Source organism: Scyliorhinus canicula, chromosome 27 (assembly GCF_902713615.1).
Source record: "Scyliorhinus canicula chromosome 27, sScyCan1.1, whole genome shotgun sequence".
Classification (NCBI taxonomy): domain Eukaryota; kingdom Metazoa; phylum Chordata; class Chondrichthyes; order Carcharhiniformes; family Scyliorhinidae; genus Scyliorhinus; species Scyliorhinus canicula.
In genome coordinates, this window is record NC_052172.1 from 4808986 (window position 1) to 4880839 (window position 71854).

At 54.7% G+C, this 71854-nt stretch overlaps 1 protein-coding gene and 1 long non-coding RNA gene across 2 annotated transcripts in view; one reads left to right on the top strand and one right to left on the bottom strand.

Annotated features, from left to right (window-relative positions):
• Nucleotides 1-15993: 15993 nt before the first annotated feature.
• Nucleotides 15994-41632, bottom strand: LOC119958010. Its single transcript, XR_005458955.1, has 2 exons — nucleotides 41553-41632; nucleotides 15994-17181 (listed from the first exon to the last, which is right to left on the bottom strand). It is a non-coding gene; the product is annotated as an uncharacterized LOC119958010 (long non-coding RNA).
• Nucleotides 41633-61757: 20125 nt separating this feature from the next.
• The window catches only part of LOC119957864 (synaptosomal-associated protein 25), a 127473-nt gene continuing 117376 nt past the window's right edge, over nucleotides 61758-71854 (top strand). The window contains exons 1-2 of the mRNA XM_038786025.1: nucleotides 61758-61909; nucleotides 64449-64593. Coding sequence (XP_038641953.1) covers nucleotides 64510-64593 — 84 coding nt within the window. The 5' untranslated portion in view covers nucleotides 61758-61909; nucleotides 64449-64509. The remainder of the gene's footprint in view (nucleotides 61910-64448; nucleotides 64594-71854) is intronic.

Consider the following 71854-nt stretch of genomic DNA (forward strand, 5'->3'; position numbering starts at 1 on the left):
GCGGGTTAGGTGGATTGGCCATGCTAAATTGCCCGTAGTGTCCTAATAAAAGTAAGGTTAGGGGGGGGTTGTTTGGTTACAGGTATAGGGTGGATACGTGGGTTTGAGTAGGGTGATCATGGCTCGGCACAACATTGAGGGCCGAAGGGCCTGTTCTGTGCTGTACTGTTCTATGTTCTATGTTCTACCCGGCGGGGCGGGGGGGGTCCCGGCGTAGGGGAGTGGCGCCAACCACTCCGGGGTGGGGCCTCCCCAAAGGTGGGGAATTCTCTGCACCTTTAGGGGTTAGCCCCGCGCCGGAGCGGTTGGCACCAGAAGACTGGCGCAAAAAACCAGCGGCAGCGGGGCTGGCCGAAAGGCTTTCGCCGGTCGGCGCATGCGCGATGTGGGTTTCTCTTCCGCTTCCGCCATGGCGGCAGCCGCGGAGGAGAAAGAGTGCACCCAGGGCACTGGCCCGGAGTCTGAGCGGGGGTCCCCGATCGTGGGCCTGGCCACCGTGGGGGCACCCCCCGGAGTCCGATCGCCCCGCGCCCCCCCCCCAGGACCCCGGGGGCCCGGTCGCGCCGCCGATCCCGCCGAGGCGGGATCAAACCTCGGCGGCGGGAGAGGCCTCCCAGCGGCGGGACTTCGGCCCATCGCGGGCCGGAGAATCGCCGCAGGGGCCTCGCCGATCGGAGTGGCGTGATTCCCGCCCCCGCCACTTCCCGGGTGGCGGAGAATCTCTGCCACGGCGGGGGCGGGATTTCCGGCGGCCCCAGGCGATTCTCCGACCCTGCTGGGGGTCGGAGAATTTCGCCCCTGAATTCACATTGCCTGGATTATCAGTCCAGTAATATAATGCGTACGTTACTGTGTATGTGTTCCATTTTTTTGATCAAAGATAAAAGTTAGTTGCCTGAAATACTGACAGCGAAGCTGTCAAAAGTAATATTTCTTCAACTTGGGCGAGACAAGAAGGAGCTTTGCTCAAAGAACGCGAAGGAGATAAAGACGCAAGAGGCAAGGAAAGACATTTGTGTGTACTGAAGTCTGATTGAAGCAGAATTGTCATTGGGAAATGATGTGGAGAAGCCGGCGTTGGACTGGGGTGAGCACAGTAAGAAGTCTTCCAACACCAGGTTAAAGTCCAACAGGTTTGTTTGAAACACTAGCTTTCAGAGCGCAGCTCCTTCCTCAGGGTGAGGCCCCGATCGCGGTGAGGTCACGGAGAAAGACAGGCTGAAAGCTGACGGCAGGAGGTCATTTGCAAAGAGCAGCAAGAGCGAGTTAGAGAACATAGCACTGGTGGAAGTGCCAGACATTGTTAGAAGGACGTGCGAATGGCCACAGTCGAAGTACTAAATTCCAACGGTGCATGAAGAGTGGCCACTTTGCTCGGAGGGTGGAAGCCTGTCGTTATGGAGCACGAGAGGAGGGAAGAAAATCCATGTGATTCCTGAGTGAGTAATACGGGCTCACCACTAGGTGGCAGATTTCTTACTCCTGGCTGCTGGTCACCATCAGTGTTGATGGGCAGGATTTACCGCGCGAGGCGACGGGATCTTCTGGTCCTGCTGTTGTCACCGGAGTTTCTTGTTGAGTCCCCCCCTCGCTGCCTGGAAACGTGTGGAGGGGGTGCGCCGTTGTCAGGGCTGGGAGATCCCGCCAGCCTGAAGGGCAGAGAATTCCGGCCAGCGTCTTTGTTCCGGCCCCTGGTGTCCGACATGGACATCCATTGTTTGCACATAAATATCTGTTTTAGAACATAGAACAGTACAGCACAGATCAGGCCCTTCGGCCCTCGATGTTGTGCCGAGCCATGATCACCCTACTCAAACCCACGTATCCACCCTATACCTGTAACCCAACAACCCCCCCATTAACCTTACTTTTTAGGACACTACGGGCAATTTAGCATGGCCAATCCACCTAACCCGCACATCTTTGGACTGTGGGAGGAAACCGGAGCACCCGGAGGAAACCCACGCACACACGGGGAGGACGTGCAGACTCTGCACAGACAGTGACCCAGCCGGGAATCGAACCTGGGACCCTGGAGCTGTGAAGCATTTATGCTAACCACCATGCTACCGTGCTGCTCATATGTTTCCAAATTTCTCAATTGCTCTTTTAACGGCAGCAGAATCGAAAGACTGTTTTACCATAAGACATAGGAGTGGAAGTAAGGCCATTCGGCCCAACAAGTCCACTCCGCCATTCAATCATGGCTGATGGGTATTTCAACTCCACCTACCAGCATTCTCCCAAAGGACAATACAGCACAGGAACAGGCCCTTCAGCCCTCCAAGCTTGTACCTGTCACGATCAGCCTCTGTTCAATGCATGGGGTTACGGGGATAGGACGGGGGAATGGGTTTAGGTAGAGTGCTCCTTCGGAAGGTCAGTGCTGACGCGATGGGCTGAACGGCCTCCTTCTGCACTGTAGGGATTCAATGGATTTTAGTACCGACCCAGTCTCCTGAATCTCTCCTCATGCAACCATCCCTGGGATTAATCTAGTTGTTGTACTTCTTCTGTGGCAAGTAGATCCCTCCTTAGAAACAGGAACCAAAACTGTGCACAATACTCCAGGTGAGGCCTCACTAAGGCTCTTTATAACTGCAGCAAAACAACATTACTCTTGGGCTGAAATCCTCCAGCGATCCCGCCGACGACACCCACCCTGCCCCGAGTTTTCCGGTGGTGTGGAACGGATTCAATGGGAAATCATTTGGGGGCCTCACGGTAGCATGGTGGTTAGCATCAATGCTTCACAGCTCCAGGGTCCCAGGTTCGATTCCCGGCTGGGTCACTGTCTGTGTGGAGTCTGCACGTCCTCCCCGTGTGTGCGTGGGTTTCCTCCGGGTGCTCCGGTTTCCTCCCACAGTCCAAAGATGTGCGGGTTAGGTGGATTGGCCATGCTAAATTGCCCGTAGTGTAAGGTTAATGGGGGGATTGTTGGGTTGCGGGTATACGGGTTACGTGGGTTTAAGTAGGGTGATCATTGCTCGGCACAACATCGAGGGCCTCTCTCCTCATGCAACCATCCCTGGGATTAATCTAGTTGTTGTACTTCTTCTGTGTGGGCCAGAGAATCTCGCCCTTGTACTTAAATCCCCTCGTGAGGGCTGAATGTGGGCCAGGACACCCTTCTTAAAATGTCCTGCAATGTATTATCCAGCCTGGATTTTGATTTAACATAATAAATAGAGAAAATGCTGGTTAAACTCAGCAGGCCTGGCAGCATCTGTGCAGAGAGAGGGAGAGAGAGAGACAAAGTCAATATTTACAGTCCATGGGCGGGATTCTCTCACCCTGGGGCCGGGCTGGGGAATCGGCGGGACGGGCGCGAATCGCGCCATGCCGCCCCGATGCCGGTCCGCCGATTCTCCAGAGAGCGTGGCGCCAGTCGGGGGACGCTCTACGGCCCCCCCCCCCCCCCGGCGATTCTCCGCCCGGGATATGCCGAGCGGCCACGCAAAAAAAGCCAAGTCTCGCCGGTGCCGTTCATACCTGCTCTTACCCGGCGGGACCCCGCCGTCCAATTATCCGGGGGCAGCCTGGTTAGGGGGGTGGAGGGGGGTCCGAGCTCGGGGGGGGGGGGCCTCCGCTGTGGCCTGGCCCAGGGGGCCTCCGCTGTGGCCTGGCCCGCGATCAAGGCCTACCGATCGGCGGGCCGTACTCTCGGGCTGGGGGCCTCGTTTGTTCCGTGCCGGCCCCTGTAGCCCTACGCCATGTTGCGCCGGGGCCGGCGCGGAGGAGGGGCCCACTGCACATGTCAGCTTGGGTCACTCCAGTGCAGTGCTGGCCCCTGTAGGGGTCAGAATCGCTGCGCCTGAGGCCATGTTGACGCCATTGAGAAACGGGACGCCGTTTACGACGGCGCCAATACTTAGCCTCAGAATCCCGCCCCGTGTGCCTCTTCTTCAGAGTGGTTTGACCTCTCAACTAATAGATAGCGCCGTCAACAGCGTAGCACTCCTTCAATACTTGGGTGGCACGGTAGCACAGTGGTTAGCACAGTTGTTTCACAGCTCCAGGGAACCAGATTCGATTCCCGGCTTGGGTCACTGTCTGTGCGGAGTTTGCGTGTTCTCCCCGTGTCTGCGTGCGTTTCCTCCGGGCGCTCAGGTTAGGTGGATTGGCCACGCTAAAATTGCCCTTAGGTTAGGTGGGGTTACTGGGTTGCAGGGACAGGGTGGAGGTGTGGGGTGCTCTTTGCAAAAGCGGTGCAGATTCGATGGGCCGACCGGCCTCCTTCTGCACTGTAAATTCTATGATACTGCACTGGTCTCTCTGGCGTGGAACTTAAATGCACAATTTTCTGACTTAAGCGAGAGTGATGCCAACTGAGCCATGGTTAATCTACACTGACGTCCAGTCGTGGCAGTCACCCGCTGGCGTCTCACTCCAGTGATTTGTCCTTTGCCGAGGGAATGCGTGTCGGCAGGCTGTCCATCCAGGAAGGAACTTCTCAGCGTAGCCCGTCGCTGCCCTCACCCAGTGAAGGTGGGAGTCCCGATGCCATTGGCCGCACTCCTGCCCTTTTCCGGAGTTGATGGATTGGGGGGAATGAGAGCTGGCAAAAGGGAAAAGGGATCTGCCCGCGAATCCAACCAACATTTATAACCGTCCCCCTGGGGGGGGGGCCCTATTTTTAACTTGCGGAACAGAATGGCGAGCAGTGCTGTATTGAAGGATGAATATTAGTCAGGGCAGTAGGGAGATAGGACCTTAACATAGAACAGTACAGCACAGAACAGGCCCTTCGGCCCTCGATGTTGTGCCGAGCTTTGTCCGAAACCAAGATCAAGCTATCCCATTCCCTGTCATTCTGGTGTGCTCCATGTGCCTGTCCAATAACCGCTTAAAAGTTCCTAAAGTGTCCGATCTGCTATCACAGCAGGCAGTCCATTCCACACCCGAACCACTCTCTGAGTAAAGAACCTACCTTAGTTTAATGTCATGTCCAAAAGACACCACCTTCTACACTGCAGCACTTCAGCCCAAAGCCCAGGCAGAGGGTCCAGTGGGGTCATGAGGTGCTGTCGTTCTGAGGTGGCATTATACTGAGGCCCTATCTGCCCACTCAGGGGGATCTCCCCGTGACCTCTCTGCTTTTACCCTGCGGCTGCCTGGAAGGCCCCAATGGCTTGAAAGATGAGCACCGTGGTGATTTGTCTAGCACTGGAGTGTATGGCAGATGCTTGACTACTCTTACAGGGGTATCATGTGGCTCAATAGGTGACGCACTCATCACAGAGTCCGATACCACTGGCCCGCTCCTCACTCCAGAAGCTTGAGCAGAAGCTCTGGGCCTGAGCTCCGCTACAGCGCTGGGAAAATGCTGGTCCGACAGCAAGGCTCTCCTTCACGATGCCGAACTGAGGACGCCGGCATCTCCACATCATCAACTGAGGACTGTCAGCTTTCTGAGGTGGGTGTCAAAGTAAGAGGCACTACCGTGAAAAAGAACACGCGTTCTCCCTGACATTCTAGTCAATATTCATTCTGAGACCAGCTTTGCCCGGGGCAGGGCTGAAAACGAAACTAAAAACTAGACCCAGCTCCTCCCATGGGTGACATCACAGCCTGCCTAGCTGTTAACCCCTTAATCACAGCTTCAGCAGACATATAGGGCGGGAGGATCCGTCACCGGGGGGGGGAGGGTCCTCCAGGACGGCTAGGATCACAATCGGGGCCACCGATCGGCGGGCGCGCACGATCTGGGGAGGGACCTATATTATGGGGGTCGGCCCGCTGTGTGGGTCCGCCATGTTGCGCAGGGCCGCCACCACAGGCAGCCCCGCGCGCACGGACCCGCGGCCAGAATGCAGGGCTCCGTATCGGCAACCGGAGCTACGAGGACTATTCCGAGTCCCTGCTAGCCCCCTTAAAGCCAGAGAATCACTCTGGGCTTTCTCCCCGTGTGTGCATGGGTTTCCTCCGGGTGCTCCGGTTTCCTCCCACAATCCAAAGATGTGCAGGTTAGGTGGAGTTACGGGGATGGGGCAGGGGCATGGGCCTAGGTAGGGTAGTCTTTTGTAGGGTCAAAGAACAAAGAAAAGTACAGCACAGGAACAGGCCCTTCGGCCCTCCAAGCCTGCGCCGACCATGCTGCCCCTTCTAACCTAAAACCTTCTACACTTCCGGGGTCCGTATCCCTCTATTCCCATCCTATTCATGTATTTGTCAAGATGCCCCTTAAACGTCACTATCGTCCCTGCTTCCACCGCCTCCTCCGGCAGCGAGTTCCAGGCACTCACTACCCTCTGTGTAAAAATCTTTCCTCGCACATCTCCTCTAAACTTTGCCCCTCGCACCTTAAACCCATGTTCCCTAATAATTGACTCTTCTACATAGAACATAGAACAGTACAGCACAGATCAGGCCCATCGGCCCTCAATGTTGTGCCGAGCAATGATCACCCTACTCAAACCCACGTATCCACCCTATACCCGTAACCCAACAACCCTCCCCACCTTACTTTTCAGGACACTACGGGCAATTTAGCATGGCCAATCCACCTAACCCGCACATCTTTGGACTGTGGGAGGAAACCGGAGCACCCGGAGGAAACCCACGCACACACGGGGAGGACGTGCAGACTCCGCACAGACAGTGACCCAGCCGGGAACTGAACCTGGGACCCTGAAGCTGTGAAGCATTTATGCTAACCACCATGCTACTGTGCTGCCCACTACCCGGGGAAAAAGCTTCTGACTATCCACTCTGTCCATGCCCCTCATAATTTTGTAGACCTCTATCAGGTCGCCCCTCAACCTCCGTCGTTCGAATCGAAAAATCTGAGTTTATCCAATCTCTCCTCATAGCTAATGCCCTCCAGTCCAGGCAGCATCCTGGTAAACCTCCTCTGTACCCTCTCCAAAGCCTCCACATCCTTCTGGTAGTGTGGTGGCCAGAATTGTGCGCAATATTCCCAAGTGTGGCCTAACTAAGGTTCTATACAGCTGCAGAATGACTTTCCAATTTTAATACTCGGAGGCTCAGCGATGAAGGCAAGCTTGCCGTCTGCCTTCTTGACTACCTTATCCACCTGCATTTTCACTTTCAGTGGCCTGTGGACCTGTACATCCAGATCCCTATGTCTGTCAATACTCCAAAGGGTTCTACCATTCTCTGTATATTCCCTACCTGTATTGGACCTTCCAAAATACATCACCTAACATTTGTCCGAATTAAACTCCATCTGCCATCTCTCCGCCCAAGTCTCCAAACGATCTAAACCCTGCTGTATCCTCTGACAGTCCTCATCGCTATCCGCAATTCAACCAACCTTTGTGGCGTCCGCAGACTTACTGATCAGACCTGTTGCACTTTGCTCCAAATCAGTTATATATACTACAAACAACAAAGGGTCAGTGGGCCAAATGGCCTCCTTCTGCACTGTAGGGATGCCATGGATTGAAGACATCAGAGCTGTGTGTGTGTGTGTGCTCTGCTCAAAGGAGAAGTGAAACTAAGACTGGGTCCTTATGGAGACCCTTCCTAAAGATGTCAAGTTGATATCCCTTAAAGGCAAATCACAACATGTTGCTTTCCACAATATGCGGACAGGTCAGGCGATGAACAATCGGAGCATGGGGACAGGACATTATGGCGTCTGTTCGGAGACGCCCTCAAGGAATGCAACCAACCAGAGTTGGCAGCCATATTAATACCATGTTAAGATTTTAGATCCTAACAGTGCAATTCTAACAGACTGTTGCTTCGGCCCTGGCTTGATCATTGATTTTCTGCATTGCAGCTGGATCAGATGTTGATCAATGTTAAACATATCAGCTCCACCTGTGAATGCAGTTAGATTTCCGCAAAGACGTTTTTGCATAGCGACACGGACCCTTATAACCTGCAGGATCATTCCGAAGGTGCGTTTTTCAATTCCGGCTGCCTGCACAGAGCTCTGCTGCAGAGCTTTGCCACAAATCTGACAGAATGTTCGCTTCAAGCCAATTAGCTTGAAGCGTGGGCTGTGCATCGCCTCGCTCTAGTCTCGGGATTGCTGCCACCTTTGGCGTCTGGGTGACGTCAACCTCCCACACTGACGTCTGTAGGCCCGTCTGACGAGCCAGCCAGCGGGAGCACAGCGCTGTCAATCCAAAACCTCTAATCCCCTCGATCTTCTGACTTTGCTAAGCCCTTTAGCAGCTTCGGGCAATCGGCATGCGCAGACTGCAGAGTGGAATCATTGCTGCGTGGACTGAGCAAAGGGGATTTCTTCGACCCTAATCTTACTAAATATAGGCGTTTCGGAGGGATTGCAACAACAATACGGACATCAAAACCTCTTGTTTCACCTCCTCTTCTTGAAGCGACGTTGAATTAAATATCTTCCTATTTTAAAATGACATGGATGTACGTGGAAAGTACAGGACAGAAAACAGGCAGTCAACCCAGCTGGTGAAAACCAGTCTTTCTGCTTCACACAAGCTCGCTCCCACTGCTTTTTGTCTCACCTTATCAGTAATAATATTCTTTAATCTATTTCGCATTCCCTCATGTGTTTGTGTATCTTCCTCGTAAATACAAAATTTATGACTGTGCGTGCAAAATCCAACTGTGCTGCTGATCCAACACTTCTCGCTAACATTGCATGAGAAAAATGGCCCAGCAAAGGTTTCCCCGTCTCGCCTGCCCTTATAAGTCACATCCGTCGATGAAACATGGATGGATCTGCTGCACGTTTCTCATCCTTGCTTGTGAAACCGGTAGCTTAGAACTGAATTATCTTCCACGCTGGCATTGCTGTTGTACATCAACCATAAAGCTGCGCTCAGTGCTGATGTGACCTCAGCTGTGTGTACCATCTACAAGATGCATGGCAGGAACTCACCAAGGCCCGGGACCCGGGTTTGATTCCCGGCTTAGGTCACCGTCTGTGCAGAGTCTGCACGTTGTCCCCGTGTCTGCGTGGGTTTCGTCCGGGTGCTCCAGTTTCCTCCCATAAGTCCTGAAAGACGTGCTTGTTAGGTGAATTGGACATTCTGAATTCTCCCTTTGTATACCCAAACAGGCGCCGGAGTGTGGCGACTAGGGGCTTTTCACAGTAACTTCATTGCAGTGTTAATGTAAGCCTACATGTGACACTAATAAAGATTATTATCACATGGCTCCTCCGGCAGCACCTTCCAAATCCTTAACCGTGACCATTGTCATGTGATTGTCCCTTTAAGAAAGGTTTTGTCTGATGACATGGCTTGTAACACGGCTTCAGTGATGTCATTCGTGGGCGGAGCTGGGCTGTGGCTGTCAGCTGACAGAGGTTTTTAATGTTTTGGTTTCAGTTTCGGTTGTTGCTTTGGACTGCAGAAGAAAGACGCTGTGTTTTCCTGGGCGGGATTCTCCGACCCCCCCCCCCCCCCCCCGCTGGGTCAGAGAATTGCTGGGGGCAGCATGAACCCCCCCTCCACCGTCCGCCGAAATCTCCGGCACCGGAGATTCGGCGGGGGCGGGAATCGCGCCGCGCCAGTCGGTAGGCGCTCGCAGCTCCCCCCCGGCGATTCTCCGGCCTGCAATGGGCCGAAGTCCCGCTGGTTCTTTGCCAATCCCGCCGATGTAAATCAGACTAGGTCCCTTACCAGCGGGACCTGGCGGCGTGGGCGGGCTCCGGGATCCTGGGGGGGGCGGCGCAGGGCGATCTGGCCCCGGGGGGGGTGCCCCCACGGTGGCCTGGCCCGCGATCGGGGCCCACCGATCCGCGGGCGGGCCTGCGCCGTGGGGGAACACTTTTCCTACGTGTCGGCCATGTCAGCCTCCGCAATGGCCGACGCGTAGGTGAACCTCCCCCCGTGCATGAGCGGGGATGGTGTCAACAGCCGCTGACGCTCCCACGCACGCGCGGTCTCTCGCTGGCCGGAGGAGTCCCTTCGGCCCCGGCTGGCGTGGCGGAGGATTCCGCACCTTTTGGGCGGGCCGGCGCCGGAGTGGTTCATGCCACTCTGTCCCACCGGGACCCCCCCCACCCCGTCGGGTACGGGAGAATCCCGCCCCCTGTTTTTCTCTGTTTTCATTTTAAAGGCGTTCCAGTGAAATGAAAGCACATTGGGTGTGGCAAACTGTCTTGGTAACTTTAAAGATGGAGTTGCTTTCCGGAAGGAGTTTTGAATCTGCTGGTTGGAGGCTGCACCAGAATCTCAGGGAAAGGACCAGTCCCATTCAACTAAGATTACAGTCTGCTAGGACACACCCTTCAAAGGCGTTTTGGTTTGTTGGATTTTGTATTGAATTGGAACAGTTACTAAGGGGCATTCATTAAGAGTTATGTAGTTATGTACATAGATTACTGAAGCTGTTGTGTGTTTTTTCATGTTTGTAATTGATAGTAAATTCTTGATAAGCGTTTTATATATGTTAACTACACTCTTATAATAAACCTTGTTTTGATAGTCTGATGAATCACACCTGAAGTGAAGGTTCTTGTGCTCATTCTAGCCAAATTCAACATAAACGTTATAGGTCAGGCGAGCTTCATATTACACTTTGGAGTTTCGAAGCCATGGCCCATAACATTATCTAGAAAGGACCAGGGCGGCAGGCACATGGGAACACCACAACCTGGAGGTTCCCCTCCAAGCCACTCATAGACTCACAGAATCAGAATCACAGAATGATACAGCACAAAAGAGGCCCTTCGGCCCATCGAGCCTGCACCGATGCATGAAAAACACCTGACCTGCCCACCTAATCCCATTTGCCAGCACTTGGCCCATAGCCTTGAATGTCGAGACGTGCCCAGTGCTCATCTAGATACTTTTTAAAGGATGTGAGGCAACCCGCCTCTACCACCCTCCCAGGCACAGCGTTCCAGACCGTCACCACCCTCTGGGTAAAATCCCCCCAAAACCTCCTGCCCCTCACCTTGAGCTTGTGTCCCTCTCGTAACTGACCCTTCACCACCCTGACTTGGAAACATACCGGCCGTTCCTTCACTGCCACCGGAGCAAATTCCTGGAACACCCGCCCTAACAGCACTGCAGGTGTACCTACACCACACGGGCTGCAGCGGCTCAAGGAGGCGCCTCACCACCACCTGCTCAAGGGGCAATTATGGATAGCCAGCTTCAATCTAGAAATTAATTTTTTAAAAGATGTATTGACCTGGAATTATTGCCGCAGTGGGTTGGGAAGATAAATCGGCAAAATAAGACTCAACCCAACACGCCTACCGCCATCATCACTTCTGCGGGGGTGGCTAGTGTCTCACCTGGGGCAAGAGGAACACTTTGTGAATGTATTTAGATCCTGCTGTCGAAATGCACCAGGAGGTGTAATCTACTGCGGTTTCGAACCGCGGAACCCCCAGAGCATCGGGGAACCCCAAACTGTCTCAGAATATTGACACCCCCTTTTTTGCCACGGAATAGATGCAAATACTGAAATCAAATGTAAACACGTCTTTCCTCGCCCGATCGCTACATCTCTGAGGAATTAGGAAGAGAGGCACAGTCGCAAATATATTCACCAGCTACATGAACCCCCACAAATTAATCCCTGACCCAGCCACCCTTTCAATGGCCCCTTAACATAATAATAATAATCTTTATTAACCCTTGAAAGTAGTACCCACTTCAGGAGTGGGTCGCTCTGGTAATAATTAAAAAGTCTTCTTATGGAGTATATTTATATATTTTTTAACGGGAGCAATGATGCTGGGAAGCTGATACTCAGACACACACACCTCTCTCTCCGTCACATATATACACATAAACTCACCTCTCCCCCTCACACAGGAATTCCCCTCTCTCTCTCACATTCACACACATGCCACTCACTCACACTGTCATCCCCTCTCTTACTCACACAGTCACCCCTCTCTCACTCACACACTCATCCCTCTCTTACTCATACACTCACCCCTCTCTCACTCACACATTCACCCCTCTCTCACTCACACATTCACCCCTCTCTCTCATACACTCACCCCTCTCTCTCACACACTCACCCCTCCCTCTCTGAATCACACACTCACCCCTCTCTCACACACTCACCCCTCTCTCACTCACACACTCATCCCTCTCTCACTCACACACTCACCCCTCTCTCTCACACACTCACCCCTCCCTCTCTGAATCACACACTCACCCCTCTCTCACACACTCACCCCTCTCTCACTCACACACTCAACCCTCTCTCACACACTCACCCCTCTCTCAGTCACACACTCATCCCTCTCTCACTCACACACTCACCCCTCTCTCTCACACACTCACCCCTCCCTCTCTGAATCACACACTCACCCCTCTCTCACTCACACATTCACCCCTCTCTCTCACACACTGACCCCTCTCACTCACACACTCACCCCTCTCTCACTCACACACTCACCCCTCTCTCACTCACACATTCACCCCTCTCTCACTCACACATTCACCCCTCTCACACACTCACCCCTCTCTCTCATACACTCACCCCTCTCTCTCACACACTCACCCCTCCCTCTCTGAATCACACACTCACCCCTCTCTCACTCACACACTCACCCCTCTCTCTCACACACTCACCCCTCTCTCTCACACACTCACCCCTCCCTCTCTGAATCACACACTCACCCCTCCCTCACTCACACACTCACCCCTCTCTCTCACACACTCACCCCTCTCTCTCACTCACTCACCCCTCTCTCACTCACACACTCACCCCTCTCTCACTCACACATTCACCCCTCTCTCTCATACACTCACCCCTCCCTCTCACTCACACACTCACCCCTCTCTCACACACTCATCCCCTCTCTCACACACTCACCCTCTCTCTCACAAACACTCACCCCTCCCTCACTCACACACTCACGCTCCCTCTTTCACACATTCACCCCTCTCTTGCTAACTCACTCATCCCTTTTTTCACACACCCACCCCGCTTCACTCGCACACACTCACTCTCACACGCATACACACACAAACTCACACACAAACATGCACACGCTCACACACTTATACACAGGCGCACACACACACTCATACACACACACTCATACACGCACATACACAAACACATTTACACTCATATGCAAACACATACTCACACACACTGACACACCCACTCACATATACACATACTCATAAACCCTTGCCTCTTGCACAGACTCACATTAAGATTCACTGAATTCAGACACACTCACACGCACGCACAACCAGACGCACACAAACACACTCACATTCACACACATGCATACACAGCCATACACATTCACACACACTCACACAAATACACTCGCACACATACTCACACAGTGTTAGCTCACACACACTCACAAAAACACACACACAGACAAAAACACACACACACACACTCATATATGTGGCTATCAGAAATAAGGGGAATTAGAATCTAATAAGAAAACGTAAAAGAATATTCAATTAAGTGCCCTTTGATTGTCCTTGAGGCGTAGATTTTAAACACGGCGGCTGGTTTGGGTCAGCTGCTTTCTTGGGTGTGGTCAGCTGTGGAAGATGTTGCAATTATTATGAGACTTTGGTTCACTGGTTGGTTTCTGCTGGAGTTGGCCTCTCGAACTGCGTGGTATGCTTTTCCCAAAAGAGAGAGGTAGAGAGAGAGCAACCTTCAACGTGTTTCCCTGTTGAAGACTCTCGGATACCACCTGTGTCACTTGCAATCTCTCTCCAGTGACAGGCAGCCTTGCCTTCGAAATATTTCATCCATTGTGTATTCCCAGGAGGTCTTGGGTGGGTCTGTCTGTGGCAGCGATTGTTTCAATATCCAGTACTTTGCATTTTAAATGCCTCTGCCTTGGACAGTTCCAGGTTTCGACGAGCGTCTGGATTATAGAAAATGCCCCTCTCTTCACACTCCCCTGAGGGGGATGTGTTTGTTTCTCATCTTCACCCTGAAATGCGGCCTTGCATTTTTAAGCAGTGTCTCAGTTCAAATTGCAAACTGTCCAATCGGTTGAAAGATGACAAATCATATATCTTCAAAAATGAAGCTTAGCCTCTTAACAACAAATATTTGAACTGATCATGCCGGGACTATTTACAAATAGAGAAATAAACCTACAATACACGGTAGGCACCCAGGGAATATTCAGTAACAAAAGGACCCTGGATCCCCGAAGGTGGCAGCACAGGTAGACAGGGTGGTGAAGAAGGCATACGGAATGCTTGTCTTCATGAGCCGGGGCACAGAATATAGGGGCAGGGAGGTCTTGGCACAACTTTACAAAACGTTGGTTAGGCCACAGATGGGATGTTGTGAGCAGTTCTGGTCGCCACACCATCGGAAGGACCTAATTGCCCCGGATGGAGTGCAGAGGAAATTCCCCAGGATGTTGCCTGGGATGGAACGTTTCAGCGCCGAGGAGAGACTGGATGGGCCGGGTTTGTTCCTGGAGCAGAGGAGGCTGAGGGGGAAGGGGGGGGGATCAGATAGAAATGTACAAAATGATGAGAGGCATCGATAGGGTCGATCGTAAGAATCCTTGCCCCGTGGCAAGGGTGTCTTAGACCAGAGGGCACTGGTTTAAGATGAGGAGTAAGGGGTTTAGAGGGGGGCCCCGAGGAGACGTTTGTTCACCCAGAGGGAGGCGGGAGTGGAACGTGCTGCCTGAGAGGGTGGTGGAAGCGGGAACACTCACAACATTTAAGAAGCATCCGGACGAGCGCTTAAATCGTCACCGCGGAGTGAGCTATGGACCAAGTGCTGGGACATGGAATTAGCATAGATTGGTATTTGTTGGTCAGCACAGAGACGGTGGGCCGAAGGGCCAGTTTCTATGCTGTTGACTATGACTAAGAACAAGGAAGCTGTGCTAAGCAGTTATAAAACACCGTTAGACCACACCTGGGGTATTGGTTCAATTCTGGGCATCACGGTTTAGGCCTTGGGCAAGGCGCAGAGGAGATTTGCTCGAATGATACCAGGAACGAGGGATTTCAGGTAATGCGGAGAGACCGGGAAAGCTGAGGCTGCTCTATTTCGAGCAGATTTGATCGAATTATTCAAAACCATTTGAGGGAGTAAGAAGGAAAAAGCTGTTCCCAGAGGCAGAAGAGTTGGAAACCAGAGGGTTCACAGATTTATGTTGATTGGCACAAGAACCAGAGGCAACTTGAGGAAACATTTATTTTTTTACACAGCAGGTTGCTCTATCCAAAATACCCTGCCCGAAAGTGTGATATTCAAAAGAGAATGGGATAAAGACTTGAATTAGTAAAAAAAATGCAGAGCCATGTGCGGAAAGAGGAGCAGGGAGCTAATTGGATGGTTCTATCACAGACTCATGACAGAGTTCAACACCTGAAAGAAAGCGCAAGTTCCTCACACTCACTGTCACTTAATTCAGTAATCCCAAGTGAGCCTGGGAATTATACCTTTTAATCCCGGACGAGCCCCCAATTCCTGTTACAGTATCCGGACCAGACTCCACTTTATGTCAGGAAACCATATGAGACCCCAACAAATTTTCCTTACCTGAGAAAGGACTTGCTGGCACTGGAGGGTGTGCAGAGGAGATTCACGAGGTTAATCCCAGAGCTGAAGGGGTTGGATTACAAGGAGAGGTTGAGTAGACTGGGACTGTACTCGTTGGAATTTAGAAGGATGTGGGGGGATCTTATAGAAACATATAAAATTATGACGGGATAGATAGGATAGATGCGGGCAGGTTGTTTCCACTGGCGGGTGAAAGCAGAACTAAGGGGCATAGCCTCAAAATAAGGGGAAGTAGATTTAGGACTGAGTTTAGGAGGAACTTCTTCACCCAAAGGGTTGTGAATCTATGGAATTCCTTGCCCGGTGAAGCAGTTGAGGCTCCTTCATTAAATGTTTCCAAGATAAAGATAGTTTTTTGAAGAATAAAGGAATAAAGGGTTATGGATGTTCAGGCGGGTGAGTGGAGCTGAATTCACAGAAAGATCAGCCATGATCTCATTGAATGGTGGAGTGGGCTCAAAGGGTCTACTCCTGCTGCTAGTTCTTATGTTCTTCTGTTCTAAAGTTACTTCTCTCTAGAAGTGATTCCACTGATAACCAGGGATCTCTTATATTAAACTTTATTATGAACACAGAATTTACCCTATTGACATCCAGGAAGAAACAGTTTTCAATTAACAATTAAACAGCTCTGACAAAGAAATAAAGGTCTTTGAGCTTATTTTCCCATCTACTTCCAAACTTTAAATTAAGCAAAATCCACACACACAGGTCAAATACCACTTATTAATAAAGTTCACACTCAGTGGCTTACAGATTTATTCACAATGTCCTTGGGAGAGAAGCTTTCGGACGTCAGTCTGAGAAACACAACTCCTTTCCGCAGAACCAGAGCAGGACTTTCAAAATGAAACTAAAAACAACAGACAGGGGGCAGGGCTCAAAATGAAACTAAAAACGACAGACAGGGGGCAGGGCTGAAAACGAAACTAAAAACAGACCCAGCCCCTCCCGTGAGTGGCTGCACAGTTTACCCAACTGTTAACCCCTCAATCTCAGCTTTAGCAGAGATATCATCTGGACATCTTCACCTACGTTATTTTGATAATATGACTGCGACAGACATATAATTCAAATATATATAATATAAAAAACATTCCAACATTTATCACACTCAGCACAGGTGTAGAGGACCAAATAGCCTCAATTGATGCTGTGATATTCTAGGACAGATCTATGCTGCACTTTTATCGTTTGTTGCCCAGGTTCTGCTAGCCTTGCATAAAATGTTCCCATGAGCGGTGAAAATTCTCGGCAAGTCACAACAATAACAAACCTCATTTACGAGGTAGAAGGTTGCCATAGAAACCGGAATTCCTGTACAGTGCTGGAAAAAACGAGTCTGACTTGAAGACGGGAAAGAAAATGTTAAGACTGCAATTGGCAGGCATTCAGCTCCCTGCCGTTTTGTGCACAATCCCAAATTGTTGCCTCGTGTCTAGAATCTAAAATGGAGCCACAGGTTCGCAGTGTCACACAAATCATGTTGCTGACTAATTAATTGTTTGGCTCAACGTCAGATGGTTGTAAGTCGTTCAATATTTTGCAAATTGTGGATTCCCCGAAGGCCAACTGATAAATGCTTTTTGCAGCGTGGTTCCGAGCCGGGCAGACTTGGCAAGTGCCACGTCTTCTTGTGGCTCCTTTGCAAACGAGCTGAACTCGGCTGGGCTGCAGTCAGCAGTGTTAAAGGTTCAGAGCGCTCCCAGTCCTGGTCGCTTCCAGTGAGCCCTGTCAAAAAAATAATAATAAATCAGTGAGGTTTGCGGTGCCTGCAGAGTGCCTACTGTAAACGCACGCAGGACACTGCGGCTATCAGAGCTCTGCAGTAGTTACTGATCAATATGGTGCAACAGATCCACTGAGCTGGTCCCAGCGAGGGCATCCGTGGGTCTACGCTGGGCCCTTGAGTGAAGAGAAGCTAAAGTTATCATTTTTATGCTCCCGACGCTTACGGGGAAAATACTTTAATAGCATCTCAGTAGTGCTTTAACAGAAGAATATATTATCCTAAAACTTCCCAAGGTGCCTCACAGGAGTGTTATCGAGGCACGTTAGAGAGCGAGCCACCCCGGGGAAATGGCCAAAAGGCTTGGTCCCAGAAGTAGCTTTAACAGCGTCTCAGGGGAAGGAAACGAGGTCAAGAGTTGGAGACATTTAGGGAGGGGATCCGAGAGCTTAGGGCTGGAGGTGACTGTAGGCACGGTGGCCAATGGTAAATCAACTGACAACAGGGGGCGGGATTTTTCTGCCGGTGGGACCTTCTGGTCCTGCCGACGGCAAATCACCCCCCCCCCCCCCAACCCCCGCCCCGCTGCTCTGGTATCCCCAGTAGTGGAGGGTACAAACAATGGGAGACCCCTTTGGCAGCGACAGGACTGGACGATCACGCTGCTGGTCAATGGCGGACCCACCTCCACTACATGGGGGGGGGGGGGAGAGCTGAGGTTGGGAGGGGGAGCGGGGAGGAGGAGCGGGGAACGGGAGGGGTAGCGGGGAGGCAGCAAGCCTTGCCCAGGGATGCTCAAGGGGCCAGAATTAGAAGAGAGCGCACATCTCAGTGGGATGTAGGGCAAGAGGAGATGACAGAGGGAAGGACGGGCAGGGGTCCTGGAGGGATTTGAAAAGCAAGCTGAGAATCTTAAAATCCAGACATTGTCAGGGCCTACTGTAGGCCAACAAGGCAGCAGAGTTCAACTTTGGCTGACCTCATGTTTATGGCGGGTGCAAGGTGAAAAATGGGAGCACCCCCCCCCCCCCTCCCCATGGTAGGATTTGAATAAAGAACAATACAGCACAGGAACAGGCCCTTCGGCCCTCCAAGCCTGCACCAGTCATGATACCAACCTTTGCCAAAACCCTCAGCACTTCCTTGTGCCGTATCCCTCTATACCCATCCTATCCATGTGTTTGTCAAGATACCAAGAACAATAGTCAAGACTAGAAATACAAAAAGATACAAATGAAGGATTCCGTAATGTGGATAAGCGGAGAGTAGCGGCCTTCGGGAGGTAGAACTGGACGGCCTTAGTGGTGGCGCGCATATGTGATTAGAAGCTCACCTTGGGGTCACATATGGGACCGGGAGTGTAGAAGGTGTGGTTCAGCGTCAGACTGAGCCGGGGAGAAGGATGGAATTAGCCCCGACAGGGACCAAAGACAATGGGGAGAATATTGCAAGGGGTGGGGCTGGGGGGAGGGGCAGATGGCTCACACCCCCCCCCCCCCCCCCTCTCCCCCCGGAAGCAGTCATAATGCACTGCGGGTGGGCTACACAGGGGCCATGTGGATTTCCCACCCCTCACTGGGGAGGAATAATTAGTCCAATCCCATTCCGTAAATGCCAACAGAATGATGGTGCAGCGATGATGGGCTGGATTTCCATACCCGAGGTGGGGAACAGAAGTCGGGCAAACTCCTGGCTTGGCCAGTCTGCCTCGGAAGTTAGAGTTTTCACTGGGGTGGGGGGGGGGGGGGGGGGCACGGGTGTAGGCCGCTGTTGTGCCAGGCAACCCAGAAAGAGTTCGGAGGCAGCCTCGTGGACCGCCAGGTGTTAAGGCGGGCTGTTCAAAAGACCCTATTCACTGGCATGGTACTTGGTCCCAATTATAATGAAAAAATAAGGCCCTCTAGCCCCCCCCCCCTCGCCTCCCCTCACCCCGCCCCATGACCTATCTGTGCCACCTCATGCCCCACCACCCACTCCCTCTTGTTCCTCAGGCCCCCCAATGCCAAGATGTGTGCCCACATCCATCTCCTTTGGCCCCTCATGCCCCATACAAGTTGTGGCAATTCCATGCCAATTCAACCACTATACACTATATGGAACCAAAGAATCCTACAGTGACAATAGGATGCGCTAAAGAATGCTTTTCAAAAAACATTCTTTGATAATTTTTCACTTTCTTGAACTAAGTCTCCCTTTTACCTACAGCTCAATAAATGTGTTAATCATCCAGACCTTTTAAAGTATCAAAAGCAGAAATTACAAACACTTTGAAACCTTTTTTACCTTGTTTGAATAAACATTATGCAATTGACGGAACAGAGCTGTCAATCGTGCAATGTTTTCCCTGGGGCTCAGGTGTTTCAATACTCTAATGGATGTCTAGGCTCTCAGCAAAGAATGCAAAATTGTGGGTGGGGTGGCTTAAATGGTTGTCTCGTAAAGACTATGATTCGTGGCATTTCTGAGGCCACAGCTCTTTGAAAAGCTGGCCCAACCCCATGGAAATTGCAGAGGACCAGGACATGCCTCTGCCCACAATGGAGTCGGCCAGGCCAGGGGACGCAGAGCGGAGGCTCGCAATCCGAACCAACCTGCAGCCTTGCAAGGCATTCCTGAAAATTGGAAACCCTGGGAAAAGGGTCATGTATGCCGGAATGGGGTCCCGGCCGCCATTTTCGAACACAAAGCTTTATTTTGCAATTATGCCCGCTTCCAGTTCAGGGACTGGAGCCTCATGTCGGCCATACCGGGTAAGGGTGGCAGATTTCCTTCCCCAAAGGAGACTAGTCGACCAGGCAGGTTTTTAAAGACAATTTGACAGCTTCTCACTGAGTCCGGCTTTTAATTAAAGATCCCTTCCACAAAGTCTCTTTTCTTCTATACAAAATGCAGCCAAATGTCAATGAACGAGTAATCTGGAGGCCAAGACTAGTACCCTGAAGGTATCGGCTCAAATCCCACCACGTCAGCTAGTGGAGTTTAAATTTAATTAACAGATCTTTAATTAAACGCCAGACTCAGTGTGAAGCTACGGAATATATCTATAGAAAACTGGACATCTGATGGAGTTGATTGTCTGGCACGGTGGTTAGCACTGCTGCCTCACAGCCTGGGTTCAATTCTGGCCTCGGGTCACTGTCTGTGTGGAGTCTGCACGTTCTCCCCGTGTCTGCGTGGGTTTCCTCCGGGTGCTCCGGTTTCCTCCCACAAGTCCAAAGATGTGCAGATAAGGTGGGGTTAGAACATAGAGCATAGAACAGTACAGCACAGAACAGGCCCTTCGGCCCTCAATGTTGTGCCGAGCACTGATCACCCTACTCAAGCCTAACGTATCCACCCTATAACAGTAACCCCCCCCCATTAACCTTACTTTGACACTAAGGGCAATTTAGCATGGCCAATCCACCTAACCCGCACATCTTTGGACTGTGGGAGGAAACCGGAGCACCCGGAGGAAACCCACGCACACACGGGGAGGACGTGCAGACTCCGCACAGACAGTGACCCAGCCGGGAATTGAACCTGGGACCCTGGAGCTGTGAAGCATTTATGCTAACCACCATGCTACCGTGCTGCCCTGCTATGGAGATAGGGCGGGGGAGGAGTGGGCCTGGGTAGGGTGCTCTTTCAGAGGGTTGGTGCAGACCCGATGGGCCGAATGGGACTGTCGAGATTTGTGATTCTATTCTGTGGGCGCGATCTAACCGGAAACAATCTGTGTGCGGGTTTGGGCGTGTTTAGCAGGGTATTTCTCAGTGGCTGCAGCACCGAGACACACCCCGCTATTCAATGGCACTTCGCCACTTGCTTTGACCCTGGGGAGTTTCTCTCCGCCGAGGTCGCATTTCCCGCTGGGCTCGCCGGCAGGAAAGGCTCCTCGCTGATCGAGTGGGCAGCGTCTGGCTGCCCTGATCTTCCCTCCCCTCCAACCGTTCTCAATCCACCCTCCCCCCCCCCCCTTCCTCCCAACCTCAGGGATTCTTCGGGGAACACCCCCTCAATCGCCTTCACCTGGTAATGCCCCTCCCCAGGGCCGGATCCTTGGCAGTGCCACCCTGAAACCAGGGCCAAGGTGGCACTGCCAGGGTGCCCCAGTGGCAGTGCCAACATGCCCATGAGCCAGACGGAGTGCCAGGGTGCCACCCTGCCCTGTACCCAAACACACGGGGGTCTCTGATGGTCTAGGAGACCAACCCCCTCCGCCCGGTGCCATTATGACTGGTCCACGTTTGTGGAAACCGGTACCACCCCGTTTTCGGGATCCTTAAGGAGGAGGGGGAGCAGCCCCAAGTCGTGCTCCACATAGGTACCAACGGCATAGGTAGGAAAAGGGATAGGGATGTAAGGCAGGAATTCAGGGAGCTAGGGTGAAAACTTAGATCCAGGACAAACAGAGTTATTATCTCTGGGTTGTTACCCGTGCCACGTGCTAGCGAGGCGAGGAATAGGGAGGGAGAGCAGTTGAACACGTGGCTGCAGGGATGGTGCAGGAGGGAGGGTTTCAGATTCCTGGACAATTGAGGCTCATTCTGGGGTAGGTGGGACCTCTACAAACGGGATGGTCTACACCTGGACCAGAGGGGTACTAATATCCTGGGGGGAAGTTTGCTAATGCTCTTCGGGAGGGTTTAAACTTGTTCAGCAGGGGATTGGGAACCTTAATTGTAGCTCCAGTACACAAGAAGCTGAGAGTAGTGAGGTCATGAGTAAGGTTTCAAAGTTGCAGGAGTGTACCAGCAGGAAAGAAGGTGGCTTAATGTGCGTCTACTTCAACGCCAGGAGCATCCGGAATAAGGTGGGTGAGCTTGCGGCATGGGTTAGTACCTGGGACTTCGATGTTGTAGCCATTACGGAGACATGGATAGAGCAGGGCGAGGAATGGTTGTTGCAGGTGCCGGGGTTTAGATATTTCAGTAAGCACAGGGAAGGTGGTAAGAGGGGGGAAGGGGTGGCATTGTTAGTCAAGGACAGTATTACGTTGGCAGAAAGGACGTTTGATGAGGACTCGAATACTGAGGTAGTATGGGCTGAGTTAAGAAACAGGAAAGGAGAGGTCACCCTGTTAGGGGTTTTCTATAGGCCTCCGATAGTGACCACAATTCGATTACGTTTACTTTAGTGATGGAAAGGGATAGGTATATACGACAAGGCAAGAATTATAGCTGGGGGGAAGGCAATTATGATGCGACGAGGCAAGACTTAGGATGCATCGGATGGGGAGGGAAACTGCAGGGAATGGACACCCCCACCCACCCCCCCGCTGACGCTCACTCTCCCGCAAAGAAGTCGATGAATGGTTGCCACCTTCGGGCGAACTCCTGTACAGATCCCCTTAAGGCGAACGTAATTTTTTCCATACCCAGAAAACTCAACATGTCCGAAAGCCATAGCCCAGTCTTCGGGGGTTTTGAGTCCCTCCATGCCAGCAGTATTCGTCACCGGGCTATCAGGGAAGTAAAGGCCAGAACATCGGCCTCTTTCTCGCCCTGGACTCCCAGGTCCTCCGGAACCCCCAAAATAGCCACCCCTGGACCCATCGCCACCCTTGTTTTTAGCGCCCGGGACATGATCCCCGCAAATCCCTCGCAGTACCCCCTAAGCATCGGACATGCCCAAAACATGTGTACGTGGTTCGCTGGTCCTCCCGCGCACCTAGCGCATTTGTCCTCTACCCCAAAGAATTTGCTCATCCGAGCCACCATCATGTGGGCCCGGTGAATGACCTTAAACTGAATCAGGCCGAGCCTGGCACATGTTGCGGTCGAGTTTACCCTACTCAGGGCTTCTGCCCACAGCTCATCCTCCATTTCCCCGCCTAGCTCCTCCTCCCATTTGAGTTTCCGTTCTTGCGTCTGGGACTCTTCCCCCTTCATGAGCACCTTGTAAATATCCGAGACTCTACCCTCCCCTCCTTCCCCTCTAGAGACTATTCTGTCTTGGATCCCCATTGGCGGGAGGCGTGGGAAGGATGGGACCTGTCTACGGACAAAGTCCCGCAACTGTAGGCACCTGACCAGACCAAATTTCTCCTCCAAGCTCCTCAGACTCGCAAAGCTCCCTTCCAGGAACATATCGCCCACCCTCCCCACCCCCGCCCGCCGCCATGCTCGAAACCCCCCCTCCATACTCCCGGAGGCAAATCGATGGTTATCACATATTGGAGCCCAAACAGACACACCCACCTCCCCTAAATGCCTCCTCCACTGGCCCCATATCCGCAGGGCCATCCCCACTACAAGGCTGGTGGAGTACCTGGCCGGCGACAGCGGTGGGGTAGCCATGACCAGGGCTGCCAAACTGGTGCTCCTGCACGAAGCCGCCTCCACCCGCTCTCAGATAGACCCCGTACCCACCATCCACTTCCTTATCATAGCGATGTTGGCCACCCAGTAATAGTTGATCAGACTCGGCAATGCCAGCCCTCCCTCGCTGCGGCTCCTCTCAAGCATCGCCTTCTTCACCCGTGGGGATTTTCCCGTCCAGACAAAGCTCATGATGATTTTGCCAGTCCTTCTGAAAAAGGACTGTGGGATAAAGATCGGGAGAGACTGAAAAATGAACAGGAATCTAGGGAGGATTGTCATCTTTACAGTCTGCACCCTCCCCGCCAGTGACAGCGGGAGTGCATCCCATCTCCGAAACTCCCTCTTCATTTGTTCCACCACCCTGGTCAAATTTAACTTGTGCAGCCTGCCCCAGTCTCGTGCCACCTGAATCGCCAAGTACTGGAAACTTTCCCCAACCAGTCTAAATGGTAGCCCTCTCAAGTCTGTTCTCCTGGCCCCTTGCCTGCACCACAAACATCTCACTCTTGGCCATATTTAATTTGTACCCTGAAAACTGGCCGAACTTCCTCAGTGTTTCCAGTATACTTTCCATCCCGGCCTGTGGGTCCGACACGTACAGGAGCAGGTCGTCCGCATAGAGGGAGACCCCGTGTTCCACCCTGCCCCTAACCATCCCCTTCCAACCCTCTGCGGCTCTCAGCGCAATCGCCAGCGGCTCTACGGCCAGCGCAAACAGCAGCGGGGAGAGTGGGCAGCCCTGTCTGGTCCTGCGGTATAGTCTAAAATACTCGGACACTTCTCTGTTTGTCCTGACGCTGGCCTTTGGGGCCTGATACAATAGTCTGATCCAATTCACCAGACCCTCCCCGAACCCCAACCGTCCGAGCACCTCCCATAGATAGCCCCACTCCACCCGGTCAAAGGCCTTCTCGGCATCCATCGCCACCACTACCTCCACCTCCTTGCCCGTCGGGGGCATCATGATCACATTGAGTAATCTTCTCAAGTTGGCCGACAGCTGCCTGCCTTTCACGAACCCAGTTTGGTCATCTCCAATCACCTCCGGTACGCAGTCCTCAATTCTAATCGGCAGGACCTTTGCCAGGAGCTTGGCATCTACATTGATCAGGGAGATTGGCCTGTATGACCCGCACGCTTCCGGGTCCTTATCCCGCTTCAATATCAGTGATATGGTGGCCTGCGACATCGGCGGCGGCAGGGTCCCTCAGTCCCTTGCCTCATTAAAAACCCTCGCCAAGACCGGTCCCACTAACTCAGAGAACTTCTTGTAAAACTCTACTGGGTATCCATCCGGTCCTGGGGCATTCCCGTACCAGCCTCCCCGGACAGGTGCCGGAATGTGGCGACTAGGGGCTTTTCACAGTAACTTCATTGAAGCCTACTCGTGACAATAAGCGATTTTCATTTCATTTCCCCGACTGCATGGCCTTCAGGCCCCCCAATACCTCCTCCACTCTAATCGGGGCCCCCAGCCCATCCACTCGCCCCCCCACCTACTGTTGGGAATGTTAGCCCGTTGTGGTGGTATTATTTGCATAGCTGTCTGACATTGGTGCAGAACACCAGCTTACCATTGGCCCTGGTCGGTCATGTGCCTCTCGACCGATTGATTGAGACCAGTCATGTGACGGCTCTCCGATTGGTTGAGAGGCTGAGTTAACCACGCCTCCATACCGAGGTATAAATAGTCAGAACGCCCGGCGGTCGTCCATTTATTGTAGTCGACCGCAGGGCTAAGTTCTAGCTTATCAAAGCCTAACTTTTGTACAGCAACTCGTCTCAGGTGCAATTGATGGCTCATCACCCGTCCAGAAACCTTTTCATCTCCTCCGGCTCTTCCGGGGGCTCCGAAGTGTACAGCTTGCTATAGAAGTCCCGGAATACCTTATTCAATCCTGCCGGGTCCTCCACTCCACTCCCCTCCCCTCCCCACCAATCACTCTACTTATTTCACTGGCCGCCTCCCTCTTCTTGAGTTGCTGCGCTAAAAATCTGCTGGCCTTTTCCCCATGCTCGTACACCACACCCCTCGCCTTCCAAAGCTGTTCCACGGCCCTACTCGTGGATAACGCCCCCAGTTCCGGCTGTAGTCTCTGCCTCTCCCTGAGTGGTCCTCCCCTGGGGACTCCGCGAGTTCCTCGTCTATCCGATACATTTTCCTAACCAATCTGTCCATTTCTGCTCTGTCCGCCTTGGCCCTGTGGGCCCCAATTGAGATCAGCTCTCCCCGCACTACTGCCTTCAGCGCCTCCCACAGGGTCGCCGCTGAGACCTCCCCCGTATCGTTCACCTGCAAGTAGTTTTGCATACACCTCCGAAGCCTCTCACATATCCCCTCCTCCGACAACAGTCCCACGTCTAGCCTCCATTGTGGGCGTTGGTGATTCGCCCCTCCGACCTGCAGGTCTACCCAGTGCGGGGCATGGTCCGAGATAGTGATTGCCGAATATTCCGTATTCTTTACCTCCCTTACACAGTCCCTGCTTAGGACAAAGAAGTCTATCCTAGAATATACTTTATGGACATGCGAGTAAAACGAGTAGCCCCTTCCTGTTGGCTGTCTGGCTCTCCAGGGGTCCACTGCCCCCATTTGCTCCATAACCCTTTCAGCTCCCTTGCCATTGCTGGGAGTCTACCCGTTCTGGGACATAACCAGTCCCGCCCCGGATCAAGGACCGTGTTAAAGTGCCCCCCCCCCCATTATTAGCCTACGTGAGTCCAGGTCTGGGATCTTCCCCAGCACTCTTTTAATAAAGTCCACGTCGCCCCAGTTCGGGGCATATATATTCACCAGCACCACTCTTCTCCCCTCCAGTCTGCCCCTTACCATCAGGTATCTGCCCTCCCTGTCTGCGGCTATGCCCTCCGCCTCAAATTGCACCCGCTTATTGATCAGTGATTTAGCAGTTTGGATCAGTAATTGGCTAGCTGATAGAAGACAAAGGGTGGTGATTGATGGGAAATGTTCAGACTGGTGTCCAGTTACTAGTGGTGTACCACAAGGATCTGTTTTGGGGCCGCTGCTGTTTGTCATTTTTATAAATGACCTGGAGGAGGGCGTAGAAGGATGGGTTAGTAAATTTGCAGATGACACTAAAGTCGGTGGAGTTGTGTACAGTGCAGAAGGATGTTACAAGTTACAGAGGGACATAGATAAGCTGCAGAGCTGGGCTGACAGGTGGCAAATGGAGTTTAATGCAGAAAAATGTGAGGTGATTCATTTTGGAAGGAATAATAGGAAGACAGAGTACTGGGCTAATGGTAAGATTCTTGGTAGTGTGGACGAGCAGAGAGATCTCGGTGTCCATGTCCATAGATGCCTGAAAGTTGCCACCCAGGTTGAGAGGGTTGTTAAGAAGGCTTTTGTTAGCTTTTATTGGTAGAGGGATTGAGTTTTGGTGCCATGAGGTCATGTTGCAGTTATACAAAACTCTGGTGCGGCCGCATTTGGAGTATTACGTGCAGTTCTGGTTGCCACATTATAGGAAGGATTTGGAAGCTTTGGAAAGGTACAGAGGAGGTTTACAAGGATGTTGCCTGGTATGGAGGGAAGATCTTACGAGGAAAGGCTGAAGGAGTTGAGGCTGTTTTCGTTAGAGAGAAGAAGGTTAAGAGGTGACTTAACTGAGGCAGACAAGATGATCAGAGGATTAGATAGGGTGAACATTGAGAGCCTTTTTCCTCGGATGGTGATGTCCAGCACGAGGGGACATAGCTTTAAATTGAGGGGAGATAGATATAGGACAGATGTCAGAGGTAGGTTCTTTACTCAGAGAGTAGTAAGGGCGTGGAATGCCCTGCCTGCAACAGTAGTGGACTCGCCAACACTAAACGCATTCAAATGGTCATTGGATAGACATATGGACGATAAGGGAATAGTGTAGAGGGACTTTAGAGGGGTTTCACAGGACGGCGCAACATCGTGGGCCGAAGGGCCTGTACTGCGCTGTAATGTTCTATGTTCTATAACCCGTCGCCCTGGCGAGGTCTCGGGCACCAGGAGAATCCCGCGGATGCACATTCAAATGAGCCACTGGATCATTTAAATATGAAAACCAGGATCACACATGCAGTGTCTCCTGTGTCAACGGCCTGGTCCCGTCGCCAAGTCGAACGCGACCAGGCCGGTAAATCGCCTCCTACAATTCTATGGATGCCCAGAATAGAGGTTGCAAGCACAGAAAATGTGGACCTTTTTTTACTGGTCTCAACACGGCTGACTGGCAATGTGCAGACGCAGCGAAGGGTGCTACTGAGTGACTGTGGAGCACACAGGCAGCACGGGGAAAAGCTCCCGCCTCTCTCCCAACAATCCAAGCACCACAATATTTACAGCACACCTGTCTGAATTCTCGCAAAATTTATTCCTCTCAGTATAGATTATTTTTTGTTGCATGTCCTTAAACCAAGTACGCTGCGTCTTTAATCAATGAAATGTCAGAATCAAATACACTGCATCAGAAACCAGCTCCAGTTCCCTTGAAGTGAGCAACAGGGCAACTTGTTCACGAAGAGCCCAGCACATCCAGCAGCTCGTGTTTACTGCCGTGAATCAGGTCCCATGGGGAAAGGTGACTGCTTCCCTCCTGCCTGTGTCCGTGACCATAAGACCATAAGACATAGGAGCAGAATTAGGCCACTCGGCCCATCAAGTCTGCTCCGCCATTCAATCATGGCTGATATTTTTCTCATCCCCGTTCTCCTGCCTTCTCCCCGTAACCCCTGATCCCCTTATTAATCAAGAGCCTATCTATCTCTGTCTTAAAGACACTCAGTGATTTGCCCTCCACGGCCTTCTGCGGCAAAGAGTTCCACAGATTCACCACCCTCTGGCTGAAGAAATTCCTCCTCATCTCAGTTTTAAAGGATCGTCCCTTTAATCTGAGATGGTGCCCTCTGGTTCCAGTTTTTCCTACAAGTGGAAACATCCTCTCCACGTCCACTCTATCCAGGCCTCGCAGTATCCTGTAAGTTTCAATAAGATCCCCTCTCATCAGAGTCCTCAAATGTTCCTCATACAACAGGTTCTTCATTCCAGGGATCATTCCGGTGAACCTCCTCTGGACCCTTTCCAAGGCCAGCACATCCTTCCTTAGATACTGGGCCCAAAACTGCTCACAATACTCCAACTGGGATCTGACCAGAGCCTTATACAGCCTCAGATGTACATCCCTGGTCTTGTATTCTAGCCCTCCTGACATGAGTGCTAACATTGAATTTGCCTTCTTAACTGCCGACTGAACCTGCACATTAACCTTAAGAGAATTGTGAACAGGGACTCCCAAGTCCCTTTGTACTTCTGCTTTCCGAAGCATTTTCCCATTAGAAAATAGTCTATGCCTAGATTCTTCCTTCCAAAGTGCATAACCTCACACTTTTCCACATTGTATTTCCAAAGATGTGCAGGTTGGGTGGATTGGCCATGAAAAATTGCCCTTAGTGTCCAAAATTCTATGATTAACCTAGGACAAAAGTTCGGCACAACATTGTGGACCGAAGGGCCTGTTCTGTGCTGTATTTCTCTATCTATCTATCTATTTGCCACTTCATTGCCTACTCTCCTAGCTTGCCCAAGTCCTTCTGCAGCCCCCCTGCTTCCTCAATATTACCTGTCCCTCTACAGATCTTTGTATCATCTGAAAATTTAGCAACAGTGCCTTCAATACCTTCTTCCATCATTAATGTATATTGTAAAAAGTTGTGGTCCCAGCACAGACCCCTGAGGCACACCACTAGTCACCGGCTGTCATCCTGAAAAATACCCCTTTATCCCCGCTCTCTGCCTTCTTCCAGTCAGCCAATCCTCGATCCATGCCAGGATCTACCCTTAACACCATGAGCTCTTAACGTATTCAACAGTCTCCAATGCGGCACCTTGTCATAGGCCTTCTGGAAATCTAAATACATCACGTCCACTGGTTCTCCCTTGTCTAACTTGTTACCTCCTCAAAGAACTCTAACAGATTTGTCACTCACGACCTCCCTTTGACAAAGCCGTGCTGATTCAGTCCTATTTTACCATCCACTTTCAAGTAATCCGTGATCTCATCTTTAATAACAGGCTCTAAAATCGTACCAATGACCGAAGTCAGGCTAACCGGCCTATAAATTCCCGTGTTCTGCCTCCCTCCCTTCGTAAACAGTGGTGTTACATTAGCCACTTTCCAGTCCTCTGGGACCTTTCCTGCCTCCAGTGATTTCTGATGGGACCATTCCTCATTTACTGATTGCCCCCCCCCCCCCCAATCTTTCAACTGCATGGGATGATGGAACCATCAATTCAGCGAACACGTGTAGTTGGATCTGAACAGAGGCTTTAATACACTTACAATAGAGCCCGCCTATTCGTCGTTGAACTTCAGGTGAACTGGCAGGCTGGCTCTAAGGCACTGATCTTTATACATCGGTCCCAGGGGGAGGAGTCCTGGGCGGAGCCAAGGGAGCAGCCCAGTACAAACTCTAGCGTACTCCCAGAGCGACTCCCTCTGGTGGTCGGATAGTGCAACTGCACTTACAATGGGTAGATAACGAACATATATACATGGAGTGATATTGGCAACTATATATAGTGTGAATCACATTCACCACACGGGATTCCTGGGGTTGCTTTAGCTCAGTGGTCTAAACATCTGTCTTGAAAAGCAGAACAAGGCCAGCAACACGGTTCAATTCCCGTACCGGCCTCCCCGAACAGGCGCCGGAATGTGGCGACGAGGGGCTTTTCACAGTAACTTCATTGCACTGTTAATGTCAGCCTACTTGTGACAATAAAAGATGATTTATTTATTTATTTATTTTGTTGAAATGATTCCGTTCCATGTTTCAAAAATCCATCATACAGCTTGTTCTCCAGAGACCTTGCGGTCTCCAGGTGGTCAGCGTCCAGGAGAGCCCCAGAAGATGCCCCCCCCGGACATCTCGGAGGTCCCAACATAAGGATTCTGCGTGAACTGCCTGCCGAGTTTCAATTCCCCTGAATCCTGAATCCATTGAGAAATTCTGCACCTCTGAGTTAGTCAGAGATTCCAGAGCATTCTGACTCGCTGACTCGGGTAGTTACCCAGGGAAGGTTAGACTGAAACAAAACATCTTACACCTGGGTAACTATTCAACTGACCTTCCTGATTCCCGCTGACCCTCTGACTGCGCCCCCATCTTTCCCGACTCCCCCTGACATAGCGACTCCCCCTGACCCTGCGACTCCCCCTGACATAGGGTCTCCCCCTGACCCTGCGTCTCCCCCTGAACCTGCGTCTCCCCCTGACCCTGCAACTCCCCCGACCCTGCGTCCCCCCTGACCCTCTGACTGCGCCCCCATCTTCCCCGACTCCCCCTGACATAGCGTCTCCCCCTGACCCTGCTACTCCCCCTGACCCTGCGACCCCCCCTGACCCCTGCGACTCCCCCTGACCCTGCGCCTCCCCCTGACCCTGCGTCTATCCCTGACCTTGCGACACCCCCTGACCCCTGCAACTCCCCCTGACCCTGTGGCTCCCCCTGACCCTGCGTCTCCCCCTGACCCTGCGTCTCCCCCTGACCCTGCGTCTCCCCCTGACCCTGCGTCTCCCCCTGACCCAGCGACTCCCTCTGACCCTCCGACTCCCCCTGACCCTCCGACTCCCCCTGACCCAGCGACTCCCTCTGACCCTCCGACTCCCCCTGACCCTCCGACTCCCCCGACCCTCTGACTCCACCTGACCCTGTGTCCCCCAACCCTACAACTCCCCCTGACCCTCTGACTCCCCCTGACCCTGCATCTTCCCCTGACCCTGCATCTCCTCGTGACCCTCCGACTCCCCATGACCCTCCGACTCCCCTGACACTCCGACTCCCCCTGACCCTCCGATTCCCCCTGACCCTGCAACCCACCCTGACCCTCCGGCTCCCCCGACCCTGCATCTCCCCCTGACCCTCCGACTCCCCCTGACCTTGCGACACCCCCTGACCCGTCATCTCCCCCTGATCCGCCGACTCCCCCTGCCCCTGCGTCTCCCCCTGCCCCTGCGTCTCCCCCTGACCCTCTGACTCCCCCTGACCCTGCGACTCCCCCTGACCCTCCGACTCCCCCTGACCCTGCGTCTCCCCCGACCCTCTGACTCCCCCTGACTCTCCAACTCCCCCTGACCCTCCAACTCCCCCTGACCCTGCGACTCCCCCTGACCCTCTGACTCCCCCTGACCCTCTGACTCCCCCTGACCCTCCGACTCCCCCTGACCCTCCAACTCCCCTGACCCTGCGTCTCCCCCTGACCCTGCGACTCCCCATGACCCCCCGACTCCCCCTGACCCTCCGACTCCCCCTGACCCTGCGTCTCCCCCTGACTCTCCAACTCCCCCTGACCCTCCAACTCCCCCTGACCCTGCGTCTCCCCCTGACCCTCTGACTCCCCCTGACTCTCCGGCTCCCCCTGACCCTGCGACTCCCCCTGACCCTCCGACTCCCCCTGACCCTGCGTCTCCCCCGACCCTCCGACTCCCCCTGACCCTGCGTCTCCCCCGACCCTCCAACTCCCCCTGACCCTGCGTCTCCCCCGACCCTCCAACTCCCCCTGACCCTGCGTCTCCCCCGACCCTCCGACTCCCCCTGACCCTGCGTCTCCCCCTGACCCTGCGACTCCCCCTGACCCTGCGGCTTCCTCTGACCCTCCGACTCCCCCTGACCCTGCGTCTCCCCCTGACCCCCTGACTCCCCCTGACTCTCCGACTCCCCCTGACCCTCTGACTCCCCCTGACTCTCCGGCTCCCCCTGACCCTCCGACTCCCCCTGACCCTGCGTCTCTCCCTGACCCTCTGACTCCCCCTGACCCTCCAACTCCCCCTGACCCTGCGTCTCTCCCTGACCCTCCGACTCCCCCTGACCCTCTGACTCCCCCTGACCCTGCGTCTCTCCCTGACCCTCCGACTCCCCCTGACCCTCTGACTCCCCCTGACCCTCCAACTCCCCCTGACCCTGCGTCTCTCCCTGACCCTCTGACTCCCCCTGATCCTCCAACTCCCCCTGACCCTCCAACTCCCCCTGACCCTCCAACTCCCCCTGACCCTCCAACTCCCCCTGACCCTGTGTCTCCCCCTGATCCTCCAACTCCCCCTGACCCTCCAACTCCCCCTGACCCTCCAACTCCCCCTGACCCTCCAACTCCCCCTGACCCTGCGTCTCCCCCTGACTCTCCGGCTCCCCCTGACCCTGCGTCTCCCCCTGACCCTCCTACTCCCCATGACCCAGTGACTCCCCATGACCCTCCGACTCCCCCCGACCCTCCGACTCCCCCTGACCCTCCAACTCCCCCTGACCCTGCGGCTTCCTCTGACCCTCCGACTCCCCCGATCCTCGGACTCTCCCGACCCTCCGACTCCCCCTGACCCTGCGTCTCCCCCTGACCCTGCGACTCCCCCTGACCCTCCGACTCCCCCTGACCCTGCGTCTCTCCCTGACCCTCTGACTCCCCCTGATCCTCCAACTCCCCCTGACCCTCCAACTCCCCCTGACCCTCCAACTCCCCTGACCCTCCAACTCCCCCTGACCCTGTGTCTCCCCCTGACCCTCCAACTCCCCCTGACCCTGCGTCTCCCCCTGACCCTGCGTCTCCCCCGACCCTCCAACTCCCCCTGACCCGTCATCTCCCCCTGATCCGCCGACTCCCCCTGCCCCTGCGTCTCCCCCTGACCCTGCGTCTCCCCCTGACCCTGCTACTCCCCCTGACCCTGCGACCCCCCCTGACCCCTGCGACTCCCCCTGACCCTGCGCCTCCCCCTGACCCTGCGTCTATCCCTGACCTTGCGACACCCCCTGACCCCTGCAACTCCCCCTGACCCTGTGGCTCCCCCTGACCCTGCGTCTCCCCCTGACCCTGCGTCTCCCCCTGACCCTGCGTCTCCCCCTGACCCTGCGTCTCCCCCTGACCCAGCGACTCCCTCTGACCCTCCGACTCCCCCTGACCCTCCGACTCCCCCTGACCCAGCGACTCCCTCTGACCCTCCGACTCCCCCTGACCCTCCGACTCCCCCGACCCTCTGACTCCACCTGACCCTGTGTCCCCCAACCCTACAACTCCCCCTGACCCTCTGACTCCCCCTGACCCTGCATCTTCCCCTGACCCTGCATCTCCTCGTGACCCTCCGACTCCCCATGACCCTCCGACTCCCCTGACACTCCGACTCCCCCTGACCCTCCGATTCCCCCTGACCCTGCAACCCACCCTGACCCTCCGGCTCCCCCGACCCTGCATCTCCCCCTGACCCTCCGACTCCCCCTGACCTTGCGACACCCCCTGACCCGTCATCTCCCCCTGATCCGCCGACTCCCCCTGCCCCTGCGTCTCCCCCTGCCCCTGCGTCTCCCCCTGACCCTGTGACTCCCCCTGACCCTGCGACTCCCCCTGACCCTCCGACTCCCCCTGACCCTGCGTCTCCCCCGACCCTCTGACTCCCCCTGACTCTCCAACTCCCCCTGACCCTCCAACTCCCCCTGACCCTCCGACTCCCCCTGACCCTCTGACTCCCCCTGACCCTCTGACTCCCCCTGACCCTCCGACTCCCCCTGACCCTCCAACTCCCCTGACCCTGCGTCTCCCCCTGACCCTGCGACTCCCCATGACCCCCCGACTCCCCCTGACCCTCCGACTCCCCCTGACCCTGCGTCTCCCCCTGACTCTCCGACTCCCCCTGACCCTCCAACTCCCCCTGACCCTGCGTCTCCCCCTGACCCTCTGACTCCCCCTGACTCTCCGGCTCCCCCTGACCCTGCGACTCCCCCTGACCCTCCGACTCCCCCTGACCCTGCGTCTCCCCCGACCCTCCGACTCCCCCTGACCCTGCGTCTCCCCCGACCCTCCAACTCCCCCTGACCCTGCGTCTCCCCCGACCCTCCGACTCCCCCTGACCCTGCGTCTCCCCCGACCCCTCCGACTCCCCCTGACCCTGCGTCTCCCCCTGACCCTGCGACTCCCCCTGACCCTGCGGCTTCCTCTGACCCTCCGACTCCCCCTGACCCTGCGTCTCCCCCTGACCCCCTGACTCCCCCTGACTCTCCGACTCCCCCTGACCCTCTGACTCCCCCTGACTCTCCGGCTCCCCCTGACCCTCCGACTCCCCCTGACCCTGCGTCTCTCCCTGACCCTCTGACTCCCCCTGATCCTCCAACTCCCCCTGACCCTGCGTCTCTCCCTGACCCTCCGACTCCCCCTGACCCTCTGACTCCCCCTGACCCTGCGTCTCTCCCTGACCCTCCGACTCCCCCTGACCCTCTGACTCCCCCTGACCCTCCAACTCCCCCTGACCCTGCGTCTCTCCCTGACCCTCTGACTCCCCCTGATCCTCCAACTCCCCCTGACCCTCCAACTCCCCCTGACCCTCCAACTCCCCCTGACCCTCCAACTCCCCCTGACCCTGTGTCTCCCCCTGATCCTCCAACTCCCCCTGACCCTCCAACTCCCCCTGACCCTCCAACTCCCCCTGACCCTCCAACTCCCCCTGACCCTGCGTCTCCCCCTGACTCTCCGGCTCCCCCTGACCCTGCGTCTCCCCCTGACCCTCCTACTCCCCATGACCCAGTGACTCCCCATGACCCTCCGACTCCCCCCGACCCTCCGACTCCCCCTGACACTCCAACTCCCCCTGACCCTGCGGCTTCCTCTGACCCTCCGACTCCCCCGATCCTCGGACTCTCCCGACCCTCCGACTCCCCCTGACCCTGCGTCTCCCCCTGACCCTGCGACTCCCCCTGACCCTCCGACTCCCCCTGACCCTGCGTCTCTCCCTGACCCTCTGACTCCCCCTGATCCTCCAACTCCCCCTGACCCTCCAACTCCCCCTGACCCTCCAACTCCCCCTGACCCTCCAACTCCCCCTGACCCTGTGTCTCCCCCTGACCCTCCAACTCCCCCTGACCCTGCGTCTCCCCCTGACCCTGCGTCTCCCCCGACCCTCCAACTCCCCCTGACCCGTCATCTCCCCCTGATCCGCCGACTCCCCCTGCCCCTGCGTCTCCCCCTGACCCTGCGTCTCCCCCTGACCCTCTGACTCCCCCTGACCCTCCGACTCCCCCTGACTCTGTGACTCCCCCTGACCCTGCGATTCAACCTGACCCTCGAACTCCCCCTGACTCGCCGACTCCCCCTGCCCCTGCATCTCCCCCTGACCCTCCGACTCCCCTGACTCTGTGACTCCCCCTGACCCTCCGACTCCCCCTGACTCTGTGACTCCCCCTGACCCTCCGACTCCCCCTGACCCTGCGTCTCCCCCTGACCCTGCGACTCCCCCTGACCCCCCAACTCCCATGACCCCCCGACTCCCCCTGACCCTCCGACTCCCCCTGACCCTGCGACTCCCCCTGACCCTCCGACTCCCCCTGACTCTGTGACTCCCCCTGACCCTCCGACTCCCCCTGACCCTGCGACTCCCCCTGACCCTGCGTCTCCCCCTGACTCTCCAACTCCCCCTGACCCTCCAACTCCCCCTGACTCTGCGTCTCCCCCTGACCCTCTGACTCCCCCTGACCCTGCGTCTCCCCCTGACTCTCCAACTCCCCCTGACCCTCCAACTCCCCCTGACCCTGCGTCTCCCCCTGACCCTCTGACTCCCCCTGACTCTCCGGCTCCCCCTGACCCTCCGACTCCCCCTGACCCTGCGTCTCCCCCTGACCCTGCGACTCCCCATGACCCCCCGACTCCCCCTGACTCTCCTGCTCCCCCTGACCCTGCGACTCCCCCTGACCCTCCGACTCCCCCTGACCCTGCGTCTCCCCCTGACTCTCCAACTCCCCCTGACCCTGCGTCTCCCCCTGACCCCCCGACTCCCCCTGACTCTCCGGCTCCCCCTGACCCTCCGACTTCCTCTGATCCTCCAACTCCCCCTGACCCTCCAACTCCCCCTGACCCTGTGTCTCCCCCTGACCCTCCAACTCCCCCTGACCCTGCGTCTCCCCCTGACCCTGCGTCTCCCCCTGACCCTCCGACTCCCCCTGATCCTCGGACTCCCCCTGACACTCCGACTCCCCCTGCGTCTCCCCCTGACCCTCCTACTCCCCATGACCCAGTGACTCCCCCTGACCCTCCGACTCCCCCGACCCTCCGACTCCCCCTGACCCTCCGACTCCCCCGACCCTCCGACTCCCCCTGACCCTCCGACTCCCCCGACCCTCCGACTCCCCCTGACCCTCCGACTCCCCCGACCCTGCGGCTTCCTCTGACCCTCCGACTCCCCCGATCCTCGGACTCTCCCGACCCTCCGACTCCCCCTGACTCTCTGACTCCCCCTGACCCTGCGACTCCCCCTGACCCTCCGAGTCCCCCTGACCCTGCGACTCCCCCTGACCCTGCGTCTCCCCCTGACCCTGCGTCTCCCCCTGACCCTGCGTCTCCCCCGACCCTCCGACTCCCCCTGACCCTCCGACTCCCCCTGACCCTGCGTCTCCCCCTGACCCTGCGACTCCCCCTGACCCTCCGACTCCCCCTGACCCTGCGACTCCCCCTGACCCTCCGACTCCCCCTGCGTCTCCCCCTGACCCTGCGTCTCCCCCTGACCCTCTGACTCCCCCGACTCTCCGGCTCCCCCCGACCCTCCGACTCCCCCTGACTCTGCGTCTCTCCCTGACCCTCTGACTCCCCCTGACCCTGCGACTCCCCCTGACCCTCTGACTCCCCCGACTCTCCGGCTCCCCCCGACCCTCCGACTCCCCCTGACTCTGCGTCTCTCCCCTGACCCTCCAACTCCCCCTGACCCTGCGACTCCCCCTGACCCTCCAACTCCCCCTGACCCTGCGTCTCCCCCGACCCTCCGACTCCCCCTGACCCTCCGACTCCCCCTGACCCTGCGTCTCCCCCTGACCCTCCGACTCCCCCTGACCCTGCGACTCCCCCTGACCCTCTGACTCCCCCGACTCTCCGGCTCCCCCTGACCCTCCGACTCCCCCTGACCCTGCGTCTCCCCCTGACCCCCTGACTCCCCCTGACTCTCCGACTCCCCCTGACTCTCCGGCTCCCCCTGACCCTCCGACTTCCTCTGACCCTCTGACTCCCCCTGACTCTCCGGCTCCCCCTGACCCTCCGACTCCCCCTGACCCTGCGTCTCCCCCTGACCCTCCGACTCCCCCTGACCCTCTGACTCCCCCTGACCCTCTGACTCCCCCTGATCCTCCAACTCCCCCTGACCCTCCAACTCCTCCTGACCCTCCAACTCCCCCTGACCCTGTGTCTCCCCCTGACCCTCCAACTCCCCCTGACCCTGCGTCTCCCCCTGACTCTCCGGCTCCCCTGACCCTCCAACTCCCCCTGACCCTGCGACTCCCCCTGACCCTGCGTCTCCCCCTGACCCTCCAACTCCCCCTGACCCTGCGTCTCCCCCTGACTCTCCGGCTCCCCCTGACCCTCCAACTCCCCCTGACCCTGCGACTCCCCCTGACCCTCCGACTCCCCCTGATCCTCGGACTCCCCCTGACACTCCGACTCCCCCTGCGTCTCCCCCTGACCCTCCTACTCCCCATGACCCAGTGACTCCCCCTGACCCTCCAACTCCCCCGACCCTCCGACTCCCCCTGACCCTCCGACTCCCCCTGACCCTGCGTCTCCCCCTGACCCTGCGTCTTCCCCGACCCTCCGACTCCCCATGACCCTCCGACTCCCCTGACCCTCCGACTCCCCATGACCCTCCGACTCCCCCTGACCCTCCGACTCCCCCTGACACTCCAACTCCCCTTGACCCTGCGGCTTCCTCTGACCCTCCGACTCCCCCGATCCTCGGACTCTCCCGACCCTCCGACTCCCCCTGACCCTCCGACTCCCCCTGACCCTGCGACTCCCCCTGACCCTCCGACTCCCCCGATCCTCGGACTCCCCCGACCCTCCGACTCCCCCTGACACTCCAACTCCCCCTGACCCTGCGTCTCCCCCTGACCCTCTGACTCCCCCTGACCCTCCGACTCCCCCGATCCTCGGACTCCCCCGACCCTCCGACTCCCCCTGACCCCCCGACTCCCCCTGACTCTCCAACTCCCCCTGACCCTGCGACTCCCCCTGACCCTCCAACTCCCCCTGACCCTCCAACTCCCCCTGACCCTCCAACTCCCCCTGACCCTGCGACTCCCCCTGACCCTCCAACTCCCCCTGACTCTCCGACTCCCCCTGACCCTGCGACTCCCCATGACCCTCCGACTCCCCATGACCCCCCAACTCCCCATGACCCCCCGACTCCCCCTGACTCTCCGGCTCCCCCTGACCCTGCGTCTCCCCCTGACCCTCCAACTCCCCCTGACCCTGCGTCTCCCCCTGACCCTCTGACTCCCCCTGACTCTCCGGCTCCCCCTGACCCTCCGACTCCCCCTGACCCTGCGTCTCCCCCTGACCCCCCGACTCCCCCTGACTCTCCGGCTCCCCCTGACCCTCCGACTTCCTCTGACCCTCTGACTCCCCCTGACTCTCCGGCTCCCCCTGACCCTCCGACTCCCCCTGACCCTGCGTCTCTCCCTGACCCTCTGACTCCCCCTGATCCTCCAACTCCCCCTGACCCTCCAACTCCCCCTGACCCTGTGTCTCCCCCTGACCCTCCAACTCCCCCTGACCCTGCGTCTCCCCCTGACCCTGCGTCTCCCCCTGACCCTCCGACTCCCCCGACCCTCCGACTCCCCCTGACCCTCCGACTCCCCCGACCCTCCGACTCCCCCTGACCCTCCGACTCCCCCTGACACTCCAACTCCCCCTGACCCTGCGGCTTCCTCTGACCCTCCGACTCCCCCGATCCTCGGACTCTCCCGACCCTCCGACTCCCCCTGACCCTGCGTCTCCCCCTGACCCTGCGACTCCCCCTGATCCTCCGACTCCCCCTGACCCTGCGACTCCCCCTGACCCTCCAACTCCCCCTGACCCTCCGACTCCCCCTGACCCTGCGACTCCCCCTGACCCTCCAACTCCCCCTGACCCTCCAACTCCCCCTGACCCTGCGACTCCCCCTGACCCTCCGACTCCCCCGACCCTCCGACTCCCCCTGACCCTCCGACTCCCCCTGACCCTCCGACTCCCCCTGACCCTGCGACTCCCCCTGACCCTCTGACTCCCCCGACTCTCCGGCTCCCCCTGACCCTCCAACTCCCCCTGACCCTCCAACTCCCCCTGACCCTCTGACTCCCCCTGACCCTCTGACTCCCCCTGACCCTCCAACTCCCCCTGACCCTGCGTCTCCCCCTGACTCTCCGGCTCCCCCTGACCCTCCAACTCCCCCTGACCCTGCGACTCCCCCTGACCCTCCGACTCCCCCTGATCCTCGGACTCCCCCTGACACTCCGACTCCCCCTGCGTCTCCCCCTGACCCTCCTACTCCCCATGACCCAGTGACTCCCCCTGACCCTCCAACTCCCCCGACCCTCCGACTCCCCCTGACCCTCCGACTCCCCCTGACCCTGCGTCTTCCCCGACCCTCCGACTCCCCATGACCCTCCGACTCCCCCTGACCCTCCGACTCCCCATGACCCTCCGACTCCCCCTGACCCTCCGACTCCCCTGACACTCCAACTCCCCCTGACCCTGCGGCTTCCTCTGACCCTCCGACTCCCCCGATCCTCGGACTCTCCCGACCCTCCGACTCCCCCTGACCCTCCGACTCCCCCTGACCCTGCGTCTCCCCCTGACCCTGTGACTCCCCCTGACCCTCCGACTCCCCCGACCCTCCGACTCCCCCTGACCCTCCGACTCCCCCTGACCCTCCAACTCCCCCTGACCCTGCGTCTCCCCATGACCCTCCAACTCCCCCTGACTCTGCGACTCCCCCTGACCCTCCAACTCCCCCTGACCCTGCGACTCCCCCTGACCCTCCAACTCCCCCTGACTCTCCGACTCCCCATGACCCCCCAACTCCCCATGACCCCCCGACTCCCCCTGACTCTCCGGCTCCCCCTGACCCTGCGACTCCCCCTGACCCTCCGACTCCCCCTGACCCTGCGTCTCCCCCTGACTCTCCAACTCCCCCTGACCCTCCAACTCCCCCTGACCCTGCGTCTCCCCCTGACCCTCTGACTCCCCCTGACCCTGCGTCTCCCCCTGACCCTGCGTCTCCCCCTGACCCTGCGTCTCCCCCTGACCCTGCGTCTCCCCCTGACCCCCCGACTCCCCCTGACTCTCCGGCTCCCCCTGACCCTCCGACTCTCCCTGACCCTCTGACTCCCCCTGACCCTCCGACTCCCCCTGACCCTGCGTCTCTCCCTGACCCTCTGACTCCCCGTGACCCTGTGACTCCCCCTAACCCTGCGACTCCCCCTGACCCTGCGTCTCCCCCTGACTCTCCGGCTCCCCCTGACCCTGCGTCTCCCCCTGACCCTGCGACTCCCCCTGACCCTCCGGCTCCCCCTGACCCTGCGTCTCCCCCGACCCTCCGACTCCCCCTGACCCTGCGTCTCCCCCAACCCTCCGACTCCCCATGACCCTGTGACTCCCCCTGACCCTGCGTCTCCCCCTGACTCTCCGGCTCCCCCTGACCCTGTGACTCCCCCTAACCCTCGGACTCCCCGACCCTGCGACTGCCCCTGAACTTTTGAGTCATCCTCGTGACCCTCCAGCCCCCCACTTCTGATTCCCTCCTCACGCTCCATCTCCCCGACCCTGAGACTCCTTCTCGAACTCCTGCCCCGACTCCCCGCAACCCTCCAACTCCCCCACAACCACCCAACTCCCCCTCTGACTCTCCCCCCCACCATCCCCGACCCTCTGATCCCCTCTCCAATTTTCCCTGTTTCTCCGACTCCCCCTTGACCCATAAACACCCCCCCCCCGACCGTCTCCCCCTCTCATCCTCTGAACCTCCTCCAACCATCTGACTTACTCCAATCCTCCGATTCCTCACTGACTACTCCCCAACGCCTCCCATACCCCCCCGACCCTCCAACTCCCCCGGAACCGCAACACCCCCCCCCCCCCCCCCCCCACCACCACCGGGCTCCTCTTGCCCGACCTGACCCAGCCTCAGCAGTCCTGTCACCCTACCCAGCTGGCCCCCCACCCACCTACCTCACTCACGTTCCCCTTCACAAAAACGGTGAGAAGCTATTTTAATGTCTTGAAGCTTTTCGGCGTGTGAGTGACTTACCAAAGAACTGCAGCTGGCGCCTGAAGAAGGATGTGCGACTTGGCTTCTGTAAACGATCCTGCACTCTGCGGAAGGACTCACAGAAGAGGTACCTGCCCAGCCGGAGAAGGCCCAGTTCAGATTTCCAGGCCAGAAATGTGGAGGGGAGCGGTAGTCCGACACTGTTTACCACTCCTCGGAAGGCCCTGTGCTTTGTTTGTGTTTCTGGTCGCTCCTGGGGTAACTGACACACGCATTTCCTTTGCCACAGTTATTGAAAAGTCACATACACAACATCCAGTCTTTGACTGCAGACATCCCATAACATTGAGTGAAGATTTCTATAGGCCTTAACTGAAGATTTCTATAGGCCTTAAGTGAAGGCTTCTCTGAGGCTGCTATGGGTAATGACCATTCCAAGCACTCTGAGGTTAAACAGAAAGAAAGCATATCTTTAGAGTCTGAAATAAACAGCTTTTGAAAGAAAAACAGTATCTGGCTGGCCGTGTTTATATTAAACAAACCTTGGGAAAGTACGTAGTTCTCGCCCTTGGCCAAAATATCTCATCAGCATAATGAAAATGAAATGAAATGAAAATCACTTATTGTCACAAGTAGGCTTCAAATGAAGTTACTGTGAAAAGCCCCTAGTCCCAACATTCCGGCGCCTGTTCGGGGAGGCTGGTACGGGAAACCGTGCTGCTGGCCTGCCTTGGTCTGCTTTCAAAGCCAGCGATTCAGCCCAGTGTGCTAAACCAGCACAAGGTGAAATCTAAAATACTGTTTCTAAGCAGTATTTTAGTACATTACCTGGCATTCTAAGATATGACTAAAAATACTTAAAATATAGTCATAGATAGACATAGAATCTACAGTGCAGAAGGAGGCCATTCGGCCCATTGAGTCTGCACCAGCTCTTGGGAAGAGCACCCTACCCAAGCCCGCACCTCCACCCTATCTCCGTAACCCAGCAACCCCGACCCAACACTAAGGGCAATTTATCACAGCCAATCCACCTAACCTGTACATCTTTGGACTGTGGGAGGAAACCGGAGCGCCCGGAGGAAACCCACGCAGACACGGGGAGAATATGCAAACTTCACACAGACAGTGACCCAAGCCGGGAATCGAACCTGGGAACCTGGAGCTGTGAAGCAATTGTGCTAACCACTATGCTGCCGTGCTGCCCAAGCCATTCCATCGTACTATAACAAGTAATAATCGCTTATTGTCACAAGTAGGCTTCAATTGAAGTTACTGTGAAAAGCCCCTAGTCGCCACATTCCGGCGCCTGTTCGGGGAGGCCGGTTACGGGAATTGAACCCGCGCTGCTGGCCTTGTTCTGCATTACAAGCCAGCTGCTGTTTAGCCCCCTGTGCTAAACTAGCCCCTAAGTGCTTTTTCTTTAATAGCAACTTATATTAATGTATTCTCTAAGCGGGCAACTAATATTAATAATTCCTGACATTAATTTCCCTTCTATATCCCTGCTGCTGATTGACTGAACCCTGTAGTCTGTCGATGCCACTAAGCAAGGAATCAGGCTGAGCTTTGACAGTGGTAGGCCGGTTGAAATCGGTGATGGGAGCTACTTATAGGAGGTGCAGTCCGGAAATAGTTAAACGGCAGCAACTTTTGCTATCACTCGGCTGATCGTTCATCCCACAATCTCTGTTCAAGCAGTGATGGTGACGGGGAGTTAGTACAAGCATATGACCCAGTGATCAAAATTACAACGCACTCTGAATAGATTACTGATCATAGAATCTACGGCACGGAGACAGGCCTTCGGCCCAAACTGGTCCGTGCCAACCAAAAAGCTCATCTAAGCCAACCCCATTTGCCTGCATTTGGCCCATATTCCTCTAAACCTTTCCTATCCATGTATCTATCTAAATGCCTTTTAAATGTTGTCAATGTTTCTGCCTCAACTACTTCCTCCGGCAGCTCATTCCACATACGGACCATCCTCTGTGTAAAAACGTTGCTCCTCAGGTTCCCATTAATTCTCTCCCCTCTTAACTTAAACCTATGCCCTCGAGTTCTCGATTCCCCAACCCTGGGAAAAAGACTGAGTGCATTCATAGATTATCATAGAATTTACAGTGCAGAAGGAGGCCATTCAGTCCATCGAGTCTGCACCGGCTCTTGGAAAGAGCACCCTACCCAAGGTTAACACCTCCACCCTATCCCCATATCCCAGTAACCCCACCCAACACTAAGGGCAATTTTTGGACACTAAGGGCAATTTAGCATGGCCAATCCACCTAACCCGCACATCTTTGGACTGTGGGAGGAAACCGGAGCATCCGGAGGAAACCCACGCACACACGGGGAGGATGTGCAGACTCCGCACAGACAGTGACCCAAGCCGGAATCGACCCTGGGACTCTGGAGCTGTGAAGCAATTGTGCTATCCACAATGCTACCATGCCATTCACCCTATCCATGCCCCTCATGATCTTATACACCTCTATGATGTTATTTCAATTCCTCATGCCGTTGCGGTCAATAAACCTCCTCACAATTGATGCAGTGAGAAACAGTGTGTGTTTTATGGCTGCCTTTTACCTGAAATTCAAGCTCATTAAGGCAAGTGATCCATTTTGCCTTACATATTCTGGGAACCTGTCACTTGCTCAAAATTCACTTATACAGTGTTAAAAACAGGCCTCTGTTGTCAGCAGCAAGCACTTTAGATCACATATAGGACAACCTGAGCTACAGTAGAATTCCTTCAGCAGTGGGTCGCATCTCTGTTAAAATGATTCCTACATTTCAACATGGAGATGAAATAAACCCAGGGATCTGTAAGCCTTAAATAAAGCCTAATGATTGGTTGGAAACGTAAGGAATCTTTACTCAAAAATGTAATAGAACAAGATTCAGAAACCAAAATGTATCTTTTTAATTCGTTCGTAGGATGTCAGCGTCACTCGCTGACCCTACATCTATTACCCAGAAGGTGAAAGCAAATTACTGCGGATGCTGGAATCTGAAACTAAAACAGAAAACCCTGGACAATCTCAACAGGTCTGACAGCCTCTGTGGGAGCCAATGTTTTGAGTCTGGAGGACTCTTTGTCAAACCTGGGGTGGGCTTTTATTCATAGAATCATAGAATTCACAATGCAGAAGGAGGCCATTCGGTCCATCAGTCTGCATCAGCCCTTGGAAAGAGCAACCCTACTTAAGCCCACGCCTCCACCCTATCCCCGGAACCCCACCCAACCTTTTTTTTGCACACTAAGGGACAATTTATCATGGCCAATCCAGCTAACCGGCACATCTTTGGACTGTGCGAGGTAACCGGAGCGCCCGGAGGAAACCCACGCAGACACGGGGAGAACGTGCAGACTCCGTAGAGACAGTGGCCTAAGGCCGGAATTGAACCGGGGTCCCTGGGGCTATGAGGCAGCAGTGCTGACCACTGTGCTGTCATGCTGCCCTATTGCCCATCCTTGATTGGCCTGGAACTGCGGTGCTCGCTCATCCATTTCAGAGGGGCACTTAAGAGTCAACCACATTACTGTGGAGCCTGACGTGGGCCAGAACGTCAAGGATGGCAACCTTCTCTAAAGGATAGCAGTGAGCTAGATTAGTTTTTACAACAACCATTTCATGGTAATCATTAGACTTTTAATTCCAGTCTTCATTGGAAATAAAATGTCACTATCTGGCACGACGGGATTTGAACCTGGGACTCCAGAGCATTATCTTGGTCTCTAGATCACTCGCCCAGTTACAACATCACTGCGCCGCCACGTTCCCAACACAGTAATCAGCAGTCAACCCTGATTCCAAACGGGACGACCACGCGTGGCCAACCATACAGAATTCTTTGAAGAAGCGGACCAGGTGTGGAAAATGGGTGATGACGTAGATGTAGACCGGAATTCTCCGACTGTTGGGATTCTCTGATCCCGCCGGCAGCGCGCCCTGGGAAACACGCGGCTGGGAGAACCGGAGAATCCAGCCTGTAATACAGCGATGGGAAGGACGGACAATATCCACTTAACCCCAAGTGATCATTTGTTTCGGGATCGTCACACTTGTTCGGGATCAGAGGTGAGGTGGTAAGATGGATACAGAACTTCAATCCTAGAAGGCAAAGTGGAGCAGTAGAAGGGTAAATGGAAGGTTGTGACTAGTGGTGTTCCACAGGGATCGGTGCTGGGGCCTCTGTTGTTTGTGGTGTACATAAACGATTTGGAGGAAAATGTAGCCGGTCTGATTCGTAAGTTCTCGGATGGTACCTAGGTTGGTGGAGTGGCAGATAGTGGTGAGGATTGTCAGAAGATACAACAGGACATAGATAGGTTGGAGACTTGGGCAGAGAACTGGCAAATGGAGTTTAATCCTGACAAATGTGAGGTAATGCATTTTGGTAGGTCTAACATAGAGGGGAAATATACCGTAAATGGCACAGCTCTTGCGAATATAGAAAGTCAGAGAGATCTGGGCGCGCAGGTCCACAGATCTTTGAAAGTGGCAACACGAGTGGACAAGGTGGTCAAGAAAGCAGACGGGATGCTTGCCTTCATTGAATGGGACATCGAGTATAAAAACTGGCCAGTCATGCTACAGCTGTATAGAACCTTGGTACGGCCGCACTTGGAGTATTGCGCACAATTCTGGTCGCCACACTACTAGAAGGATGTGGAGGCTTTGGAGAGGGTGCAGAGGAGGTTTACCAGGATGTTGCCTGGTCTGGAGGGTATTAGCTTCGCGGAGAGGCTGAATAGACTCGGACTGTTTTCATTAGAACGACGGAGGTTGAGGGGCAACCTGATAGAGGTCTACAAGATTATGAGGGGCATGGATAGAGTGGATGGGCAGGCACTCTTTCCCAGGGTGGAGGGGTCAGTCACTAGGAGGCATAGGTTTGAGGTCCGTGGGGCCAAGTTTAGAGGAGATGTGCGAGGCAGGTTTGTTACACAGAGGGTGGTGAGTGCCTGGAACGCGTTGCCAGGGGAGGCTGTGGAAGCAGATACATTAACGGCGTTCAAAAGGCAAACACATGGATAGGATGGGTATAGAGGGATACGGCACAAGGAAGTGCTGAGGGTTTTGGCAAAGGTTGGTACAGGCTTGGAGGGCCGAAGGGCCTGTTCCTGTGCTGAATTGTTCTTTATTCTTTGTTTCATGAACAGCATTTGGTTTGATTTGATTCTAAGTACGAGGTGTGTTGGTGTTAAGTTCTGTTGAAGCACGTTTTGCATGTTTGGGATGTGATGGGTATTTTTGTGATTAAGGTGATGTGTGGATGTTCTGTCTCTTTTTTTCTCAGCAAAAGGTAAAAATAGAGTTTTGCCACAGTTCCTCCTGTTTAGGAAAAGGATTTTGCCCCTTTAAGTATCTCAAAAGATTAGGGTCAGGGAATTTTTTGAGGAAGAATCTTTTCACCACATCCTCTCTTGAAATCATTACCTTCTTTGCCAGATAAGGTTTCAGAGATGTCCCAGTATTTATGCCCGCACATTTGGCAAGCTGCACAACCATGGGGGCATTACAGCTGTGCCTGGTCCCACCCTTGGCTCAAGCCATACATGCACACTTCCAGTAGGAGGTAATAGCCAGCCTACCTCCCTCCCACACGATTTATTCTTTGGTAAAAGGGAGAAAATCTCATTTTTAATTGGGCCAATTGGATTTTGTGGGGCGGACAGAGTTGGAAGTCCGGCAGGGAACCCCTGTCAGCTAGGTGGAATAGAATCAAGTGGCCTTCAGGCACTTAAATGGACACCATCATGCCTCCCCTGTCATTGAGGGGGCCTGGGGGGGCTTAAGTACCACCCACCAAATGCTGCTGGCCAATCAGAGGCCACTGTGGGCAGTGGCAGCATCACAGCACCCACCAGAGGCCCAGGAAATAACAGTGCTGAGCACTGCTGCCTCACAGCGTCAGGGATCCGGGTTTGATTCCAGCTTCGGGTGACTGTGTGAGGTTTGCACGTTCTCCCCGTGTGTGCGTGGGTTTCCTCCGGGTGCTCCGGTTTCCTCTCGCAGTCCGAAGATGTGCAAGTTAGGTGGATTGGCCATGATAAATTGCCCTTTGGTATCCAGGGACGTGTCGGGTAATTTAAGGGATGACAAGGATAGGATGGGGTGGGTGGGGCAGTGGGCCTTGAGTAGGGTGCTCTCTCGGGCGGTTATGGTACTAGCCTGGGCCTCTGGATTAACACTCCAATGACAGCGCCACTATGTCACCATCTACTCAACAATGGTTCCTGCTGTGACGGTGTAAAGATGCACTTTCACAGACTTCATTACCAAACATAATTTATTCATAAGAATTGTACAGCTGCCGCATAGCTGTAGCTGACTTCCATAATGTCTCTGCCTCGGAGCCCCTCTCACCATGGGGGGGGGGACTCCCACACTCTGAGCCCCGTTTGGTCACATAGGCCATGTGACCCTTACTCTGCTGTGTTACCCTTAAAGGGACAATCACTACATCCTTCCCCCTTAACTCCTTTACACAACCTTCAATAATTGATTTACTCAGTTCTAAATACTAACTGTATGGGCAGCAGGGTAGCATGGTGGTTAGCATAAATGCTTCACAGCTTCAGGGTCCCAGGTTCGGTTCCCGGCTGGGTCACTGTCTGTGCGGAGTCTGCACGTCCTCCCCGTGTGTGCGTGGGTTTCCTCCGGGTGCTCCGGTTTCCTCCCACAATCCAAAGATGTGCGGGTTAGGTGGATTGGCCATGCTAAATTGCCCATAGTGTCCTAAAAAGTAAGGTTAAAGGGGGGGGGGGGGTTGTTGGGTTACGGGTATAGGGTGGATGCGTGGGTTTGAGTAGGGTGATCATTGCTCGGCACAACATCGAGGGCCGAAGGGCCTGTTCTGTGCTGTACTGTTCTATGTTCTAACTAAACATTTTTATGTACATAAGTCGTATAATTATAGATCGAGTCTTCTTTGAGGGGGGTTTTCTATTCCTCGTAGAGTGGTACAATTCTGTAGTCTGAGACGCTCCCACAGGATCAACGTTAACAGGAACTGCAATAACGGGTGCCTCCTCTGGCACAGGCGATTCATCACTATTTACAGGTTGACCAGGTACTTTTGTGAATCTGATTTTTTTACTCGTCTCTCAGTCCGGAAGAAAGTACTCTCGAACATGTTCGTACTTTGGAATATCTTTTATTACGATCGGGGCCGCCCTCTAGGTATTCCGGGGAACCACCTTGGAGAGCGCCAAAGTTTTGCTCAAAACATCCTTCTTTTATCTGTATTATTAGGGGGCTGCCCCTTACATTCACTTGAGCTCACCCCCATTACAAAGCGTAAATTTCTTATTGCAATAGTTCCAGTACATAATTTTACAGACTTTGGGGTTATCTATTGGCACATGAGTATGTAGCAGTCTTAGCTTAATTAGCAAGTGTTAGCTATAGTTGCAAGCGGCTCCCACATTTCATATCCTGTCATCCGGCCATCTTCCTTGTTTCTCAAGGCTATTCGGCTTACAGTCATGAGTCGGCTCACAACTTCAAATATCAACTCCCTTATCTCAGCAAGTTCATTATCCTTCAATAACAAGCTCCTCCACTTGTGATTTTCCACTCATGCATCCCATTCATTCTGGCTCTTAAGCTTTGCTTCACATCCTCACTTTGGTCATTACAGGATCGAAAACATGTCTTGATGGAAACAGTGACGGCTGGAACGTCTTTCAACTCCTCAAGTGGTCCACGTCTTCACAAATGATCTGTTCCTCCACATCCACTTGGTAGGGAAAGTTGTCCGGTCTTAGAGACAATGACCGGAATTCTCCGGTTGTCGTGATTCACTTTTCCTGCTGCCAGTGCACCCACGGCCAGTGCCGTCGGGTGGTTACAATGGGAAAATCCATTGACAATCAGAGGGAGTAGAGAATCTCGCTGCCAGCGAACGGCGCGCTAGCGAGAAGCAGGGGGGGGGTGGGGGGGGGGGGGGGGGGCGGGGGGGGGGGGGGCGTGATTCTCTAAAAATGGGGCTATGTCCCGAAGCTGGCGTGAAAACCGGCGCCAACGACTCCGGCATCAACGGCCCCCGAAAGTGAGGAATTCTCACCTTTCCAGGGCGTTAGGATGTCGCCGGAGTCGTCACCGCAGCTCCAGCCGGCAGGGAACATTCCGCGCATGTGCGGAACAGCCAGAGTATTCCCACGCATGCGTGGAACGGCTGGTGTGATTCCCCCCATGCGCGGGGGTTCCCTTCTCTGCACCGGCCCCCGGGCAATATGGCGGAGCCCTACAAGGGCCCAGCGCGGAGTAAAGTAGGCCCCCACGGAACCAACCTGCCCACCGATCGGTAGGCCCCCGATCGCGGGCCAGGCCACCGTGGGACCACCTCCACCAGGGTCGGATCCCCTCGCCCCCCCCCCCCCCCCCCCGCCTCCAGGACGGCCCCCGCACACTTACTTTCCATGTCCCGCCGTGTGTGAGGTGAGTAATTCACGCCGGCGAGACTCGGCCAAACTTATTGGCCATTCAGCCCATCGGGGCCCAGAGAACCCCCCCCCCCCCCACCACCGGCAAATTAAGAAACACGAGGCCCAGCCCTTTTCTGAGGTGACAGAAAAACGCTGGAGCTTCACTGTGGAGATTCCGATAAACATGTTGAGCCAATTCCGAGCCCTGCAGGGGGCGAGCTGGGACCCGGAGTAAATCTCGCAGCTTTAGCTGCGGATCGAGCCCCTGCACGTCCGGAGTCCGCGCATGCGCGGGGCGGCGACCTCCAGCAGCCCGGCCGAGCTCCATGGCGGACTCTGACCGCGGAGCCGCACAGGGAAAGCACGCCTGAGCTTGAAACCGCGCGGATCTAACCCCGGCCGCCTATAAGCCCCCCCCCCCCCCCCTCCCCCCGGTGTCCGATCCCTCCGCCCCCGACCAGGGCAGCCGTGACTGAGTCCGCAGCCACCACGCCAGCATCCCGACCGGCAATAGGTGGTTAGTTCCACACCGTCGGGAACTCGGCCGGTCGGGAGCGGAGGATCGCTGGGCGGGCCTCTGGCAATGGGGCCCCCAGCCGCGCGGCGTTCTCCGCGGTCACGCCGATTGTCAGGTCCCGGAGAATCACCGGACCGGCGCCGGGCCTGATTTTGGCGTGAAAGTGGATCCTCTGCCCGCCCCCCCCCCCAATCCCACCCCCGCTCCGGGTGAGATTTCAGCGCGGGGCTGCGGAGAATCCAGCCCGGTACGTTCCCGCCGGGACTGAATAGCACGCAATTGCGTTCCCGTTTGGGGATGCTATTTGATCCGAAATTCAGGAGATGCAAGTGGGCCAGCACTCTGCCCACGTGAATTGGAAGCAATTCCCAGCCTTGCTGCCGTCGGATTCAGTGGGGCCGGAATTCATGGGAAAGAGCCTGAGAAGCTGGAGCTGCTTCGGAGCCCCACTCACCCCACACTCCCACTCCATCGAAGAAGAGGCAGCAGGGTAGCATGGTGGTTAGCATAAGTGCTTCACAGCTCCAGGGTCCCAGGTTCGATTCCCGGCTGGGTCACTGTCTGTGCGGAGTCTGCACGTCCTCCCCGTGTGTGCGTGGGTTTCCTCCGGGTGCTCCGGTTTCCTCCCACAGTCCAAAGATGTGCGGGTTAGGTGGATTGGCCATGCTAAATTGCCCGTAGTGTCCTAAAAAGTAAGGTTAAGGGGGGGTTGTTGGGTTACGGGTATAGGGTGGATACGTGGGTTTGAGTAGGGTGATCATTGCTCGGCACAACATCGAGGGCCGAAGGGCCTGTTCTGTGCTGTACTGTTCTATGTAAGATGGCTCAGAGAAGTCGATGACCAGCTCCTTAGTTTTGCTGACTGAAGGAGAGATTGTTGTCATTACACCACGCTATTACGTTTTCTATCTCCTCCTCCATTCATTGTTGTTTGAGATCCAACCCACTAGGGTCATGTCGTCAGCAAGCCTGTAGGTGGAGTAGGAGCAGAATCTTGCCTTAATATAAGTCTTCAACTTGGCAGAAGCGCTCTTCAAATTCAATGGTTGGTCACTTAGGTACTGAAATGTATGCTCACCAATCACAGGGACTGATGCCCTGTGTCCATTTCCAGCTTCAGAGGCTTCCCATTTACTCAGAACGTTACAGCAAAGAGGGTCTATTTAAAAGGGTCTATTTTCCCTGTTTATAATTAAACAGAGAGTGAATAGCAGAATAACTGGTGCTAGCCTCTTCCTTATTGTACACTTGTAACATCTTCAAGGGGGCCTCACGGTAGCATGGTGGTTAGCATCAATGCTTCACAGCTCCAGGGTCCCAGGTTCGATTCCCGGCTTGGGTCACTGTCTGTGTGGAGTCTGCACGTCCTCCCCGTGTGTGCGTGGGTTTCCTCCGGGTGCTCCGGTTTCCTCCCACAGCCCAAAGATGTGCGGGTTAGGTGGATTGGCCGTGATAAATTGCCCGTAGTGTAAGGTTAATGGGGGGATTGTTGGGTTACGGGTATACGGGTTACGTGGGTTTAAAGTAGGGTGATCATTGTTCGGCACAACATCGAGGGCCGAAGGGCCTGTTCTGTGCTGTACTGTTCTATGTTCTATGTTCTATCTTAGTTGATTAATTACTCAACGATCTTGACTTAGCTTTGCACCGCTTTATCAAATGCCCTCTTTCGCGACAATAAAAACACTCCGGGTCCTTAAACCACCAATGATTCAGGAGCGTGATTACCTCCACATCAGTAATATTCCACTTGAAGCATTACTGACTGATTGCCTAGTCTGTACCTTGACGTTTTGTCGGTGGCTGAAATTGTTTCCCGCTTCACGGCTCCTTCAGTGGTTTTGGCAGCACAGCGGGCTGCAGGTTCCTTACCGGACTGGCGAACGGTGCCATTTTGTGCGCTCTGCAGCTCACGCGCAACTTTTCCAGCGCTTTCCATGACCAGCGCCATCTCCGTTGCTTGTTTAATATTTATGTCAACCTCTGCACGCAATCTGTATTGAATTAGCATTGCTGTTCACGCCACAAACTAACCTATCCCGTATCATGTCATTTAGGGTGGCTCCACAATCACAGTACTCCGATATTTGCTTCTGTTTAGCAAATATAAATCGCGATCGATTCGCCTGGGGGTTCTCGTCCACAAATTAAATTTGAATCACTGGAGTACGACTGATGGTTGATGGTGCAATTGAGCCGCCACTAAACATACGAGCTCACTAAATGATTTGGCATCTGGCGGGCTTGGGGCTGTAAGATTGTGAATAAGGTTATAGGTCTGAGTTCCACAAGCACTTAGATGAATTACTTCATCTTTCGCCTCCTCCCCTATTTCGATTCCTTGGAAATAATACCCAATACGTTCGACCTATTGTGTCCAGTCCTCCCTGGAGGACTCAAATGGGTCTATTTGTCAAACGAGAAGCATTTTATGAGTGCTTTTTTTGTTGAGCCTTTGATTAAAACAGGACACTCTTGGGCGTCAGGCCAGAGGCAGTGCCAGGATAATTAATCCTCGTCGCCAGATGTAATGATACACTTTCACAGACTTCAGGCAAGATTCTCTGGCCTCCCAGACAGTGGCGGGAGGCGCCATCTGCTGGCAGTGGGATTCCCTGCGCCGGCCGCTTGTCAATGGGATTTCCCAATGGGAAGCCACCCCACATCGCCGGGAAACCTGCAGGCGGGGGTGCGGTGCCGGCGGGATCAGAGATCCCTGCCAACGGCAAACAGCTCGCGAATTTCCCCCTTCATTAGCGAACGCAAAAGGTATTTTTTTAATAAGAATTGTACAGCAACCTCTTGGCTGGAGCTGACTCCCAAACTGTCTCCGCTTCGGGGTCCCTCTCACCATGGCGTGATTCCGCACCCTAAGTCCCGAATGGGCACACAGGCCACGTGGCCTCTGTGCCCTTAATCACCACCTTAAATCCAGCCCTCAGTATTTGACACTTCCCCATATAAAGTGGAAACAGCTCGAGCTCTACATTGACCCTGCCTCACTGCCTCTTGTTCAGCCCAAGGAACAAAGAACAATACAGCACAGGAACAGGCCCTTCGGCCCTCCGAGCCAGCGCCGATCACATGTCCTATCTAGACGAACCGCCTATATCCTTCTATACCGCGTCTGTTCACGTGCCTATCCAGAGAAGTTTTAAAGGTGGCTGACGTATCTGCCTCAACCACCTCACTTGGCAGTGCATTCCAGGCCTCCACTAGCCTCTGTGTAAAAACTTCCCCCGCACATCTCTACTGAACCTTTCCCCCCCTCACCTTGAACCTGTGCCGCCTTGTAATTGTCATTCCCGCCCTGGGAAAAAGCCTCCAACTGTTCACCCGATCTGTACCCCTAAACTTCCATCAGGTCGCCCCTCAGCCTCCGTCTCTCTAGGGAGAACAATCCCAGTTTATTCAATCTCTCCTCATAGCTAATACCCTCCATGCCAGGTAACATCCTGGTAAACCTTTTCTGTGCTCTCCTCAAAGCCTCCACGTCCTTCAGGGAGTGCGGTGACCAGAATTGGACACGGTATTCCAAATGTGGCCTAACCAACGTTCTATATAACTGTGACATAATTTCCGAGCTTTTATACTCGATACCCCGTCCGATGAAGGCAAGCGTGCCGTATGCTTTCTTCACCACCATTTGCACCTGTGCTGCCACTTTTAAGGATCTGTGGAGCTGCACGGCCCAGATCTCTCTGCTCCTGCATTAGGAAATCTCTTTATGGTGAGTGCACTCGGAACGCTCAGTAGGAGCTGCTGCTGTCACAACACATCAAACTGCATCAGCGTCCAAATGGAAAGTGACTCCGGGCTTGGCAACTTTGTGAAGCTTCCCTCTGACAATACAAGCTGTGAAATAGGTTAACCGCAAATCTTTCAGCCCAGGAGGATTGGGCTGTCTGCGCGGCGGGAGATGAATTCCCTCGTGTAAAGGGCTGGTGATTCTGTCTCCGTTTTACTTTGCTTGAACTGGTATTTGGAGGGCAGACCTCATTGGACATCAGCCTCTTAGTGATGCAGCAAAACCAGGGCTGCTCCCCCGGGCCTTGCTTTACATCCACAGACAAATGAAGGCCCATTGTACCTTGTCCGGTCAATTCCTGGACAATACTCTGACTAGCATTCAAAACCCAAAACTTGGGTTCTTCCTAATTTGCCTCGCCTTCTCTCCTCACCGTTTTCACCCACTGCATTAACATTTAAGGTTCATTTCATCTTCTCAGTCAAAAATAAGGATGTGGATTCAACTCCCCCCCCCCCCCCCCCCCCCCCCCGCGCCAGCCCCTGCCCCCTGTTGTGTTATGTACTCTGGGATAACACAGGCTGCAGCCGGATGCAGCTTTAAGCAAAAGATACTCCAGTCCTTGAAGTTAGTTCAATCTGATTTATTGAACCAGTAGCACAGTTAGCTCAGTTCTCTGTGAGTCCGACTCTCTGCTAACCGAAGTGTGATTACTCTGTCTGACTGAACCAGACTAGCTCTTAGCCACGTGCTGGAGGTGTGATACTGTACATCCACTCCTGACTCACTCTGTAGATGCTCATCAGCAGAAAGAGGCGAAGTGTGAGCGCCTCGTGCCTTTTATAGTGAGATACCACCCCTGAGTGTCCTGCCTGCTCATTGGTTATGTCCTGTTCTCTCAGTGTTCATTAGCTGCCTGTCTGCATATTATTATCTGCATATGATGACACCCCCCACCCCTCGCCAGCCACTCGCCCCAACTCTCTCCTTCTCTGTCCATCATTCCATCTGCATTCCTCAAATGCAAGGCCCAGTCAGTCTTTAACTTCACCCGTCAGACAGGACCGGGAAGGGTCAGACGGGTGATGCATGATCAGTTGTACAAAGACTAAGGTTGGATACAACTGTGGCTTTATTGCAGTCAGATATTTGGCCTCCTGCTGCAGCAGGCGAAATGGCTGCTGAGTAGAGGACACGCTCCTCCTACTGGGCGGAGCCAGCAGGCAGGGGCTACCGGCGAACCTGTAGTACAGGTCCTACCTTACTATACCTAATACAGGTGAAACAGTGGTTTACCACATCAGGACTGGCTCGAGATTGGATGGGATTGGGTTGGGATCTGACAGGATGTGATTGGGTGAGGATCAGGAAGGATCGGGGTTAGAATGGGGTAGGATCTGGGTGTGATTGGGGTGGGATTAGTTTAGGATCGGACGGGGTGGGGGGGAGGGATTGGTTGAGGGGGAATGGTGTTCAGATCAGGGGGAATTGTGTTGGGGTCAATAGGGTTTGACGTAGCTGAGTCTGGGCTGTCTGGTTCTACTCATCCTTGAAGTCAATGGCAATCAGCCAGAGGGTGCGAGAGGATTCAGACGGGAAATCTATCCCATTGGGAACTTCAGGAATAAATTGACCCTCAGTATCTCTTGTGGGCGCTACAGTTAGCTTGTCTTAAGGGGATAGATTTCCAGCTGATTTTCAGTCAGTGGAGCTGGCTGAAGACACATATGCGACGAGCACCAGTCTTCATAGGTGATTCTCCAAAGTCAAATAGCACCCAACCCAGGCCCAATACCTCACCCTATCCTTGCGACTTCACCTGCGGCAATTTATCGTATCCAATCCACCTAACCTGCACATCTTTGGACCGTGGGAGGAAACCAGAGCACCCGGAGGAAACCCTCGCAGACACAGGAACAATGTGCAAGCACCATTTGGACAGTCGCCCGAGGTTGGAATCAAACCCGGGTCCCTGATGCTTTGAGGCAGCAGTGTCACTGTGCTACCGTGCCGCCCTTCTGTCTTTCACAGCTTCTGTCCTTCTGTCTTTTACAGCTAAACTACTTGGTACAGACCTGGCTCCTCCTATTAATTCCACCATCTCCATCCCACTGATTGTCTTATGACCATCTTATTAAGGCTAAACACAGCGCCTCCATTATCGAAACCTCGGGGAACCTTCTTTCTATAAACTAAAATGCATTAACCCAATATGGGTAAACATCTAAATGTTTATAATAATGATTACCCACATTTACAACATAGAACATAGAACGATACAGCGCAGTACAGGCCCTTCAGCCCTCGATGTTGCACCGACATGGAAAAAATCTAAAGGCCATCTAACCTACACTATGCCCTTATCATCCATATGCTTATCCAATAAATTTTTAAATGCCCTCAATGTTGGCGAGTTCACTACTGTTGCAGGTAGGGCATTCCACGGCCTCACCACTCTTTGCGTAAAAAACCTACCTCTGACCTCTGTCCTATATCTATTACCCCTCAATTTAAGGCTATGTCCCCTCGTGCTAGCCACCTCCATCCGCGGGAGAAGGCTCTCGCTGTCCACCCTATCTAACCCTCTGATCATTTTGTATGCCTCTATTAAGTCACCTCTTAACCTTCTTCTCTCTAACGAAAACAACCTCAAGTCCATCAGCCTTTCCTCATAAGATTTTCCCTCCATACCAGGCAACATCCTGGTAAATCTCCTCTGCACCCGTTCCAAAGCTTCCACGTCCTTCCTATAATGAGGCGACCAGAACTGTACGCAACATCGTGCTTGCATCTTTTGCAGACCCACCACCTGCCTCTGTGTTGAATCAGGATTTATAATAACATTACAGTAACAGATATATAATATAACCTGTATAAAAATTTCTTATATTCATCACAAAAGGGGAATGGAAAGAGTCTGCAGCACGTACAGTGGATTGTGGGTGGAGGTGGGGTTTTTGGGGGGGGGGGGGGGTCAGGTGATGGGGGCTAGTCAGGTCAGGTTGGGAGGGTGTCAGGAGGTTAAGGGTTGAGGGGGGGGTTGTTAGGCCAGGGAGGGAGTTGGGATGTGGGGGCTAGTAAGGTTGGTTCAGTGGAGTTTGGGGGGAGGTAGTCGGGAGGTGGAGTGGGTGGGGGGGGGGGGGGGGGGGGTGAGGTGGTGGGTGTCGGTCCCGTTTTAACACAGGACGAGGATTGCTCTGTCTGACAGAGAGCCGGGACCGATCCTGGGACCTCGGCGCCGTGAGGCAGCAGGGCTAACCCACTGCGCCACCATGCTGCCCTCACTTCACTGCAGTGTTAATGTAAGCCTACTTGTGACACTAATAATGTTTGTTATTTATGTCCGGTCTTCAATGATCCGAGGCTCGAAGATGTGGGCCACTAATAGCTTTGAAAAGGAAATTGGCTATATATTCCAAAAGGCGGGAGGGGGAGGGGGCACGATTTGTTGGTGTGTGGGAGAGAGCAGAGGGTCGTGGGAATTAATTGGTGGCTCAAAGAGATAGCCCAGGTCTGATGGGCTGCAAGGCCTCCTTCAGTGGAGTGTTATTCTATGTCAACAAAGCTAGCGTGGGTCCTGACAGCGCTCTGTGTCATCAGAGCTGGGACAATGAACAGGACAATGGGGCGTAATCCACTGACACTCCCATTCTGCGATAGGGTGAGAGGAAACGACAGAATGTAGCATAGGTTGTTCCCCAAAAGATGGTTCGGTCAGAAACAATATTCCATTCCATTTTAGTGGGATTTTATTTTGCCTGTCACGATTGCCACTCCTATCTCCTGAAAGCGTCGACTCACTCTCTGGGAGCCATCAAGGAGCCATCGAGCTGAACCCTTCTCACCACCACTGATCTCTGACCTGCCTTGGCTGGCTCCGTATTCCTGGGCCGGTGGTGGTTGCATTTCCAGCGGCAGCCACCGAGTCCCCAGTGGCAGCGGCGAGCAGAAGGAGTGCCTCCTCCTGGTGGAGGGACATGCTCCCACTCCGGGGGTGGAGGGAGTAGGGGGGTTGGGAAGGGATGCCCTTGAACCCAAGGACGGACGGCCAATGGCCTGTTATTTGTCCGATCAGATCATAATTCAGCGGACATTCTCCAAAGGAGGCAAGGCGGATGACTCGCCAGCTCTCAGGCTTCTGGCCCACACAGACATAAATCCCCTCTGTGTTAACAAGGTGCTCATTCACATCTGGAGCTTAATTTCAGCTCACTCTGCCCAAAGACCTCGGTGTCTGAGGCAGCGCCAACCTCGGTGTCTGAGGCACCAACCTCGGTGTCTGAGGCTGCACCGGCCTCGGTGTCTGAGGCTGCTCCGGCCTCGGTGTCTGAGGCTGCACCAACCTCGGTGTCTGAGGCACCAACCTCGGTGTCTGAGGCACCAACCTCGGTGTCTGAGTCTGCACCAACCTCGGCGTCTGAGGCACCAACCTCGGTGTCTGAGGCACCAACCTCGGTGTCTGAGGCTGCACCAACCTCGGTGTCTGAGGCACCAACCTCTGTGTCTGAGGCTGCACCAACCTCGGTGTCTGAGGCTGCTCCGGCCTCGGTGTCTGAGGCACCAACCTCGGTGTCTGAGGCTGCGCCAACCTCGGTGTCTGAGGCTGCTCCGGCCTCGGTGTCTGAGGCACCAACCTCGGTGTCTGAGGCTGCACCAACCTCGGTGTCTGAGGCACCAACCTCTGTGTCTGAGGCTGCACCAACCTCGGTGTCTGAGGCTGCTCCGGCCTCGGTGTCTGAGGCTGCGCCAACCTCGGTGTCTGAGGCTGCTCCGGCCTCGGTGTCTGAGGCACCAACCTCGGTGTCTGAGGCTGCACCAACTTCGGTGTCTGAGGCTGCACCGGCCTCGGTGTCTGAGGCACCAACCTCGGTGTCTGAGGCACCGGCCTCGGTGTCTGAGGCACCAACCTCTGTGTCTGAGGCTGCACCAACCTCAGTGTCTGAGGCACCAACCTCGGTGTCTGAGGCACCAACCTCTGTGTCTGAGGCTGCACCAACCTCGGTGTCTGAGGCTGCACCAACCTCGGTGTCTGAGGCACCAACCTCGGTGTCTGAGGCTGCACCAACCTCGGTGTCTGAGGCACCAACCTCGGTGTCTGAGGCACCGGCCTCGGTGTCTGAGGCACCAACCTCGGTGTCTGAGGCTGCACCGGCCTCGGTGTCTGAGGCACCAACCTCGGTGTCTGAGGCTGCGCCAACCTCGGTGTCTGAGGCTGCACCGGCCTCGGTGTCTGAGGCACCAACCTCGGTGTCTGAGGCACCAACCTCGGTGTCTGAGGCTGCACCGGCCTCGGTGTCTGAGGCTGCACCAACCTCGGTGTCTGAGGCTGCACCGGCCTCGGTGTCTGAGGCTGCACCAACCTCGGTGTCTGAGGCTGCACCGGCCTCGGTGTCTGAGGCACCAACCTCGGTGTCTGAGGCTGCACCGGCCTCGGTGTCTGAGGCACCAACCTCGGTGTCTGAGGCTGCACCAACCTCGGTGTCTGAGGCACCAACCTCTGTGTCTGAGGCTGCTCCGGCCTCGGTGTCTGAGGCACCAACCTCGGTGTCTGAGGCTGCACCAACCTCGGTGTCTGAGGCACCAACCTCGGTGTCTGAGGCACCAACCTCGGTGTCTGAGGCTGCACCAACCTCGGTGTCTGAGGCACCAACCTCGGTGTCTGAGGCGCCAACCTCGGTGTCTGAGACTGCGCCAACCTCGGTGTCTGAGGCACCGGCCTCGGTGTCTGAGGCTGCCCCGCCTCGGTGTCTGAGGCACCAACCTCGGTGTCTGAGGCTGCACCGGCCTCGGTGTCTGAGGCTGCACCAACCTCGGTGTCTGAGGCACCAACCTCGGTGTCTGAGGCGCCAACCTCGGTGTCTGAGGCTGCACCAACCTCGGTGTCTGAGGCTACACCGGCTCTGGGTCACTGTCCGTGTGGAGTTTGCACATTCTCTCCGTGCCTGCGTGGGTTTCACCCCCACAACCCAAAGGTGCACAGGGTAGGTGGATTGGCGACGCCTAAATTGCCCCTCGATTGGAAAAAATTAATTGGGTACTCTAAATTATTTTAAATATAAACAAAGTACCTCATGACATCGCGCAGCCACTGAAGTATTTGATCAATGAATGGGAAACACAGCCAGAAATGTGCGCACCGCAAGGTCCCACAAACGACAACGGGATCATTCTCTTCACCGCTAAATATGGTGACTCAACGAAACAGATAAGAAAAGACAAAAAGCACCAGGTGGTCTCTTGTTTTCTGTCCCTCAATCCCAGCCAACCAGCAATTTCAGCAAGTATCAGCGATCGAGAGGTGTGATGCCAATGTGGCCGAATAGCCCTCCCTCCTGTGACACGCGCCGAAATGTGGACAAGAGATCGAAGAGTTCCCTTTACTCTTTGATGGGATGTGGGCGTCGCTGGCTGGACCCAGCATTTGTTGCCCATCCCTAATTGCCCTTGCTGTGCGTGGGTCGCCCGGCCATCCCAGAGGGGGGCATTTAAGAGTGAACCACATTGCTGTGGGTCTGGAGTCACGTGTAGGCCAGACCGGGTAAGGACGGCAGATTTCCTTCCGTAAAGGACGCAAGTGAACCAGTGTTTTTGCGACAATTAAACTTTCATGGTCGTCATTACTCAGTCCAAAGATGTGCAGGTTAGGTGGATTGGCCATGCTAAATTGCCCCTTAGTGTATAAAGATGTGCAGGTTAGGTGGATTGGCCATGCCAAATTGCCCCTTAGTGTATAAAGATGTGCAGGTTAGGTGGATTGGCCATGCCAAATTGCCCCTTAGTGTATAAAGATGTGCAGGTTAGGTGGATTGGCCGTGCTAAAATTGCCCCATAGTGGCCAAAGATGTACAGGTTAGGTGGGGTTACAAGGATAGAACGGGGTAGTGGGCCTGGGTAGGGTGCTCTTTTGGAGGGTCAATGCAGGCTCGATGGGCCGAATGGTCTCCTTCTGCATTGAAGGGATTCTGTGGATTACTGAGACCAACTTTCATTTCTAGATTTATTAATTGAAATTTAGTTCCATCACGGCAGCTGCTACCCACATTCAGTATCGTGGCCAGCTGGATTACGGGTACCAGTAACATCCTCCCTCTGATCACCATCTCGCCCTCAAACCAGATGTCAATATGAGCCAATATCTTCAGGAGGTGGCACAGTGGTTAGCACTGCTGCCCCACAGCGGCAGGGACCCGGGTTCAATTCCGGCCTCGGGTGATTAAGCGGAGTTCTCCCCGTGTCTGCGTGGGTTTCCTCCGGATGCTCCGGTTCCCTCCCACGAGACCAAAGATGTGCGGGCCAGGTGGGGTTACGGGGGGATAGGATGGACGGTGTGGGGGGGGGGGGGGGTGGGGAGTGGGCCTGGGTAGTGTGGCGTGGGCATCACGTTGAGCGGTGAGCCTCCATCCTTGCCAGGGCCATTCCCTCCGCAGGCCGGCAGGGAGAAGACATGTTTGCCTGGCAGGCCGCCTTCTCTTTTTGTTTCTGCTGACCTCATCCAGTTCCTTGTTTGCCAGTGTCACGATGAATGGAGGGTGGTAAAGGGAGAGGGAGGGGGAGACTCGACACTGCCCTGTGATAGCACAGGGGAGGAGCCTCATGATGTCAGCGAAGAGGAGTTTCCACACACAATGTCAGCTCCCAGTCTCCATCTGAGCAGCAGTGTGCAGGGATCCCACTGAAGGACTGACACACCAGTGAGTACAGGACCATCTTCTTCACAATGTCAATGCTGCGATTTACTGTTAACCCCCCCCCCCCCCCCCTCCCTCCAACCTCTCCTTTAAGGCGCTTTCCCTTCTGCTAAACGTATAGAATTTTTACAAATGTAATCTGTGCTGGGTCAGACTGTTGTTGCAGTGATGAATTGTGCTGCATTGGAGCGAGGTATCATTTATTCGGGGCTGGGTGCTCAGAGGCTGCCCTTGCTTCCAATCCTTCACCTCCCCCCCCCCCCTCCTCCCCCACCCTCAGTGTCCCTGTGTGTTTCCTTTTCTTTTTTATAAAATTCCCCTTGCAGCATTTCACCGGGCACGGGTTTGACTGCTGCAGCAACACAGACCTTCTGCAGCTTCCTAATGTCACAACGGAGCAGCGTTGGAGGGCTGGTGGTGCAGTGCGTTGCTGAGATGGGGTTGGTTCCTGACCTGTCACTCAGGGATTCGTCTGCAACAGAAGCTGGGGATGGGGGGGGGGGGGGGGGGGACTTGATGAATTACAAAAGGAGAATGCGGCGAAAGTGCGACCAGGCTCTGCTCTCTCTCTCTCTCTCTCTGTGATTTGCAGAGCCTCTGCCGTGCCTCAGTGAACACAAATCAGAGACCCTCCCGAAGGTGCTGAATCCGCCTGCAGCAGATCCCAGCCCAGCGCAAGAAAGGGAAGCTGCTGTCACGGCCAAGGTCATGTCTACCTGCAGGGCAATGGGAGAGAAAGGACCACTTGCATTGGTGTAGCGCCTTCCACAGCGTCCCCCCCCCCCCCCCTGTGCTGTCTACACAGGGAACAAATGTGTACACAGCAAGATCCCAAGGATGCAGGAGCATCTTTTTCAGTTGGTTGGGAGATAAATATTGATGAAATGAAAATCGCTTATTGTCACCAGTAGGCTTCAATGAAGTTACTGTGAAAAGCCCCTAGTCGCCACATTCCGGCGCCTGTCCGGGGAGGCTGGTACGGGAATCGAACCGTGCTGCTGGCCTGCCTGGGTCTGCTTTAAAAGCCAGCGATTTAGCCCAGTGTTCTAAACCAGCCCCTGCCGCTAAACCAGCCCCTGATCGCCCCCCCCCCCCCCCGCACTGCTCTATTTTGCCATGATGTGGAGATGGCGGCGTTGGACTGGGGTGAGCACAGTAAGAAGTCTTACAACACCAGGTTAAAGTCCAACAGGTTTGTTTCAAACACTAGCTTTCTGAGCGCAGCTCCTTCACCTGAGGAAGGAGCAGTGTTCCGAAAGCTAGTGCTTGAAACAAACATGTTGGACTTTAACCTGGTGTTGGAAGACTTCTTACTGTGCTCTTTTTTTGCAGTAGCGCAATAAGATTTTTTTGTGTCCTCTTGTAAAGGCAGGCAGGGTTATAGTTTAACGTCTTACCCAAATTGGTTAGCTCTGGTGGTGGATACTGTGTCAGTCTGGGGCATGTGCTCCAGGCTCTGGAGCGGGGGTTTGAACCCAGAGCCAGCTGGCGGCCAAACTAACTGAGCCATGGCGGAGACTGGAGGGCAGGGGTGTAAGGCCATTGTGGGACAAGCGTTCCCAGACCGGAGATGCACTGTTAAACTGGGAGCAGTCATGCCCTCTGAGCAGGGAGGGAAGGATCACTGTGGCATTATTTTGAAGACGAGCGGGAGAGTTCATCTCGGTGTCCTGGCTAATGAAGTGAATGTCCCAGGGGGCCACAGGTTGCTTTCCCCTTTGAGTGGGGGAGAGCTGACTGGTGGTGATTCAACCTGAGGGTCACCGCACCTCAGGCGAGGGTCAAGGTTGAGAAGGCGGGGCCTTCACGAATAACCTCAGCCGGTACAGGGATTGAACCCGCCCTGTTGGCCTCGCTCCACATCATTAATCGGCTGTCCAACCAACTGAGTAAACCGGGCCCCTCTGTCTAATATTTATCCCTCAACTAAAAATAATCCACAGAACCCCTACGTTGCATAAGCAGGCCATTCGGCCCATTGAGTGCACTGACCCTCCTAAAGAGCACTGTACATTCCCCCCATCCTGTCCTGTAATCATGGCCAATTCACCTAACCTGCATATCTTTAGACTGTGGGAGGAAACCCACGCAGACACGGGGAGAACGTGCAGACTCCTCACAGACAGTGACCCAAGGTTGGAATCGAATCCGGGTCCCTGGCGCTGTGAGGCAGTAGTGCTAACCACTGTGCCACCGTGCTGCTGTGCATCACCTTATTACACCAGTGGCTACATTTCAAAAGTACGCAATTGGCTGAAAAGCACTTTGGGAACGTCCTGAGGTTGTGAAAGGCGCTACAGAAATGTAAGTCTGTCTTGCCGTTGTGATCAGAAGAATAGAACCTTCTGGTCCGTTTTCCTTGGTTTTTCTTTTAACCTGATAGGTCGCCAGTGAAAACAAAACTTTGCAACGCTGGAATGTAGCCATTCTGTTGGGAGCCTCCCGTTACTGTGATTAATCTGACGCGTTGGCTGCCTTGTTCAAAATATGATAACTGTCTCAGAAAGTTGCCCTGTTTGATTCTGTCAATCTTCCCTCAAAGGTCAGCGTGCCGTTGCACCCGCGCGATTCCCAGCGATTGGGGTTAACTGACGATCGACACCATGGAGAACAATGTGGAAAACAACATGGAACCTAAGTCGGAGCAGGATGAGATGCAGCGATGCGCTGACCAGATCACGGATGAGGTGAGTGACATTCCACGCACGGGGAAAGGTGTTGAAGAAGTGTTAGAGCAGCGCTCTCAGACGGGACAGGGAGTTCAAATGAAAGAGGAATTGTGACCAGCATCGCAGTCTTAAGACAATAGAGACCCGAGAACAGAAAATGATGGGAACACTCGGCATGTCTGTCAGCAACTGTGGAGAGAGAAACCGAGTTAATGGGCCCTCCGCTGCTCCCAGCCCCGCGTTTCCCGCTGCTCCTCAATGGGTTTTCCCAGTGAAGTCACTCCACGCCGCCGGGGAACCCTCGGGCGGGGCTGCCGGCGGGAATCGCGAATCCCGACGGCCGGAGAATTCCGGCCAACGTTCCCGAGCCCACACGACCCTTCTGCAGAACTCAAGACAACTGAGCTGGATGCGGAAAGAAGAAGGGAGAAAGGAAGTAAGAGGCTGGGCTCAACTCTCCGCCGCTCAGCCCCGGGATCGTGAACCACGGTCGGGCGGAGAACCAGGCGTCCGGCCGAAATCGGGGCCGGCTCCGGGCGCTGAAGCGACTGCTATGCCCCTCCCCCCCCCCCCCCCCCCCCCCCAATGCTGACGTAGGGATCGAGGTTCACACCTGCTAATGGATTCAAATGGGTCTTAAAGACTCATCCGCATCCACTGAACGGGCCCGGCACCGTATTCTCCAGTCCCGCGTTATTCTCCGGTCCTCTGGACTGGGAATCGCGTGGGTGGGATTTACCAAACGTGAGCCTGACGTGGCGGACCTCGTGGTGGGCCAAGGGAATAACCTCTTTAGGGGATTGGCCCCAAAGTCCATCCGAGGGACATCCCACCCCCCCTGCAGAATGCACACTCTGCCCATTCCCTCCAGAAAGGGATATTTTTGGGGGGGGCCTCTGTGGGGGCCTCCCTCTATTTAAGGGGTCCCTTTAGTTCGGATGTCTCTGTGGGGCTTCTCCCTATTAAGGGGCCCCAGGCAGAGGTCTTCCTATTAAGGGGGTTCCTGGGAAGGGTGTCCCTTTTAAGGGGGTTCCTGGGGGGGGTCTCCCTAGTTAGGGGGGTCTCTGTGGGGAATCTATCTAGTTAGGGGTCCCTGTCAGATGGGGTTCCTTTAGTTAGGCGCTCCTTGAGGGGTGTCTCCCTATTTTGGGGGGTCCCTGGAGTGGATCTCTCTATTTTGGATGCCCGTGGGGGGGTGGGGGGTCTGATCATCCCCGCACTTTGGGGAAGGGGGGCACTCAAAACATCCGGGGGTGCAGGTCTGATTTGCAGTACGGAGGGAGGGGCTTCGCAATCGGCCCGCCCACTCAAAATGGCAGCCCAATAGCAGGATTCCCGTGGGAATCACTCGTGTCACTCGGCATGTAGAAATTTGCATGGCGGTGACACTGAATTGCTTAGGGAGAGACTTAAAGGGTGTACAGTGCTCAAAGCAGATAAGTCGCCTGTTAAGGACAGGATCAGAACGATATGGGATGGGTTACCAAGGAAAATAAAGAAAACTGCAACGGCTGGCTGCAATTTTCCATTCCTCTGTTGATATGGAGATAGTGCCAGAAGGAAAGAGTTGCATTTATATAGCACCTTTTCACTGGACACCGCAAAACACTTTGCAGCCAACAAAATACTTCTGACGTGTAGTCACTGTTGTAAGTAGCGAACACAGCGGCCAATTTGCGCACAGCAAACTCCCAGAGGCAGCAATACGACAATGACGATGTGTGTTTCTGTGCGTTAGCTGAGGGAAACATTCTGGGTAGCACAGCGAGGAGAGTTCCTCTGCTCTTTGTCAAAATAGTGCCGCGGGATCTTTCACACCCACCACAGCAGGCAGGAAGGCAGACCGTTGCTCTGGCAGTGCGGTGCTCCCTCAGTACTGCGCTGGATTGTTAGGTCTGGAGTGGGACTTGAACTCAGAACCTTGTGCGGGCTAATAAACGGATTAAGCATCGGTTTGTTCAAGGGATATCATGTTTGACCGACTTGATTAGAATTTTAGGTTAAAGTCATGTGGTAGATGCTGTGTACAGACGGCACGGTAGCACAGTGGTTATCACTGTTGCTTCAAGGCGCCTGGGTCCCAGGTTCGATTCCCAGCTTGGGTCACTGTCTGCGCGGAGTCTGCATGTTCTCCACGCGTCTGCGTGGGTTTCCTCCGGGTGCTCCGGTTTCCTCCCACAAGCCCCGAAAGACGTGCTTGTTGGGTGAGTTGGACATTCTGAATTCTCCCTCGGTGTACCCGAACAGGCGCCGAAATGTGGCGACTAGGGGCTTTGCACAGTAACTTAATTGCAGTGTTAATGTAACCCTACTTGTGACAATAAAGATTATTATTATGTGGTCTTTCAAAATATCTTTGAGAACGTACTACTAATTGTCTTGCTGGCAAACTTGAAGCCCATGGGACATTGTTAAGGTGTTCCCCAGGGCTCAGAATTAGGACCTCTGCTTTGTTTTGATATTTAATGGACGATTCTTCGGCCCTGCTCCCCCAGGCGTAAATCACGTTATTCCCAGACACTCTCGCGAGAGGGCCATAACGTGATTTGCATCAGGGGGATCTCATTTTGAGATTCTCTCCACCCCCCCGCCGGCTGGTGATGGAGTCTGGTTCACGCCCAGCGAGGACGTGGACCAGGTTAGCATATTTAAATCCTCATTAACGTAACTCAGATTCGTGCCAGGGAGCAGTGCCAGGGCACTGAATCAGGGATTCTGAAAATGTGGGGTTGGGTCCTTTGGCGACCCCATAGCGGGGTTTGGGGGCAGGGTCTGAGATAGAGATTGTGGTTGGGGGGGGGGGGGTTCTTTGGTAAATTGAGAATCTGACATATTCCTGGGCTCCGGAGCTTCCTTAATGACTCGAACGTCCCCCTCCACTGCCTTGTGCAGTGATTCTGTGGCCTAGATGCTCTGCACTTTGTGCCTGGAAAATGTCCTTGCTCCTCTTCAGACACAGTCTCCCCTCTGCAAACCTTTTTAAAACTTGACCCGGGTTGCTGAAGCTCTCCTCCTCACTCTTCCCTGTAATGTAGATGTCACCCAAGTAGACTGGTACCTGAGGAATGCCTTGTAACTGGCTGTCCATCGTCCTTTGAAAGATCGACAGACTGGAAGTTACGCCAAAAACCAAACGATTGTACTTAAACAACCCTGTGTGCGTGTTGATGATCATGTGCTACTTTTAACCTTCCTCTGGCACGAGTCGTTGAGAAGCTTGACTCATGTCCAGTTTTGAAAACATCTTGCCTCCCCCAAGAGTTGCAAATAAATCTTCCACCCGAGGTAACGGGTAAGCATCTAACTTGGAAACGGTTAATGTTGAGCTTGTCACCACATATGTGTTCCGTCATCAGTTTTGAGGACAGGAACGATTGGAGCTGCCCAACTGAGAAAACTGAACAGGCTCAATGATTCCAACCCCTCCTCCAACCCCGGGCAGCACGGTAGCATGGTGGTTAGCATAAATGCTTCACAGCTCCAGGGTCCCAGGTTCGATTCCCGGCTGGGTCACTGTCTGTGCGGAGTCTGCACGTCCTCCCCGTGTGTGCGTGGGTTTCCTCCGGGTGCTCCGGTTTCCTCCCACAGTCCAAAGATGTGCGGGTTAGGTGGATTGGCCATGCTAAATTGCCCGTAGTGTCCGAAAAAGTAAGGTTAAGGGGGGGGTTGTTGGGTACTGGCACCCTGCCCACTTGGACCCTGCCCACTGGCACCCTAGCCACTGGCACCCTGGCTACTGGCACCCTGGCCACTGGGACCCTGGCCACTGGCACCCTGCCCACTGGGACCCTGGCCACTGGCACCCTGCCCACTAGGACCCTGCCCACTGACACCCTGGCCACTGGCACCCTGGCCACTGGCACCCTGCCCACTGGGACCCTGCTCACTGACACCCTGGCCACTGGCACCCTGGCCCCTGGGACCCTGGCCACTGGCACCCTGGCCACTGGCACCCTATCCACTGGCACACTGGCCACTGGCACCCTGGCCACTGGCACCCTGGCCACTGGCACCCTGGCAGCACCAACTGGAAGTTGGAGTTGGCACTGCCAGAGTGGCACTGGCAAGGGGGTGAGCTGAAAGGGGCGGGGCCTTAGGTGACCCCAGGCGGAGTATCGTTCACTAGTGGGGTGGGGGTGCCAATGAGGATGGATGGACGGGGCAAGTCTGGTCACCCTGTGTGGTGTGTTGGGTGACATGGAGGGGGTTTGTCGCTGGGGTCAAGGGTCGGGGTGTTGCCCATGTCTTTAGGGGGTTGCAATGACCATGGGTGTGGGGGAAGGACGACCTTCAACTTAACTTTGAGATCCCTGAGGAGCCGGTCTTGCCAAGAGTGAGGGAGAATTCTAAGTGCTGGATTCTCCATTCGCGAGACCGAGGGGTGGGGTCTCTGCCACCTGACACAGGTAACGGAGTTCTCGATGCAGCGGAGAATCGGGCATTCCAGTTCTCCGGTCACCCGCTGGCAACGGAAGTGAGGTACACGCCTCGCGCCGTTGGGAGGGTAACTATGGGTGTTTTGAACCCATTCGCATCCAATTATCAAGCTAGAAACCCGTGTCTCCACACCTCCATGATGCAAGCATTATTAATCGTGACCCTGACGTGGTGCACCTCATAGTGGATCAGGGGGTAAGTATGTAACGTTGGTGCCCCCAAAGTTTATCGGAGGGCCCCCCCCCCCCCCACAAAGCAAATTCTGCCCATTTCACCCCAGTCCCCATTAGACCCCCAGTGAATTCCTTGCCCAGTGAAGCAGTTGAGGCTCCTTCATTACATGTTTTTAAGGTAAGATAGATAGTTTTTTGAAGAATAAAGGGATTAAGGGTTATGGTGTTCGGGCCGGAAAGTGGAGCTGAGTCCACAAAAGATCAGCCATGATCTAATTGAATGGCGGAGCAGGCTCGAGGGGCCAGATGGCCTACTCCTGCTCCTAGTTCTTATGTTCTTATGTTCTTATGTTCTTATACCCCCTCATATCTGAGACCCCCTTATCAGAGACCCCTATATTAGACACCCCCATATCAGAGACCCCATATCAGAGACTCCCCCCACATCAGAGACCTCCTCATATCGCAGTCCCACCATATCAGAGACCCACTATTGCAGTCCCACCATATCAGAGACCCACCATCGCAGTCCCACCATATCAGAGACCCACCATCGCAGTCCCACCATATCAGAGACCCACCATCGCAGTCCCACCATATCAGAGACCCACCATCGCAGTCCCACCATACCAGAGACCCACCATCGCAGTCCCACCATATCAGAGACCCACCATCGCAGTCCCACCATACCAGAGACCCACCATCGCAGTCCCACCATATCAGAGACCCACCATCGCAGTCCCACCATATCAGAGACCCACCATCGCAGTCCCACCATACCAGAGACCCACCATCGCAGTCCCACCATATCAGAGACCCACCATCGCAGTCCCACCATATCAGAGACCTCCCCAACAGTAACCTCTGCCTGGAAGCTGAAATCCAGGCAGAAACATTGAATAATTACTTTTCAGTCATCCACCCCTTATTCCTGCTGCCCCAGACACAAGTGTTGAAAGTAGCAGCTATTACTTCATTGAAAGCCAAAACATATCACAAGACTTTAACCTGCCCTTAAAACCCTTTGATCTGCGAGGCTTCTATTTCAAAGATAAATAGCTTTTAGTAGGCTGTAATTGACAGGGTATAGATTCCAGATATCCAGGTGTCTGCATTGTTTATTGTCATTTCCCTTCGCACTTGAATGCATCTCACTTAGCCAGCTAACTACAATGTTTATAAACATATAGCTATGATTGACAGATCCTTACTACATCAAAAGCAAATAAGTGCTTTCTTCTGAGAAAAAGTGGAAGTGAAAGCACTTATCTCCCAGATGTTTCTAACATTGCGATTAGCTTCACAGCTGGGTGCTTGTGATACATTCAAGTGTGGAGGGAAATGACAATAAAGAAGCTATTACCCTGTTAATTATAGCATACTAAAAGTTATTTCCCTTTTGCAGTGAAAGCACTTTGAAGTGTACTGGGCTTCGGAGGAAGCCTCTGACACTTGCAACAGCTGCTGGTTTGAACATTGCTGTCTGAGGCAGCAGGTGTTAGGAAAGGGTAAATGGAAATGGTGCGATTTTTCAACCTGCTGCCTGGATTTTCTCAGTTTTCAGGAAGGGGAGTTTGATGCGCTGTCTGATGGGGGGGGGTCTCTTTTGGGGGTCTGATGGGGGTCTGATGAGCGGGTCCCTTTTGGGGCTCTGATGAGGGTCTCTGTTGGGGGCCTAACCAGGTGTCCCTTTTTGGGCTCTGCTGGGGGATCTCTTTTGGGGGTCTAATGGGGGGGTGGGTTCGCTTTTGGGGGTCTGATGGGGGTTTCACTGTTCGGGTCTCTGATGTGGGGAAGGATTTGCATTGTCGGCGGGTGGGGGGGGGGGGCCCTTCCAAAGGACTTTGGGGACGCCAATGTTACACACTTACACACCCTTGACCCACCGTGGGGTCCACCGCGTCAAGGCCACACTTGGAATAACTTGCACATTCAGCCGAGAAGTGCGGAGCATCAGGGGGCCATGGGGATTGGGGCTTCCAGCCCATTAATTGGATCCAAATGGGTTGAAATGACCCTCTTTGCGTGCTCTCCGCCGGTGCTAGCTCCCTCCTCACTCGCTGCTGCCGCCGCCGGGACACCGGAGCACCGAAACAGGCGCCGGTCCCGTTTTTAGCCCGACCCTCAATTCTCCGCCAGATCAGGAACCCTGCTTCCGGTGGTGGGCAGCAGTGAATCCACCCCCTGAGCGCGAATTATGAACTGATCCGCCCCAAACCACGGAGCAGGAATCTCGCCGGGTTTTCCTGCTGGGGACAGCACTTGGCACTTTCATGGAGGATTCCGACCGCTGTGTGTTACAGAGCTTGGAGGATTCTGCCCCCTGTGTGTTACAGAGCTTGGAGGATTCTGCCTGCTGTGTGTTACAGTGCTTGGAGGATTCTGCCCGCTGTGTGTTACAGAGCTTGGAGGATTCTGCCCGCTGTGTGTTACAGAGCTTGGAGGATTCTGCCTGCTGTGTGTTACAGTGCTTGGAGGATTCTGCCCTCTGTGTTACAGAGCTTGGAGGATTCTGCCCGCTGTGTGTTACAGAGCTTGGAGGATTCTGCCCGCTGTGTGTTACAGAGCTTGGAGGATTCTGCCCGCTGTGTGTTACAGAGTTTGGAGGATTCTGCCCGCTGTGTGTTACAGAGCTTGGAGGATTCTGCCCGCTGTGTTACAGAGCTTGG